The sequence below is a fragment of the Salvelinus fontinalis genome, chromosome 22, assembly GCF_029448725.1.
Source record: "Salvelinus fontinalis isolate EN_2023a chromosome 22, ASM2944872v1, whole genome shotgun sequence".
Taxonomy (NCBI): Eukaryota; Metazoa; Chordata; class Actinopteri; order Salmoniformes; family Salmonidae; genus Salvelinus; species Salvelinus fontinalis.
Window position 1 is genome coordinate 35295578 of NC_074686.1, and position 71575 is coordinate 35367152.

Here is a 71575-nt window from a genome sequence, read left to right on the forward strand (position 1 = left end):
TTCAAAACTCATTGGACGGCGCCTCACAGTGCAGATGGACAATGACCCGAAACATACTGCGAAAGCAACCCAATACTTTTTTAAGGCAAAGAAGTGGAATTTTCTGCAATGGCCATGTCAATCACCTAACCTGAATCCAATTGAGCATGCATTTCACTTGCTGAATGCAAAACTGAAGACAAAACACCCCAAGAACAAACAGGAACTGAAGACAGCTGCAGTAAAGGCCTGGCAGAGCATCACCAGGGAAGAAACCCAGCATCTGGTGATGTCTATAGGTTCCAGACTTCAGGCAGTCATTGATTGCAAAGGATTTGCAACCAAGTATTAAAAGTCACAATTAAATGTATGATCAGTTTGTTCAGTAACTTTTGAGACCCTAAAATTGGGGGGCTATGTATAAAAATGGTTGTAGTTCCTACACAATTCATATAATAATTTTGATTTCTGTATAGCACCCCTACCTTGTCACAACACAACTGATTGGCTCAAACGCATTAAGAAGGAAAGACATTTAAAAATGCATTCCAGGTGACTACCTCATGAAGCTGGTTTAGAAAATGCCAAGAGTGTGCAAAGCTGTCATCAAGGCAAAGGGTGGCTACTTTAAAGAATCTCAAATATAAAAGAAGATATGGGCCTTACAGACATATGGAGATTAGTCCATCCTAATGATAGAGAATATACTTTTTTCTCCCAATGTCATAAGACACACTCCAGAATAGATTTCTTCTTGATATCTAATTGCATGGTTAATACTGTGACTGATTGGTCCCATTGCAATCACAGATCGTGCTATAGTAGAGTTACATGTTGATATAAACTCCGAAGATGTGAGGAAGGGTAGATTTAGACTCAACACCATGTTATTACAAAATGAGATATTTAGCCAGTCACTAGCAGAGGAAGGGTAGATTTAGACTCAACACCATGTTATTACAAGATGAGGTATTTAGTCAGTCACTAGCAGAGGAAGGGTAGATTTAGACTCAACACTGTCATGACGTTGCCTGTTTAGGTACATAAAGCCCATCCCCCTCTCCCTGCCACTCCCTGCCTCCCCCTTTCCTCATTCAACCCATGCTGTGATCACAGAGAGATGTCGTAAATTCCTGAGAATCTCCTTATGGCCAAACATTATTAGAGAGAGGGTAAACTTTCAGGACAAAGGAAGTTTCTTCCACCTCACAGAACTTGAGGTACGAACAGATTTCATGTTCCGGAAAAAGTATAAAAGATCGGTGAAGAGTCCAGCTATTAACATGTCCGTTTGTCCCAATGTGGGAAACTCATGGGAGACTGTGTGGCTACATTATCATACCGCTGTTTGTATAATAACCTCAGATATGAGGTTTACATCTGACTGTTGTATAAAATGAATGAGTGAGTATGATACTGTTTGTATAATTGTGTAATATGATTTTGGACTGTTTAATGAAGAAAAATACAAATCCCTTTTGATTTGAACTAAATCCGAGGACCCGCCCCTGAGCCAGTTGGGTCAGACATCCTGGGACCGCCCTTTCTGCTATCCGAATAAAAGCCGAACTCTGAGAAATTATCAACAGACCATGTTTTTTCTCCATAGGAGGAGAACGAAGGTTAAGTACCATTGCTGAATCTTTAACCATACCACGTGGTTAAACTCTTAGACGAATAAGAACAAGTCTTTGATATTGACTACTAGTCTGCAGCTAGGAATTTGGTATCATTGAACGCGAAGAAAGACAACCGCCGAAACATCCATTCTATAACGAATGTCACTCTGAACTATCCACCATAACCAAGATAGAAAGACGGACCAAACTCTCCAACAAAAACTAACTTCTCTCCAACGATCAAGACGACACACCGAGCGTAAATATATATATATATTGATTGCAATTGTTCCCGAATGAGTGAGCGTTCATGTGTAAAGGATTAGCATGTCAATTGTTATAGTTATGAACTCTGTAGTGACTACTGAGTTGACCCCCAATTTTCCCTTTGTCTAACAAGCCGCCATGCCGGTTCAGCCCACTAGGGCATATTTCTTCCATCATTTCATGTAACCATTTTAAGTTTGTTTGTGTCACGTTCCTGACCTATTTCTGTTAGTTTGTTGTATGTGTTAGTTGGTCAGGACGTGAGTTTGGGTGGGCATTCTATGTTGTGTGTTTCTATGTTGGTTTAGGGTTGCCTGGTATGGCTCTTGATTAGAGGCAGGTGTTTGGCATTCCTCTAATTAAGAGTCATATTTAGGTAGGTTGTTTCACAGTGTTCATTGTGGGTGGTTGTCTCCTGTGTCAGTGTTTGTCGCACCATACGGGACTGTTCGGTTTGTTTGTTCATCGTCATTTATGTGTAGGCTATTTTCCCTGTTCGTGCGTTCTTCGTGTTTATGTAAGTTCGTCGTCCAGGTCTGTCTACTCCGTTTGTTATTTTGTTAATCATTCAAGTGTATTTCGTTTCGTGTTTTTTCCGTCTTGTTTTATTAAAATTATGTATTCACAACCCGCTGCGCCTTGGTTCCATAACTACTCCTCCTTTTCGGTTGAAGAGGAGGAGGACCACCGTTACAGTTTGTTTGTTTATGCATTTCTGTGAATTACTTAGTTAGTAATAAATAAATGATTTAAGACAATTGATGTATGGATGACTCATAGTGAAGACTGGGTTCGTGCAGATAACCAACAATTTATGACGTTTGGAATGAGACTAACGTGAGGTAAAATAAATAAATCATTAATCAGAAGACTATTGATCAGATATGAAAATATCTGAAAGGTTATATTGGGAAATTATAACTTTGTAATCTGACTACTTTCCCTGGTGCTCCCAAATTCATAGTTAATTAGTTACGTTATTATTTAGTTGATCGCGTAATCCCTAATTACAGGAATCTTTGATATAAACTATGTCTTCAATTTAATGATAGCAAAGACACGACAACACCGTGCTATTACAAGATGAGATATTTAGCCAATCACAAGCAGATCGTAGATCCTTTTTGATATCAACATAGGCTCAACTGAAAAGGTTTCCTCAGTATGGGAAACCTCTACAGCAAATATTAGAGGGAAAATAATAACACATAGAGAAGAGAGAAGGGGCTGAAGCAGTAAAAAGATTAGAAACAGAGATATGTGTCTTGGAAAGGCGTTTGGCAAGACATTTCACAGATAGCACATTTCAAATTGCCTGCAAATTTACTTTTCAGTTGCATCCGGCTATGCCGGATTAAGTGATACGACATGCTATTCTATAAAATCCTTTCTCTGTAATTAATATTACCTGATTGAGCTAATCATGTAAATGTAATTAACTAGAAAGTCGGGGCACCACAAAATAATATTTATAGAGCAGTTATCTTCCGAATAAACTCTGAAAGACCTAGTAATATTTTACATCAATAGCAGTCAATAGTAATCGTCACCTTATTTCAGTCTCATCTGAAAGTTGTAAATTCTTGGTTATCTTCACGAACCCTGGCTAACAAGTTAAATCAGCAATACAAAATTGGGTTTAATTATTTATTTACTAAATACCTAATTAATCACACAGAATTACAAATACACAGAATGAATCATACCTTGATTACAAATTATGTCATAAAGGAAAACATCCCTAGCGGACGGAACAGATATGACAGCTGGTTACACAAAGAAAAGGGGGCTGGGTGTCACGGCCGTCGTAGGGAGGAGACCAAGGCGCAGCGTGATAAGCGTACATTGTTCTTTATTTAAAGAACGAACACTGAACAAAACGAACAAAATAACAAAACGAACCGTGAAGCTAATATGGATAGTGCAGACAGGCAACTAAACATAGATCAAGAATCCACAAAACCAAAAGGGAAAATGGCAACCTAATATGATCCCCAATCAGAGACAACGATAAACAGCTGCCTCTGATTGGGAACCAATTCAGGCCACTATAGACATACATATATATCTAGACTTACCAAAACCTCTAGACATACAAAAACGCCTAGACAATACAAAACAAGCATACCCACCCTCGTCATACCCTGACCTAACCAAAATAATAAAGAAAACAGAGATAACTAAGGTCAGGGCGTGACACTGGGTTTGAGTGAAAGAGCGGGAAGACTGAAGAACAAAGAGAGAAGCGATGTCTCTATCGTAAATACAGAATGTTATGCATTCTAAATTACCGCCCATTTGGAAAAGGAAAATGCAATAAATATTTACTCTGAGCTGCGCTTCGGTAGGTTGGTCGTAGATGCTGGTCGTGTTGGCCAACAGAGATCTTGCTGTCTTTAGAAGAATGTGTCTGGTGGTAAATTGGATACGTGGTAGTAAAGTCGTTGTGTGGTAGACGGGATACTCTGTCTGTTCTTTCCTAGCCCACGTTTGCAGCTGCTGTTGCTAACTCAACGGCTAGGAGGTATCACTTCTGTAGCGAATAAGAGTTCAAAGGTCATACCATTCGCAACCAAAGCTCACACTGAGGTTGGCTTCGTTCTGTAGTTATTATCTGAACCCTTCTGACATCGAATCGTCATCCTAATGTTCCCGGAAAAGAAAGTTATATTGCCGTCAAGGCTTTATATAGGAAGGGAGAGAAGGGCGTGTTTCATAGTTTATAACCAATGTCTCCTTACGTGGGCGGGCCACTGAGTAGGGCCTAATTCACTCATGAAAACCCAATTCTCACATTATAGAAGCTAAAATCACATTTCATCCCCTCCCAAATAATTTCATATTCAAACATTTAAATTGCACAACAATTCCATGTGAATCTGATAACTATAATGTGTAGACTTTCCACTGTCCGTTTATGTCATCCTATCATTGATGAGAATGTCTCAGATGACAACGAAACGGACATCATATTCATTAAGTACCAACGCATATGTTCAACTGGTTGGATTACCAAAATATGGTTAATTTCCCCCCATCTTCTGATGTTCCCAGAATCTCTGTTTCACAAAGGCTATTCAAGAGTCCCTCTGTAGAGTCAAGTGAGAGGGAAGGGAGAAAGGTATTTATGGGGGGGGTCATAAACCTTACCCACAGGCCAACATCACGACCACTGTGTAGACTGTTTAGAACCAGTTTTAATGAGGGAGGTGAGAAGACAGGCAGGCTACTAGCAAGACAATTAAGAAGGGCAGTAAGATGGTGACCTCATCCAAAGAGATTACCAGTGTGTTTCAACGTTTTTATGAAGATGTATATACATCCTCCTGTTCAGCGAGCCCCATAGACATGGATACTTTGTCTGGTATAGAATTACCTAGATTATCAGATAGCCAGGTAGAGGACCTGGACTGTACTATAACAGAAGAGGAGGTTAGAGCCGCCATTTTATCTATGAAAGCAGGGAAATCACCTGGTCTGGATGGCCTTCCTGAAGAATATTATAAAAAGTATATTGACATTTTTGTACCTGTATTGACAGTGGTTTACCAGGAGGAATTTAAAAATGTCTCGATTCCGGACACCTTAAATGAGGCTTTGACACTGCTGATTCCTAAAAAGGAACTCATGCTGCCAAACATATCCTCGTAAAACTGACTATCCTACCGATCCTTGACTTCGGCGATGTCATTTACAAAATAGCCTCCAACACTCTACTCAGCAAATTAGATGCAGTCTATCACAATGCCATCCGTTTTGTCACCAAAGCCCCATATACTACCCCCACTGTGACCTGTATGCTCTCGTTGGCTGGTCCTCGCTACATATTCCTCGCCAAACCCACTGGCTCCAGGTCATCTATAAGTCTTTGCTAGGTAAAGCTCCGCCTTATCTCAGCTCACTGGTCACCATAGCAACACCCACCCGTAGCATGCGCTCCAGCAGGTATATTTCACTGGTCATCCCCAAAGCCAAACACCCCCTTTGGCTGCCTTTCCTTCCAGTTCTCTGCTGCCAATGACTGGAACGAACTGCAAAAATCACTGAGTTTGAGACTCATATCTCCCTCACTAACTTTAAGCATCAGCTGTCAGAGCAGCTTACTGATCGCTGCAGCTGTACACAGCCCATCTGTAAATAGCCCATCCAACTACCACCCCCATCCCATATTTTTTAAAGTTTTTCTGCTCTTTTGCACACCAGTATTTCTACTTGAATATCCTCATCTGCACATCTGTCACTACAGAGTTAATTGCTAAATTGCAGAGGTGGGACCAAGACATTGTTTTACAAGTCACAAGTCTCAAGTCTCAGCACTTAAGTCCCAACTCGAGCCCCAAGTCAAGGCAGGCGAGTCTGAGTCAAGTCTCAAGTCAAGACCGTCAAGTATCAAGTCAAGTCTCAAGTCCTAAACTTTGAGTTTCGAGTCCTAAACAAGTCATATTGTGCTCTTCACCAAATGTAATACCATTTCATATTGTTAACAAGAGTAATAGTTAGTATATTACATTTATGCAAATCATGAATGCTTTTAAAAATATCTATATATTTATTCCTTTCCAAATAAAGGTTATACTTCTATGGAAATACATGGGTAGCCATGAGAAAGATAACCCCCCCCCCCCTCCCCCAATAGTGATCGACTATCGAGGATCGCTATGAGGCGCAATCGGGCGATGTAGGCTTGTACACAATCGCCCAACCTTAACACATACACACTCTCTGTGTGGTTACAGTAGGCTGCCTAGCCAGTAGTAGCTCAATCTTGGGTGCAATGATCTCATTCCCACACTGACTGACTGTGTGGAGGCTCATTGATTTAACGTTACATTAGCCTACATGCTACACTAGTAAAGTTATAAATGATATAGCTGTTGGCTATATTAGCCATGACTTACCGTTCTGTGTGCAGCTTCAAATGTCGAACAGTTGGAAGTTGGAAATTGTTGCACTTCCGTCTGTAATTTTCTTCCCGCATGTTTCGCAAGTTGCAATCCGTTTTTAGTTGATACAGCATCATCTTTATATCCAAAAAGAATAATTTAGGGTGCCATCTTTCCAAGGGCTCCGTCTGAATTCACTCGCCGACGTTCTTCTGCACTGCTACAAACAACTTTTTCTCAGCTGGCACAATTTGATTGGCTGCTGTCCGATTCAAACTGTAATCCGTTAAATGAAGAGTTGATGCGCTGCACACTTTTAAAAATAGCATCATTTTTAATATTTGGGCTGGGGGAGGGTATCAAGTCAGGTCGAGTCAAAAGACTCAAGTCCAAGTCAAGTCACGAGTCATTGGTGTTAAAGTCAAAGTCGAGTTGCAAGTCATCATATTTGTGACTCGAATCCAAGTCATGTGACTCGAGTCCACACCTCTGCTAAATTGTAATTACTTCCCCACTATGGCCTATTTATAGCCTTACCTCCGTACTTCATTTGCACACACTGTATACAGATTTTTCTAATGTGTTATTGACTGTATGTTTGTTTATCCCATGTGTAACTCTGTGTTGTTGTTTTGTTGCACCGCTTTGCTTTATCTTGGCCAGGTCGCAGTTGTACAGTCGTGGCCAAAAGTTTTGAGAATGACATAAATATTAATTTCCAAAAAGTCTGCTGCCTCAGTGTCTTTAGATATTTTTGTCAGATGTTTCTATGGCATACTGAAGTATAATTACAAGCATTTCAAAAGTGTCAAATGCTTTTATTGACAATTACATGAAGTTGATGCAAAGAGTCAATATTTGCAGTGTTGACCCTTCTTTTTCAAGACCTCTGCAATCCGCCCTGGCATGCTGTTAATTAACTTCTGGGCCACATCCTGACTGATGGCAGCCCATCCCTGCATAATCAATGCTTGGAGTTTGTCAGAATTTGTGGGGTTTTGTTTGTCCACCCGCCTCTTGGGGATTGACCACAAGTTCTCAATGGGATTAAGGTCTGGGGAGTTTCCTGGCCATGAACCCAAAATATTGATGTTTTATTCACCGAGCCACTTAGTTATCACTTTTGCCTTATGGCAAGGGGCTCCATCATGCTGGAAAAGGCATTGTTCGTCACCAAACTGTTCCTGGAGGGTTAAGAGAAGTTGCTCTCGGAGGATGTGTTTGTACTATTCTTTATTCATGGGAAGCCCTTTTTGTAAAAAGCAATGATGACAATGATTGCAGGAAACCATGGCTGACAGAGGATGATTCCAAACATCACCCTCCTTTTGAAGCTTCCAGTCTGTTATTCAAACTCAATCAGCATGACAGAGTGATCTCCAGCCTTGTCCTCGTCAACACTCACACCTGTGTTAACGAGAGAATCACTGACATGATGTCAGCGGGTCCTTTTGTGGCAGGGCTGAAATGCAGTGGAAATGTTTTTGGGGGATTCAGTATGTATTTGCATGGCAAAGATGGACTTTGCAATTAGTTGCAATTCATATGATCCTTCTTCATAACATTCGGGAGTATATGCAAATTGCCATCATACAAATTGAGGCAGCAGACTTTATGAAAATTAATATTTGTGTCATTGTCAAAACCTTTTGCCACGACTGTAAATGAGAACTTGTTCTCAACTGGCCTACCTGGTTAAATAAAGGTGAAATATAAAAATAACAATATAAATACTACAGAGCATGGTAATTTTAGAGCTATCAGCCTCCTTAGTGTGGATTGTAATATTCTTACTAAGACCCTTGTGATACACTTATAGAAGGCACTACCTAATATTATACATAGTGACTAAGTAGGATTTATTAAGAACAGGACCTGATAATATGAGGAGACTCTTACATCTCATGTGGTTAAACCGCTCAAATATAGTTCCTACATCTGCTGTCTCCTTAGATGCTGAGAAGGCATTTGATAGAGTAGAGTGGGCTTTTCTCTCAAGAACCCTAGAAGAAATGTGGCTTTGGACCTGACTTTTGTAAATTGATAGGGTCCTCTATTCCAATCATAAAGCAACAGTACTTACGAATGTAATTATGTCTGCTTTCTTTTGTCTTTCTAGAGGTATAACCGGTGTGAAATGGCTAGCTAGTTAGCGGGGTGCCGCTAATAGCGTTTCAATCGGTGACGTCACTCACTCTGAGACCTTGAAGTAGTTGTCTCCCTTGCGCAGCAAGGGGCCGTGGCTTTTGTGGCGCGATGGGTAACGATGCTTCGTGGGAGGCAGTTGTTGATGTGTGCAGAGGGTCCCTGGTTTGAGCCCAGGTAGGGGCGAGGAGAGGGATGGAAGAAACACTGTTACAGAGGCACAAGGCAGGGTTGCTCCCTCTCCCCTCTCCTGTTTACCATTTAGAGCTTCTTGCGACAATGATGAGAACGGATCCAAGATTTAATATGAAGATGTGCTCACCAAAGGATGTAGGAGGCTTGGCTTTACCAGATGTTAAATGTATCATTTGAAATGGCTGAATTGGCAAAGCATTGGGGCAAAAGGGATGCTGGCTTGGATTGGATAACAATAGAACGGGAACCAAATGATCCTTTCACCACTGTTGATACTCTGTCACATAGTCTTATAGGGGAGAGGTCTGTTGAAACTCCCCACCCAATTTTGTTACAATCAGGACGTGTGGAGAACAGTCCACAAGATATGTGGAATTTCACATCTAAAACAAGGATACTCATCATTGTGGCACAATCCTAGGCTACGGATAGGAAAGAAGTCTGTGTACTGGAAACAGTGGCTAATGAAAGGAAGTCATCTGCAGAGTAAAGACTGCAAAAACCTCAGAACAATATGGCAAAATCACCTTAATTGTGAACTTGAGGATGATACCTGGTTGAAGATCTTGTCCAGGTCAGAGAAGAACATAAGGGAAGCCAGGGGGAAACTTACTCAATATAAGATACAACATAGGTTTTATTGAAGCCCAACAAGGCTTCATAAGATGTGGCTGACCAACAGTTCTCTGTGTTGGAAATGCCAAAAAGACACTGGGACGTTTTTATACGCAATATGGGAATGTACATTACTGCTGCCTTTCTGGAAGGAGGTTTTGAAATATCTGGAGGAAAGGTTGGAAAAGTTAGAACAGTTACCTAATGTCACAAATGAGGAATTTGCACTGATCACTGTTGGTATGGTTACGGCAGCTAAAGTAATCCTTAGAATTTGGAAGGGTCATGCCACTCCTACTCTGAAACAGTGGATAGAATCAATGTTGGAGGTAGCATCTTATGAACAAATGCTTGCTAGAATCCCTGGTATAAATGACAATTCTAGAAGCTGGATGCGTTTTATTTGTCATGGTGTTTCTAAAGACTGGGAGGTGATGACTTAGGTTTGTGAACCCATTTAGATCTGTACTGTAGCTTGTGAACCCATTTAGTTCTGTACTGTAGCTTGTGAACCCATTTAGTTCTGTACTGTAGCTTGTGAAACCATTTAGTTATGTACTGTAGCTTGTGAATCCATTTAGTTATGTACTGTAGCTTGTGAATCCATTTAGTTCTGTACTGTAGCTTGTGAACCCATTTAGTTCTGTACTGTAGCTTGTGAACCCATTTAGTTCTGTACTGTAGCTTATGAAACCATTTAGTTATGTACTGTAGCTTGTGAATCCATTTAGTTCTGTACTGTAGCTTGTGAATCCATTTAGTTCTGTACTGTAGCTTGTGAACCCATTTAGTTCTGTACTGTAGCTTGTGAATCCATTTAGTTCTGTACTGTAGCTTCTGAACCCATTTAGTTCTGTAATGTAGCTTGTGAATCAATTTAGTTCTGTACTGTAGCTTGTGAACCCATTTAGTTCTGTACTGTAGCTTGTGAATCCATTTAGTTCTGTACTGTAGCTTGTGAATCCATTTAGTTCTGTACTGTAGCGTGTGTACCCATTTAGTTCTGTACTGTAGCTTGTGAACCCATTTAGTTCTGTACTGTAGCTTGTGAACCCATTTAGTTCTGTACTGTAGCTTGTATGTGTGCTATGTTGGAGAATATGTCTGGATGTCAAGCTCAATGTTTTTATGCTGTACAATGTTTTTTTTCTGTTTTTTTTTCTGTTTGTTTGTTGGAAAAAGGAAAAAAGAAATACAACTTTAATAACAAAACCCCCCAGAAATATCACATTTGCATAAGTATTCAGACCCTTTACTCAGTACTTTGTTGAACAACCGGTGTCAGCTTTTACAGCATTGAGTCTTCTTGGGTATGATGCTACAAGCTTGGCACACCTGTATTTGAGGAGTATTTCCCATTCCTCTCTGCAGATCCTCTCAAGCTCTGTCAGGTTGGATGGGGAGCGTTGCTGCACAGCTATTTTCAGGTCACTCCAGAGATGTTCGATCGGGTTCAAGTCCGGGCTCTGGCTGGGCCACTCAAGGACATTCAGATACTTGTCCTGAAGCCACTCCTGCATTGTCTTGGCTGTGTGCTTAGGGTCGTTGTCCTGTTGGAAGGTGAATCTTCGCCTCAGCCTGAGCGCTCTGGAGCAGGTTTTCATCAAGGAACTCTCTGTACTTTGCTCCGTTCATCTTTGCCTCAATCCTGACTAGTTTCCCAGTCCCTGCCGTTGAAAAACATCCCCACAGCATGATGCTGCCACCACCACGCTTCACCGTAGGGATGGTGCCAGGTTTCCTCCAGACGTGATGCTTGGCATTCAGGCCAAAGAGTTCAATCTTGGTTTCATCAGACCTGAGAATCTTGTTTCTCATGGTCTCAGTCTTTAGGTGCCAAGTGGGTTGTCATGTGCCTTTTACTGAGGAGTGGCTTCTGTTTGGCCACTCTACCATAAAGGCCTGATTGGTGGAGTGCTGCAGAGATGGTTGTCCTTCTGATTCTTCCATCTCCACAGAGTAACTCTAGACCTCTGTCAGAGTGACCATTCAATGCTGCAGAATTTTTGTTGGTACCCTTCCCCAGATCTGTGCCTCGACGCAATCCTGTCTTGGAGCTCTACAGACAATTTCTTAGACCTCGTGGCTTAGTTTTTGCTCTGACATGCACTGTCAACTGTGGGACCTTATACAGACAGGTGTGGGCCTTTCCAAATCATGCCCAATCAATTGAATTTACCACAGGTGGACTCCAATCAAGTTGAAGAAACATCACAAGGATAATCAATGGAAACAGGATGCACCTGAGGTCAATTTCGAGTCTCATTGCAAAGGGTATGAATACTTATGTAAATAAGGTATTTCTGTTTTATTTTTTATAAATTAGCAAAATGTTCTAAAGACCTGTTTTCACTTTGTCATTATGGGATATTGTGTGTAGATAAGAATTTAAACTAAATATTTAATCAATTTTAGGCTGTAACGTAACAAAATGTGGAAAAAGTCAAGGGGTCTGAATACTTTCCAGAAGGCACTGTATACTGTAGCTAAGAAAGTAAGTGTATGTTGTGTAGTAAGCTGTTAGTAACCCATGTATCTCACACTAATAATTTGATCCGTGTCCTAGCTCGCTCATTAATGTCTTCATCGAAATGACGATTGCCTCTTATCTGCTCGTCGTCCCCTTATGCCATTTCAATTGTCATTAGAAACCACATTTGTTTAACCATATCGCCTATGTTTTCTGAAAAGGCAGTAAATGAGGCTGAATGAACAGTTTTGCTGCCAGACAAGGCTCCGCTGCTAACCTGGGGTAGCAGTTGTAAGGTGTTGGGACTGCTGTTGGGACTCTGCTGTCCGGACAGCTTTATGTAGGCCCTAACAGTTTGCGGGCACCGTTTGTCACCGTTATACATAGGCGGAAATCCCAGGGGGGACGGGGGGGACACGACCCCCCCCCCCCCCATCCCGGGGAAAATATGATTTGTCCCCCCCAATATATCACTGTAAACATAACTATGTAATTTCAATAATATTAATAATACGCAATGAAAGCACTTGTACTGATTATAGACACTTAATAGCGCGTTTTTAAATTTCACAAGATTGCGACCCCCCCCGCCCTTTGCCTCACAATGGTTTGATCCACTGCCAGTTCTTTAGCTGGCAAGGTAATAGAGGGCTCGTATCTACTGTCCGAAAGGCACTCAATGTACGTAACTGACGTGAGGTTAATCCAGTCAATCGCGCCTTAGCAATGTATATATTTTTTTCATGTTGCAGGGTTCACACACTAGCTGAATTTGCAGAGCTAGCGCGCAAACTAAAGCAAACATTAACTATCAAGCTAGCTAGTACCTATTCCATTTATGTGGCGTCGTCAAAGATGGAATATTTGCTATCGTCAGTTTATTCCAAGATTAGCATGCAGCATGTAGTGCTTCAAAGTCCCTGTGATAAGGTTAGCGATAAACTGAAGTCCAAACTGAACAAAACTACACTCTCTTATACCATTGTCTTAAATATATTTAATGGTCTCGTTGCAAAAGCTAAATTGTCGCTAGTGAATTTTTTATTTTTTTCACCTTTAACCAGGTAGCAAAGATTATAGCAAACACCACAGAAACGGAATTGGTGCTCGCTAGCTTTGCAAATTCAGCTATTGTTGGAAGCCTGCCAATATGAAACAAACTATGTTAAAATTTCAAAACATTGCAGCATGTGTTGTGTAAATGTGTGTGTGCAGCTAGACCGGTCAGCCAGCCAGCCAGGTAGAAAAATGTCAGAAAAAGACGGACATCAGAGTATTTTTCAGTACACCAAAACGCAAAGTAAGAACTCTAGTAGCCTAATATCTCAAAGACCAGTTGATAAAATGTTCATAAGAAAGAAGTGAAATGCTAATGGAAATATTTCACAATGATGTCAATAGGCAGAGCAGGCAACAGATGGCACACAGACAGCAGAGCTGGGGACAGATATGCAGGGACAGACTGGCAGAGACAGGGAGTCTCAGGTAAGTTTGTTGAGTCTTTGTTTGGCAACATTATGAAAGGTTCTCAATTTTTTTGATTTGTAAAATAGGGACATAATTGGAAAATGCCATGAATACCCCCACTCTCAATTTAAACTGGTGACTGAACCAAGATTTGTTTAAGGCAATGGTATTGCTGTTGTGATTAATTGTGTAGTTTTGGGTACCGGTAGTTAGGAGTACAGCAAACACCTTATTTCTTTTCTAGGAGACAGACTGTGAGTCAGTGAGGGTGGTGAAAGGGAAAGAGCCAAGGAGAGAAACTTGAGGACAGTATCACAGCCACGGCAGGACCAGGTGTCACCCTTGTTGCCAGCAGCACCAGTATAGGGTCAGTGGCACAGCATCGTCCAGTTACCTCAGTGATGACACAAAACCATATCAGCCACACCCACAATTTATAGAACCGCAAACTCTTGCAAACGTTTCAAGAGAGAGGAACACTGCACTGATAAGGAACATTGCTATAACTATTATTATTAGTAGTATTATAATGATTTAAACAAGTTGGGACAACCCTTCAGTTAACTACTGTACCTAACAATTATCCAGTAGTAGTGATTATGGTCCCTCAATATACATTTAACATATTACAACATAGTCTATGTGTTACAGCACTACTTTTGGTGTCCCCCTCAGGAATTGCTCCTGAGAAAATTTCATGTAATTGTCCCCTCCAAGGTTGATATCAGATTTTCGCCCCTGCCGTTATAGTGCAATTAATGTATTGTTTAGTGTTGTTGTGTAGTGGCTTTGCTGGCATGCATCTCCTCATTTTTTTGGAGTTTGCCCCACCAAGATTTACATGTTAAATCGACACTGGAGGGTTTCCAGTCCCCAGTTCCCTTTAAATTGTTTCAACTTTGACACAAAATTTGCCCCTCGTTTTACAGATGCTGTCTCACTGAAGACTGGAATTCTTTGCCGATTATCTCCCATTGAAGTGAAGGTGTGTTCCATTGGGAATGACTGACATCACACATTTTCCTAAAAAGACTCAAAATGGCCAGCAGGACCTAAAACTATTCTGTCTGAATAGATTGTTGTGTGATACATTCATAGTTTTTTTTCTGTAACAAAGTGTATATTTTTGTACTGAATCTATGTTAATACCTCATGCTTAGCAATTCAAATATACCTCAATAATGACAGGCAAACTCAAGATCATTGCGTCCGTGTTCGCAACAACAACAAAAAAGGTACTGTGTCTGTTGGTGGTCTTTAAAACATGCTTTCTGCCCATTGAAACAAGACAAAATGGGAAACTTCTGTTATTTTAATAAAATTGTTGAAAACAAATCAATTCATGAATAATAATAATACAAAAGAAATGTACTCACAATTGAATGGCAAGCCCTTATACTTGGACTGAAACAAGAGCATAAACAATGTATAGTACTGCTTCCAGTGATGGCCCATTCCAGTCAAAAGGAATAGAGAGGAGTAAGGTATTGCATTTGATCACACAACTGTACTCTATAATTCCATTATGCTGGAGACAGTACTGGCAACAATTAAAAATTTGACCTATTGAGTGAGTCAACTTTTGCATGGTTATAAATATGCTATAGACATGAAACCACCAGCATCCAAGTGGTAACAAAATTATTTTAAAAAATTATAAAAAAAGTTACAAAATTTAAAACACTAAAAAATTCTAACATGAAAATAGTGATTCCAGATCACCAAAATATTTTGACAATTCACATATTTCTTTTCACCATAACACTGTAAACTCATGCAATAAAAAAAATGGGGTTGTTGTGTCAGTAACAATTGTGCCATCTTCTCGACAAGTTTGTTACTCAACGTTTTCCCAAAACAAAGTCACTATTCCAGTATCTATAATATCCCTCGAACATGACTTTGGGTTTCCAACCATCTTTATCAAAGGTTCATCGTTAGGGCACTTTGTGACTTATTTTCCTTCTCTGCCATAGTTTCTGGTGAAGAATGAGGGGGATTCGTGACCATCTTTATCAAGAGTTCATCATCGGAGTTCTCCTTATCCCCTGGCAAATAAATAAACAACTATAGGTGCTGCATAATAGGTAGAGAATAGCCGACTTCAATGTTATCTATCAAACAGTGCAGCTGTAGACTATGTCAAAGATATTCCATATGGGAAGGGAAACATTCTTACCTGCACTTCTTTTACCGGTGTTTCCCACGTTGGCTCTATAGTTATCTTCCAAGACTTCTTTAGTGTCACATCTCTCCAGAATAACCATTAGGCTCTTCATTGGTGGATTTCTCACCATCTTTTTACTCAAGGGCCCATCGTCTGAGCTGTCATCCAAAGACCCTGATAAAGCAATACAAATAATCAACTATTGCATAAAACAAGACAGAACCTATTTTATTCTAGGGTGTATTTTGGATTGTGCTGAAAAATAATTCTCACCTTCACGTGTGCTTTGAACAACTTTGGTGCTCCGTCTGATGACTGCTTTGTTCACAATGTCTGGTCTCGTCTTCTTTCTGGCTACCACAGTCTTTCCTGATACACCCCTCTTCTTTAACGGTGTCGTGGTCTTCTTCACAGCTTTAAGAGGCTTCTTGAGTAGATTTATCAAGGGCTCGTCATCAGAACTCACCTCTTCCTCTGACAATTCAAACAGGATGAAGCAAAAATATGAGAAATTTAACGACCCAAATTCAACGACCCAACCTGAGCTGCCATGATATTGTGCAATACATTTTTAAATGTGCTCTGCAGAATTAGTTACCTCTGCTTATTTTCCCTTTAATTTTATTGCAGTTGTTGCTGTTTGATTCCTTAGCGACACACCTCTTCGGTATTGTACTTTCAGTCTCTTTAGCTGGAGACTTCTTGGTCAGATTTATTAATGGCTCATCATCAGAGCTGTCATCTGAGGTCTCTGATCATGCAATCAGAAAACAAAACATTTGACTTAGAAACAAGGATACAACTCTCCAAAATATTATGTTATGGTGAAAGCATGGAACCAAGAGGCGATAAGTATTCTCACCTATACTCCTGTTGTGTTTTTTAAAAACTTTACTGGGCTTTTTAATGCCAGGTGTTTTTCTGGCTGTAGTGGTGGGTGTCTTTGTTCGCATTTGTGTCTTGAGTTTGTCGACCATCTTAATCAGGGGCACGTCATCTGAGCTGTCACCTGATGATGAGTCTAGTTACATAGAAGACAAAATATGAAGAGGAAAGCAAGTTTAGTCCCGCTGAATCCATTTAGCAGATTTCTGTATATACATTCTAAATACAAGATTTGAGGAACTAGTCTCACCTGTGCTTATTTTATTAGTGTTCTGTGAGATATTTCTGCGCTTCTTCACATCGTTCACCTCTCTGGCTGTGTTGAAGGGTCTCTTTTTGAATGGCAATGATGTCTGTTTAGGGATCTTTTTAACCATCTTTATCAAGGGCTCATCGTCTGAGCTATCATAGGAGTCCTCATTCTGGGTTGAACCTACAATTACGACATAGACAAAACAAATTGATACCTCCTTCCATTCAGAATAGTAGTGTGTGTGTGTGTGTGTGTGTGTGTGTGTGTGTGTGTGTGTGTGTGTGTGTGTGTGTGTGTGTGTGTGTGTGTGTGTGTGTGTGTGTGTGTGTGCGTGTGTGTGTGTGTGCGTGTGTGTGTGTTGTACAGTATTCAGGGCATAGCCTACATGTTGAGAAGCTTGAGAGGGGTTCCCACCTGTGAATTTGTTGTTTGTCTTCTTGATGCCATTACCTGTTCCTCTTTTGATATTAGTAGTCCCTGGCCTCTTTGCTTGTACAGTGGATTTTTTAGCTCTGGGAAGTTTATTCACCAACTTCGTCAAAGGCTCATCATCTGAGGTGTCATCCAACCCTAATCACATAAACAGTGAATATGATGATCGACAATATATAATTATAAATATATTTAATAGGCGTTTAAAGGTTTTCATTTCACTGTAGTGTTCGCTCACCAGAATCTTTTCTAGTGCTATTCTTTGACTCAGGTTCAGGTTGTCGGTTCTGGTCTTTTTCACCCTGAGTCCCATTGTGTTCAATGTGCTGCGGCTTCTTCTTTACTAATGCAATTAGGGGTTCATCATCGGAGCTGTCATCCAAGGACTCTAACGGTACTGCCAGAACACATGTTAAAAGAATACAACTGCTAGCTATAAGTCATTGCATATGTTCGAGGGGCATACCGTTAGAGTCCTTGGATGACTTGTCTAGTTAAATAAAGGTTAAATAAATAAAATATTCACCTGTGCGTGTCTCCACCATGTTTTGACTTCCACTTCTTCTGCTCAATCTGAAGCTCAAGTTAAAAGGCGCGAGGATATACACAAAATTGAATACTCAAATAACACACTACTATGTAAATGTAGCTAGCGATTTACTCAACAAGTAAAAAGCTTGATCCACCGATTGCCTTTTCCTAGATATGCAAGACTGCAAGATGTCAATTTCCTTTTGTTTACACTTGCTAGAAGCATCGAGCTCTGCGCTAGAACAGAGAGGAAAAGGCGAAGCGAGAGATTTTACTCCGCCTAAAATCTTTCCACGAAATAAACCCACGAAGTGATGAATTTTTGTATGTAGGTGAACGAGTGTCGAATTTGGTCAACAAAAAATGTAATTGCTCATTTGCTACCTGAGGCTTATTTTATCGAATAGAAGTTTCGAAATGGTTAGGTTGAATGCACTGCTATAAGTAGACCTACGTGGCATTTCGGAAACGACTTTATATTGCAGTTGTGCCTGTTGTCATAGAGATAGATAGACTCATCATAGATAGCATAGCCATTGCCATTGTTGGATTCCGCCATTTTAAGGTAGCCAACTGGGAGGGGATTCCAAGAAGTTGTGAGCAATCAGCCAATGTAAAAGAAGAAAATTGACTACTTAAAAAATTGAGATAGCCCCAATGGCGCTGCCCATGATGTCACAGAACGTTATAATGGCACAATTACAAATATTAGTCCTCTATCTATCTCTATGGCATGTTGTTCTGCCCTCTCATTGGCTAGAAGGGTCCCACCTGATGTCACCTCCTCACGTCTGCCTTCCATCTTTGATGACATGTATTTCCATTATTAGAGCGGTCACTTGACTATCTTGTCAATGTAAATGACAATCTTCGACTTGAAGGCTCGATGTCCCTGTTTGATGACGTCATGGTCCCGCATTTTGTGTTCAATATTGAAACTACTGGGAGCCAACTTGTAAATGAAGAGGGTCTTTTACTTAATTATAAGGAATTCTTATCAATTTACAAGATTCCTGTAACATCTAAAGATTTTGCAATTGTTTTAGATACCATTCCCTCTGGTGTTGCTTTATTATTCAAGGACGTGTCAAGACCTGACCCTCAGAACATACCTACGATTAAATCTGTTGACTCATCAGTAGGAAAGATTTGTTTTTCTTTAAGTCCATCCAACAACAATAGAGCTCTACGAGCCTTGTTTTAACAGGATGTTGTACCTTATTGGAATGGTTTTGTTGATCAAATCTTCTTCGGGAAAAAAGTTTGGATGTTACCACACACATACCTACTTATTAATACAATTAAGTAAGTTTCTTTTTAAATTATTCAGAAATATTTTCATGTCAACCACTATATGAAGAAGTTTAAGAAAAACATAAATTAAAATTGTACTTTTTGTAATGACCACCGAGAAACAGTGTTGCATCTTTTTTGGCATTGTATTCATGTAAGAAATCTGTGGTAAGACATCAGTAGATGTATAACAACACATTTATGAAGATTTTACACTATTGTGGAGAGATGTACTGCTTGAATTCTTTTTTAAGTTGAAACAATTTTAAGTAATTTATTGAATTATTCTTTTGGTCAAATTTCATATTCACAAATGTACATTTACAAAAAAAACATTTTTTTTTACCTTACAAAAATAAATGTAACTATATTTTAAATACTCTACCAACAGAAAAGCTGTTAGAATTATAAAATGTGTGTATGCCCCATAAAAGGTCCTTGTGTAATGTGATATTGTACTCCCTAGCCCAGTTGTTCTTTATGTATACTTGTGTTCACCAATGTACTTTTTGTATTGATTTGTTGTTAATGATAATAATTAAAAAGTATAAAAAGGATGAGTACTTGAACCCTCCCCCCAAAAAATAAATAATGTAAACAATTCTAAACTAAATGGGTGTATTCATTCCGCCTATTAAGTTAAAAAACATTTCTTAAACGGAAGCAAACTGAACTTAACAGGGAGGGACATACCGGAATTTTACCCAGTTTGGTTCTTAAACGCTAAACGGTTTCCATAATGAATACACTAGAGTTTCCAGTTGATGAATTCAGGTAGATCCCTCCCCGTTTGATTCCGTTTTCGCCGTTTGGTTCTTAGAGTAAGCAATTAACGGTTTCGCAAACAGAAGCCGTTTACTCCAATTCGAAACCGTTTACTCCAACCGTTTACTCCAATTGCAATGAAAACAAATTTCTATTGGACAGATTTAGGTAGGTCCCTCCCCATTTCGTTCCTGTTTGCTTCGTAGAGTAAATGGTTACCGTTGCAAAACATTTTAGCAAAAGAAGAAACGTTTTGCAACGGACTCCGACTAATTAATACACCCCTGTAGCGTGCAGTGCACTACGCAGCTAGTGACAAATCAGTGCAGTCCATTAAGTCTCAATTAAGTGAGTCAGTCATAATGTATTTAGTTTGGTTCATTTATTAAGCTACACATGTTTAATAAATGCCATGTTCGAACATGGTGTCAGAATATAGACAGAGGAACATGATAAGTATGGTAGCCAACTAAAGCCTCAATAACCTGGAAAGAGAGAGAACTGTCAAATGTTTTCAACTTTTCTTGCTAAAAACAATGCAGGTACAACTAATACCCAATTGAAGGCTACACTAACTAACCAGTCACTCTGATTATAGCCAAATGGCCCATCCTTATTTGGTGTTTATTATTTGGCCCAGTTTATGAAAACGTGAATTATAATGAATTAATTAATCATTACAACAACAAAAAACTAATGCAGAAGTACTCATTTACATAACGTCTCAACTAAAATCATATTAGTCCTTGGACAGTTAAGCGCTCATTATCCCCACACACACACATTGGAACTTTAAAAGGGCAGCAGGTAGCCTAGCGGTTAGAGCGTTGGGCCAGTAACCGAAAGGCTGCTGGTTCGAATACCCAAGTCGACAAGGTGAAAAATCTGTCGATGTGCAAGGCACTTAATCCTAATTTGCTCCAGCGACGTACTACTATGGTTGATCCTGTAAAACAACACATTTCACTGCACCTAGCTGGTATATCTGACTATAAAACATATATTTTTATTATATTTTAAAGCCATTAATGATGTGTGATATTGACAAACAAATGGCGAAGAACCATATAGAATGTAAATACCGTTTATCCATTTGTACATCAAAATGAATTGTTCAGGAGCATACGTGTGCTGCCGATCCTGAATTACAGTGATCTCCAACGAAACACACAAGATGCCTCATATTTCACTCATAATAACAGAAAAACTTAACCATAACATTTCAAACAGCATTAGCCATCTCTGCTCACACGAGGTATAGTACACACAAGAAGAAGACACCACTTAAAGAGGAGCAACTTGGGGAACGAATGCTTCGCTCTGTACAACTTAAATGTCTTTATGCTGGTATCGTGTGACCGCTCGAAGGGAAGGACTCACAAAGCAGCTATTTTACTCGCTTCTCGGACGCCACTCAAATAGGCTCCTGTTACCGTCTGAGGAAAGTGCCTGTTGGTCGCCTGAAGATAGAAAGACAGGAGAAAAACAAATGTTAAATCAGGGGCCGTACCTATCAAGCGTCTCAGAGTAGGAGTACTGTTCTAGGATCAGGTATCATCTGTCCATGTCATCTGATTCATTGTGATCTAAAAGGTAAAACTGGTCCTAAATCAGCAGTCCTACTCTGAAAAGCTTTTCCTTCCAGGCCTTTCCTTCCAGTTCTCTGCTGCCAATGACTGGAACGAACTGCAAAAATCACTGAAGCTGGAGACTCATATCTCCCTCACTAGCTTTAAGCACCAGCTGTCAGAGCAGCTCACAGATCACTGCACCTGTACATAGCCCATCTGTAAACAGTCCATCCAACTACCTACCTCATCCCCATACTGTATTTATTTATTTATCTTGCTCCTTTCCACCCCAGTATCTCTACTTGCAGTCATCTTCTGCACATCTACCATTCCAGTGTTTAATTGCTATATTGTAATTACTTCGCCACCATGGCCTATTTATTCCCCTACCTCGCTTATCTTACCTCATTTGCACTCACAGTATATAGACTTTTTCCCCCTACTGTATTATTGACTGTATGTTTGTTTTATTCAATGTGTAACTATGTGTTGTTGTATGTGTCAATCTGCTGTGCTTTATCTTGGCCAGGTCGCAGTTGTAAAGAACTTGTTCTCAACTGGCCTACCTTGTTAAATAAAGGTGAAAAAAATAAGTTCTCTTTCAAGTGAAGGCCTGTAGTAATACATTGGTATAAGACACAGGAGGTTGGTGGCACCTTAATTGGGGAGGACAGGCTCGTGGTAATGGCTGGAGTGGAATCAGTGGAATGGTATCAAATACATCAAAACACACATGGTTTCCATGGTTTCCAGGTGTTTGATGCCATTCTATTTGCTCCGTTCCAGACATTATTATGAGCCGTCCTCCCCTCAGCAGCCTCCACTGGTGTACATACGATGATAAAAGGGGTCAGGTCTTACCTCCCCAGCAAAGAACACTTTTCCTTGCACATCTTCAGCAATGATGTCATAGGCCTCCCCACTGCCTCCTGTCTTCACGAAGCTGTATGACATCTGAGACCACACGTCTCTGCTCCACCGAGTCACAAAGTAATTCACCGGCTCTGGGACCTCCTACAATGGAAAAATACGTGAAGATACAGGTATAACATTATTTATTTTACATTTATTTTCTATACCTTAAAATGTCATTTGTAGTAGTCCTGATGTGTGGTTTTCTGTTCAAAGTCGACAGTTGTTCTAATACCTGCTCCTTGAAGAGTTCCCGCAGCACCTTCATGCACTGATCAGCGACATCTTTGTCCTCCATGTCCCTGATAGAGGGCAGAGCTTCACCAGTGATGACGGACATCAGGACACTCCCCTTTCCCTGCGGAATGGGCCAAGATAGGAACACATCTTTTTCCCTTTTAGGAAACCTTTTTTTCCCCCTTTTTTCCGTATTCAGCATACATTCCTGTCCACAATTCAACAGGTTCACTTCAACGAACATGCTGCAAAAACCTCAGCTGTCTCCAATGTCTACATAACAGCATTTCTCTCCTTTGAAATAACAGATGATTACATAGTAGTTAGTACGGATAGCTAGAGTACAAAGATGATTGCTGGTATCTCACCTGTGGATCCATGTCATAGAACACACCAAACATCCCTCTCTTGTCAGGACTGGGTGGAATGTGACCAAAGTAATCTGCTCCTTGGATCTTTCCGTCCCAGAAGCGAAATGGGAACTGCAGAGCAACCTGAGAGTAGGAATGTGTGTTAAGACAGTTTCTGATGAAGAAACGTTGGTTAATGGGTTATTAAATGATTACATCTGAGCTCCTAGTGTGTGCGGCTCTCACTTTCGAAACAGGTGTTCTACTCAGCTAGCCAGCACCTCTCCTAAACAGGTGTTCTACTCTGTTAGCCAGCACCTCTCCTAAACAGGTGTTCTACTCTGTTAGCCAGCACCTCTCCTAAACAGGTGTTCTACTCTGTTAGCCAGCACCTCTCCTAAACAGGTGTTCTACTCTGTTAGCCAGCACCTCTTCTAAACAGGTGTTCTACTCTGCTAGCCATCACCTCTCCTAAACAGGTGTTCTACTCAGCTAGCCATCACCTCTCCTAAACAGGTGTTCTACTCTGCTAGCCATCACCTCTCCTAAACAGGTGTTCTACTCTGCTAGCCATCACCTCTCCTAAACAGGTGTTCTACTCAGCTAGCCAGCACCTCTCCTAAACAGGTGTTCTACTCAGCTAGCCGGCACCTCTCCTAAACAGGTGTTCTACTCAGCTAGCCAGCACCTCTCCTAAACAGGTGTTCTACTCAGCTAGCCAGCACCTCTCCTAACCAGGTGTTCTACTCCGTTAGCCAGCACCTCGCCTAAACAGGTGTTCTACTCAGCACCTCTCCTAAACAGGTGTTCTACTCCGCTAGCCAGCACCTCTCCTAAACAGGTGTTCTACTCAGCTAGCCAGCACCTCACCTAAACAGGTGTTCTACTCCGCTAGCCAGCACCTCTCCTAAACAGGTGTTCTACTCTGTTAGCCAGCACCTCTCCTAAACAGGTGTTCTACTCCGCTAGCCAGCACCTCTCCTAAACAGGTGTTCTACTCAGCTAGCCAGCACCTCTCCTAAACAGGTGTTCTACTCTGCTAGCCAGCACCTCTCCTAAACAGGTGTTCTACTCAGCTAGCCGGCACCTCTCCTAAACAGGTGTTCTACTCTGCTAGCCAGCACCTCTCCTAAACAGGTGTTCTACTCTGTTAGCCAGCACCTCTCCTAAACAGGTGTTCTACTCTGTTAGCCAGCACCTCTCCTAAACAGGTGTTCTACTCTGCTAGCCAGCACCTCTCCTAAACAGGTGTTCTACTCTGTTAGCCGGCACCTCTCCTAAACAGGTGTTCTACTCTGTTAGCCAGCACCTCTCCTAAACAGGTGTTCTACTCTGTTAGCCAGCACCTCTCCTAAACAGGTGTTCTACTCTGTTAGCCAGCACCTCTTCTAAACAGGTGTTCTACTCTGCTAGCCATCACCTCTCCTAAACAGGTGTTCTACTCAGCTAGCCATCACCTCTCCTAAACAGGTGTTCTACTCTGCTAGCCATCACCTCTCCTAAACAGGTGTTCTACTCTGCTAGCCATCACCTCTCCTAAACAGGTGTTCTACTCAGCTAGCCAGCACCTCTCCTAAACAGGTGTTCTACTCAGCTAGCCGGCACCTCTCCTAAACAGGTGTTCTACTCAGCTAGCCAGCACCTCTCCTAAACAGGTGTTCTACTCAGCTAGCCAGCACCTCTCCTAACCAGGTGTTCTACTCCGTTAGCCAGCACCTCGCCTAAACAGGTGTTCTACTCAGCACCTCTCCTAAACAGGTGTTCTACTCCGCTAGCCAGCACCTCTCCTAAACAGGTGTTCTACTCAGCTAGCCAGCACCTCACCTAAACAGGTGTTCTACTCCGCTAGCCAGCCCCTCTCCTAAACAGGTGTTCTACTCTGTTAGCCAGCACCTCTCCTAAACAGGTGTTCTACTCCGCTAGCCAGCACCTCTCCTAAACAGGTGTTCTACTCAGCTAGCCAGCACCTCTCCTAAACAGGTGTTCTACTCTGCTAGCCAGCACCTCTCCTAAACAGGTGTTCTACTCAGCTAGCCGGCACCTCTCCTAAACAGGTGTTCTACTCTGCTAGCCAGCACCTCTCCTAAACAGGTGTTCTACTCTGTTAGCCAGCACCTCTCCTAAACAGGTGTTCTACTCTGTTAGCCAGCACCTCTCCTAAACAGGTGTTCTACTCTGCTAGCCAGCACCTCTCCTAAACAGGTGTTCTACTCTGTTAGCCGGCACCTCTCCTAAACAGGTGTTCTACTCTGCTAGCCAGCACCTCTCCTAAACAGGTGTTCTACTCTGTTAGCCAGCACCTCTCCTAAACAGGTGTTCTACTCTGTTAGCCAGCACCTCTCCTAAACAGGTGTTCTACTCTGTTAGCCAGCACCTCTCCTAAACAGGTGTTCTACTCCGCTAGCCAGCACCTCACCTAAACAGGTGTTCTACTCTGTTAGCCAGCACCTCTCCTAAACAGGTGTTCTACTCTGTTAGCCAGCAGCTCTCCTAAACAGGTGTTCTACTCCGTTAGCCGGCACCTCTCCTAAACAGGTGTTCTACTCAGCACCTCACCTAAACAGGTGTTCTACTCCGCTTGCCAGCACCTCTCCTAAACAGGTGTTCTACTCTGTTAGCCAGCAGCTCTCCTAAACAGGTGTTCTACTCTGCTAGCCAGCACCTCTCCTAAACAGGTGTTCTACTCTGTTAGCCAGCACCTCTCCTAAACAGGTGTTCTACTCTGTTAGCCAGCACCTCTCCTAAACAGGTGTTCTACTCCGCTAGCCAGCACCTCACCTAAACAGGTGTTCTACTCCGCTAGCCAGCACCTCTCCTAAACAGGTGTTCTACTCAGCTAGCCAGCACCTCGCCTAAACAGGTGTTCTACTCTGTTAGCCAGCACCTCTCCTAAACAGGTGTTATACTCAGCTAGCCAGCACCTCTCCTAAACAGGTATTCTACTCTGCTAGCCAGCACCTCTCCTAAACAGGTGTTCTACTCTGTTAGCCAGCACCTCGCCTAAACAGGTGTTCTACTCAGCTAGCCAGCATCTCTCCTAAACAGGTGTTCTACTCTGTTAGCCAGCACCTCTCCTAAACAGGTGTTCTACTCTGTTAGCCGGCACCTCTCCTAAACAGGTGTTCTACTCAGCTAGCCAGCAACTCTCCTAAACAGGTGTTCTACTCCGTTAGCTGGCACCTCTCCTAAACAGGTGTTCTACTCAGCACCTCTCCTAAACAGGTGTTCTACTCCGCTAGCCGGCACCTCTCCTAAACAGGTGTTCTACTCCGCTAGCCAGCACCTCACCTAAACAGGTGTTCTACTCTGTTAGCCAGCACCTCTCCTAAACAGGTGTTCTACTCTGTTAGCCAGCACCTCTCCTAAACAGGTGTTCTACTCCGCTAGCCAGCACCTCACCTAAACAGGTGTTCTACTCTGCTAGCCAGCACCTCTCCCAAACAGGTGTTCTACTCAGCTAGCCAGCACCTCGCCTAAACAGGTGTTCTACTCCGTTAGCCAGCACCTCTCCTAAACAGGTGTTATACTCAGCTAGCCAGCACCTCTCCTAAACAGGTATTCTACTCTGCTAGCCAGCACCTCTCCTAAACAGGTGTTCTACTCTGCTAGCCAGCACCTCTCCTAAACAGATGTTCTACTCTGTTAGCCAGCACCTCGCCTAAACAGGTGTTCTACTCAGCTAGCCAGCACATCTCCTAAACAGGTGTTCTACTCTGTTAGCCAGCACCTCTCCTAAACAGGTGTTCTACTCAGCTAGCCAGCAACTCTCCTAAACAGGTGTTCTACTCAGCTAGCCGGCACCTCTCCTAAACAGGTGTTCTACTCAGCTAGCCAGCAACTCTCCTAAACAGGTGTTCTACTCAGCTAGCCGGCACCTCTCCTAAACAGGTGTTCTACTCAGCTAGCCAGCACCTCTCCTAAACAGGTGTTCTACTCAGCTAGCCACACCTCTCCTAAACAGGTGTTCTACTCAGCTAGCCGGCACCTCTCCTAACCAGGTGTTCTACTCCGTTAGCCAGCACCTCACCTAAACAGGTGTTCTACTCAGCACCTCTCCTAAACAGGTGTTCTACTCCGCTAGCCAGCACCTCTCCTAAACAGGTGTTCTACTCAGCTAGCCAGCACCTCACCTAAACAGGTGTTCTACTCCGCTAGCCAGCACCTCTCCTAAACAGGTGTTCTACTCCGCTAGCCAGCACCTCTACTAAACAGGTGTTCTACTCAGCTAGCCAGCACCTCTCCTAAACAGGTGTTCTACTCTGCTAGCCAGCACCTCTCCTAAACAGGTGTTCTACTCTGCTAGCCAGCACCTCTCCTAAACAGGTGTTCTACTCTGCTAGCCAGCACCTCTCCTAAACAGGTGTTCTACTCTGTTAGCCAGCACCTCTCCTAAACAGGTGTTCTACTCTGCTAGCCAGCACCTCTCCTAAACAGGTGTTCTACTCTGTTAGCCAGCACCTCTCCTAAACAGGTGTTCTACTCCGCTAGCCAGCACCTCTCCTAAACAGGTGTTCTACTCTGCTAGCCAGCACCTCTCCTAAACAGGTGTTCTACTCTGCTAGCCAGCACCTCTCCTAAACAGGTGTTCTACTCTGTTAGCCAGCACCTCTCCTAAACAGGTGTTCTACTCTGCTAGCCAGCACCTCTCCTAAACAGGTGTTCTACTCTGTTAGCCAGCACCTCTCCTAAACAGGTGTTCTACTCCGCTAGCCAGCACCTCTCCTAAACAGGTGTTCTACTCAGCTAGCCAGCACCTCTCCTAAACAGGTGTTCTACTCTGCTAGCCAGCACCTCTCCTAAACAGGTGTTCTACTCTGCTAGCCAGCACCTATCCTAAACAGGTGTTCTACTCTGTTAGCCGGCACCTCTCCTAAACAGGTGTTCTACTCTGCTAGCCAGCACCTCTCCTAAACAGGTGTTCTACTCTGTTAGCCGGCACCTCTCCTAAACAGGTGTTCTCCTCTGCTAGCCAGCACCTCTCCTAAACAGGTGTTCTACTCTGTTAGCCAGCACCTCTCCTAAACAGGTGTTCTACTCTGTTAGCCAGCACCTCTCCTAAACAGGTGTTCTACTCTGTTAGCCAGCACCTCTCCTAAACAGGTGTTCTACTCCGCTAGCCAGCACCTCACCTAAACAGGTGTTCTACTCTGTTAGCCAGCACCTCTCCTAAACAGGTGTTCTACTCTGTTAGCCAGCAGCTCTCCTAAACAGGTGTTCTACTCCGTTAGCCGGCACCTCTCCTAAACAGGTGTTCTACTCAGCACCTCACCTAAACAGGTGTTCTACTCCGCTTGCCAGCACCTCTCCTAAACAGGTGTTCTACTCTGTTAGCCAGCAGCTCTCCTAAACAGGTGTTCTACTCAGCTAGCCAGCACCTCTCCTAAACAGGTGTTCTACTCCGCTAGCCAGCACCTCTCCTAAACAGGTGTTCGACTCTGTTAGCCAGCACCTCTCCTAAACAGGTGTTCTACTCCGCTAGCCAGCACCTCACCTAAACAGGTGTTCTACTCCGCTAGCCAGCACCTCTCCTAAACAGGTGTTCTACTCAGCTAGCCAGCACCTCGCCTAAACAGGTGTTCTACTCTGTTAGCCAGCACCTCTCCTAAACAGGTGTTCTACTCTGTTAGCCAGCACCTCGCCTAAACAGGTGTTCTACTCAGCTAGCCAGGATCTCTCCTAAACAGGTGTTCTACTCTGTTAGCCATCACCTCTCCTAAACAGGTGTTCTACTCTGTTAGCCGGCACCTCTCCTAAACAGGTGTTCTACTCAGCTAGCCAGCAACTCTCCTAAACAGGTGTTCTACTCCGTTAGCTGGCACCTCTCCTAAACAGGTGTTCTACTCAGCACCTCTCCTAAACAGGTGTTCTACTCCGCTAGCCGGCACCTCTACTAAACAGGTGTTCTACTCCGCTAGCCAGCACCTCACCTAAACAGGTGTTCTACTCCGCTAGCCAGCAGCTCGCCTAAACAGGTGTTCTACTCCGTTAGCCGGCACCTCTCCTAAACAGGTGTTCTACTCAGCACCTCTCCTAAACAGGTGTTCTACTCAGCTAGCCAGCACCTCTCCTAAACAGGTGTTCTACTCCGCTAGCCAGCACCTCACCTAAACAGGTGTTCTACTCCGCTAGCCAGCACCTCTCCTAAACAGGTGTTCTACTCAGCTAGCCAGCACCTCGCCTAAACAGGTGTTCTACTCTGTTAGCCAGCACCTCTCCTAAACAGGTGTTATACTCAGCTAGCCAGCACCTCTCCTAAACAGGTATTCTACTCTGCTAGCCAGCACCTCTCCTAAACAGGTGTTCTACTCTGCTAGCCAGCACCTCTCCTAAACAGGTGTTCTACTCTGTTAGCCAGCACCTCGCCTAAACAGGTGTTCTACTCAGCTAGCCAGCACCTCTCCTAAACAGGTGTTCTACTCTGTTAGCCAGCACCTCTCCTAAACAGGTGTTCTACTCTGTTAGCCGGCACCTCTCCTAAACAGGTGTTCTACTCAGCTAGCCAGCAACTCTCCTAAACAGGTGTTCTACTCCGTTAGCTGGCACCTCTCCTAAACAGGTGTTCTACTCAGCACCTCTCCTAAACAGGTGTTCTACTCCGCTAGCCAGCACCTCACCTAAACAGGTGTTCTACTCCGCTAGCCAGCACCTCGCCTAAACAGGTGTTCTACTCCGTTAGCCAGCACCTCGCCTAAACAGGTGTTCTACTCTGTTAGCCAGCACCTCTCCTAAACAGGTGTTCTACTCCGCTAGCCAGCACCTCTCCTAAACAGGTGTTCTACTCAGCTAGCCAGCACCTCTCCTAAACAGGTGTTCTACTCTGCTAGCCAGCACCTCTCCTAAACAGGTGTTCTACTCAGCTAGCCGGCACCTCTCCTAAACAGGTGTTCTACTCTGCTAGCCAGCACCTCTCCTAAACAGGTGTTCTACTCTGTTAGCCGGCACCTCTCCTAAACAGGTGTTCTACTCTGCTAGCCAGCACCTCTCCTAAACAGGTGTTCTACTCTGTTAGCCGGCACCTCTCCTAAACAGGTGTTCTACTCTGCTAGCCAGCACCTCTCCTAAACAGGTGTTCTACTCTGTTAGCCAGCACCTCTCCTAAACAGGTGTTCTACTCTGTTAGCCAGCACCTCTCCTAAACAGGTGTTCTACTCTGTTAGCCAGCACCTCTCCTAAACAGGTGTTCTACTCCGCTAGCCAGCACCTCACCTAAACAGGTGTTCTACTCTGTTAGCCAGCACCTCTCCTAAACAGGTGTTCTACTCTGTTAGCCAGCAGCTCTCCTAAACAGGTGTTCTACTCCGTTAGCCGGCACCTCTCCTAAACAGGTGTTCTACTCAGCACCTCACCTAAACAGGTGTTCTACTCCGCTTGCCAGCACCTCTCCTAAACAGGTGTTCTACTCTGTTAGCCAGCAGCTCTCCTAAACAGGTGTTCTACTCTGCTAGCCAGCACCTCTCCTAAACAGGTGTTCTACTCTGTTAGCCAGCACCTCTCCTAAACAGGTGTTCTACTCTGTTAGCCAGCACCTCTCCTAAACAGGTGTTCTACTCAGCTAGCCAGCACCTCTCCTAAACAGGTGTTCTACTCCGCTAGCCAGCACCTCTCCTAAACAGGTGTTCTACTCTGTTAGCCAGCACCTCTCCTAAACAGGTGTTCTACTCCGCTAGCCAGCACCTCACCTAAACAGGTGTTCTACTCCGCTAGCCAGCACCTCTCCTAAACAGGTGTTCTACTCAGCTAGCCAGCACCTCGCCTAAACAGGTGTTCTACTCTGTTAGCCAGCACCTCTCCTAAACAGGTGTTATACTCAGCTAGCCAGCACCTCTCCTAAACAGGTATTCTACTCTGCTAGCCAGCACCTCTCCTAAACAGGTGTTCTACTCTGTTAGCCAGCACCTCGCCTAAACAGGTGTTCTACTCAGCTAGCCAGCATCTCTCCTAAACAGGTGTTCTACTCTGTTAGCCAGCACCTCTCCTAAACAGGTGTTCTACTCTGTTAGCCGGCACCTCTCCTAAACAGGTGTTCTACTCAGCTAGCCAGCAACTCTCCTAAACAGGTGTTCTACTCCGTTAGCTGGCACCTCTCCTAAACAGGTGTTCTACTCAGCACCTCTCCTAAACAGGTGTTCTACTCCGCTAGCCGGCACCTCTCCTAAACAGGTGTTCTACTCCGCTAGCCAGCACCTCACCTAAACAGGTGTTCTACTCCGCTAGCCAGCAGCTCGCCTAAACAGGTGTTCTACTCCGTTAGCCGGCACCTCTCCTAAACAGGTGTTCTACTCAGCACCTCTCCTAAACAGGTGTTCTACTCAGCTAGCCAGCACCTCTCCTAAACAGGTGTTCTACTCCGCTAGCCAGCACCTCTCCTAAACAGGTGTTCTACTCTGTTAGCCAGCACCTCTCCTAAACAGGTGTTCTACTCTGTTAGCCAGCACCTCTCCTAAACAGGTGTTCTACTCCGCTAGCCAGCACCTCACCTAAACAGGTGTTCTACTCTGCTAGCCAGCACCTCTCCCAAACAGGTGTTCTACTCAGCTAGCCAGCACCTCGCCTAAACAGGTGTTCTACTCCGTTAGCCAGCACCTCTCCTAAACAGGTGTTATACTCAGCTAGCCAGCACCTCTCCTAAACAGGTATTCTACTCTGCTAGCCAGCACCTCTCCTAAACAGGTGTTCTACTCTGCTAGCCAGCACCTCTCCTAAACAGATGTTCTACTCTGTTAGCCAGCACCTCGCCTAAACAGGTGTTCTACTCAGCTAGCCAGCACCTCTCCTAAACAGGTGTTCTACTCTGTTAGCCAGCACCTCTCCTAAACAGGTGTTCTACTCTGTTAGCCGGCACCTCTCCTAAACAGGTGTTCTACTCAGCTAGCCAGCAACTCTCCTAAACAGGTGTTCTACTCAGCTAGCCGGCACCTCTCCTAAACAGGTGTTCTACTCAGCTAGCCAGCACCTCTCCTAAACAGGTGTTCTACTCAGCTAGCCAGCACATCTCCTAAACAGGTGTTCTACTCAGCTAGCCGGCACCTCTCCTAACCAGGTGTTCTACTCCGTTAGCCAGCACCTCACCTAAACAGGTGTTCTACTCAGCACCTCTCCTAAACAGGTGTTCTACTCCGCTAGCCAGCACCTCTCCTAAACAGGTGTTCTACTCAGCTAGCCAGCACCTCACCTAAACAGGTGTTCTACTCCGCTAGCCAGCACCTCTCCTAAACAGGTGTTCTACTCCGCTAGCCAGCACCTCTACTAAACAGGTGTTCTACTCAGCTAGCCAGCACCTCTCCTAAACAGGTGTTCTACTCTGCTAGCCAGCACCTCTCCTAAACAGGTGTTCTACTCTGCTAGCCAGCACCTCTCCTAAACAGGTGTTCTACTCTGCTAGCCAGCACCTCTCCTAAACAGGTGTTCTACTCTGTTAGCCAGCACCTCTCCTAAACAGGTGTTCTACTCTGCTAGCCAGCACCTCTCCTAAACAGGTGTTCTACTCTGTTAGCCAGCACCTCTCCTAAACAGGTGTTCTACTCCGCTAGCCAGCACCTCTCCTAAACAGGTGTTCTACTCAGCTAGCCAGCACCTCTCCTAAACAGGTGTTCTACTCTGCTAGCCAGCACCTCTCCTAAACAGGTGTTCTACTCTGCTAGCCAGCACCTCTCCTAAACAGGTGTTCTACTCTGTTAGCCGGCACCTCTCCTAAACAGGTGTTCTACTCTGCTAGCCAGCACCTCTCCTAAACAGGTGTTCTACTCCGTTAGCCGGCACCTCTCCTAAACAGGTGTTCTACTCAGCACCTCACCTAAACAGGTGTTCTACTCCGCTTGCCAGCACCTCTCCTAAACAGGTGTTCTACTCTGTTAGCCAGCAGCTCTCCTAAACAGGTGTTCTACTCTGCTAGCCAGCACCTCTCCTAAACAGGTGTTCTACTCTGTTAGCCAGCACCTCTCCTAAACAGGTGTTCTACTCTGTTAGCCAGCACCTCTCCTAAACAGGTGTTCTACTCAGCTAGCCAGCACCTCTCCTAAACAGGTGTTCTACTCCGCTAGCCAGCACCTCTCCTAAACAGGTGTTCTACTCTGTTAGCCAGCACCTCTCCTAAACAGGTGTTCTACTCCGCTAGCCAGCACCTCACCTAAACAGGTGTTCTACTCCGCTAGCCAGCACCTCTCCTAAACAGGTGTTCTACTCAGCTAGCCAGCACCTCGCCTAAACAGGTGTTCTACTCTGTTAGCCAGCACCTCTCCTAAACAGGTGTTCTACTCTGTTAGCCAGCACCTCGCCTAAACAGGTGTTCTACTCAGCTAGCCAGGATCTCTCCTAAACAGGTGTTCTACTCCGTTAGCTGGCACCTCTCCTAAACAGGTGTTCTACTCAGCACCTCTCCTAAACAGGTGTTCTACTCCGCTAGCCGGCACCTCTCCTAAACAGGTGTTCTACTCCGCTAGCCAGCACCTCACCTAAACAGGTGTTCTACTCCGCTAGCCAGCACCTCTCCTAAACTGGTGTTCTACTCAGTTAGCCAGCACCTCTCCTAAACAGGTGTTCTACTCCGCTAGCCAGCATCTCTCCTAAACAGGTGTTCTACTCCATTAGCCGGCACCTCGCCTAAACAGGTGTGTGTTTCTTTCGCCTCCAGATTAAGACCGTTGCTGGTGACAGAGTGAACCAGTTTCAGTTACATCACCCAGACTGTGTCGCAGCTCTAAACCCTTACCTTTTCAATGAGACCTGCTCCAAGACTGTGGATGGCTTTCAGCTTTCTCTCAGGAAGAGGAGGGTTGAATTTAATGATATTCTTCTGGAGTAAAGTCAATGGGACTGTCACCAGAACCTAAAAAAAAGACAAAATAAATGTTCCCAAAGCTACAGTTAAGAGTTGAGTGTCAGAGAAGACAACTGTACTATAACAGGTAAGAGTAGGGTGTCAGGGACGACAGCTGTACTATAACAGGTAAGAGTAGGTTGTCAGGGAAGACAACTGTACTATAACAGGTAAGAGTAGGGTGTCAGGGACGTCAGCTGTACTATAACAGGTAAGAGTAGGGTGTCAGGGAAGACAACTGTACTATAATAGGTAAGAGTAGGGTGACAGGGAAGACAGCTGTACTATAACAGGTAAGAGTAGGGTGACAGGGAAGACAACTATACTATAACATGCATCATTACTCTGTAAATAAACAAATGAGTCCTTACTTTCTGTGCTGTCCACTGAGTCCCGTTGGATGAGGTAACTTTGACTATATCCCCCGAGTAATCGATAGCTTGAACCTACAATGAAACAAGTGTACTGTGATGGTGAGGCATTGCTCGAAATGTTTGGGTACAAAGAAAATTGAGAAACCTCTCACTTTTATCTAACTATATACTACAACCAAGATGAGAGGAGAATGGGCAACGAAAGGAACATAAGGAGATATTATTAGGACGCACCCTAAGTGCGCACTTGTTCACACATCTAAAAAGCATTGAATTGCTTAAGGCATTGGCTAGTAGGAGTCTACAGCATATTTCTCATACCAGTCATTTCCTTTCAAATCAGTGAAGGGAAGTGAACAAGTGCACACTTTGCGAGGAAGGAGAGTTAACTGGGACATAGTATTTGATGGCTCACCGGGCTCTTGATGCGGATGTCGAGGCCCTCAGCCAGTTTGTTAAGCACAGACGAATAGCCCTCTGTCAGCAGTGTATGGTCTCCTGAGAACTGAGCAAAGAACTCATTGTGGTCCCAGGATCGAGCCGACACCTGCGAACACACACACACACACACACACACACACACACACACACACACACACACACACACACACACACACACACACGGACTATGTTCAGGGGTTAAAGCAACAACAAAAAATCCCATGACTGAAACTTAAAGACGATCTGAGATGGATTGTCTGGGGACAAGTTAACCTCCACGTTCATGTAAGAAAGTCATGACCATCACGCTTTTAGGGAAAGAGAATCATTTTGTACATGTGCCCTTGCTTAGGGGGTCCGGGGTCCTCAACGGGATCATTCTTTTCACAAGGACTGAGAAGCTCAGTTATGGTGACTAAAAAAAATATATATATATAATACATTCTACTCAGAAAAGCATGAAAATAAAATGACACCATTTAAAATATAATTTCCACCTCCAAAAATGGGCCCAATAAATATTGGTAAAAATGATGTTAAAATGATTTGAACATATTGGATCATTCCAATATAGCCTATGCATGGTCTATATGATCAGGTATGCTATCGGGAATAAGCATTAGCACCCGTAGCCCAACTGATAGCATAGCGACTATAAAATGTACATAGGCTGAAGCATGGGGGTTGGTCCATCTGCATTTACCCCATAGAACACCACATCCTGATTGTTATTAGTCATTTATTATAAATACATCATTATTAATTAGTATTCACTTCCCTTTTTTTCTATGACAAAGTGTGTCACTGACCTTTGAAGACAACATTGCCCATGTTAAGAGCTCTGTTGCATAGTTCCACCTAAACCATTCTTGTAACTCTGATTGTAAAAACTGCATTTGTAAAACGACGCCACGCGCAATTGAAAGAGTATAGAACTAAACGGGATAGCAATGGAAAACTGGGATCCCACTCTTCTTTTAGCAAAGGCAAAAACTGCTTTCAAAAGTCTTTTCCCACGACTGCATTGGCTCTCGTAACTTCAATGAGCCTCGAGAGGAATATTTATAAAACACAACAAGCCGACTTGGTAAATAAACCAAATATTCTCCTATGGGGTTGTCTGATTTGGTTTTAATAACATTAAAATGGCAAAAAAAACTGTAGCATAGTATTTGAATGACTTTACCAGCAGCTACAGTAGACTAGACAGCGCTGTGGCAGCTGAGCGCTGCTGTGGTGTGCATTACAGACTGTTTAATTCCCTTCATCTGAATAACGGAGTGTCATCAACAATCATGCATGTCAGTTCAATACACACAGTGTAATACATTTATTTGGGAATATATTTCATAGCCTAATACAGATAAGCATGTATGTTCTATTTGATCTCCAAACCAGATTGAATTGAGCATCTTCACTGATCGGAGAAAAACGACTTCTCCAGAATCCATATGATGGAAATCCGTTGCTGTAACGGAGAACTTTTAACCCCTGACTATGTTGTCATAACTCTCCTACGGTCACGTCATCGACTGTCACAAGAGACAGGGTAGGAATGATCTGATCCTCAGACCTGGTCCAGTGTGCTTCCACAGGCATATTCCAGGTTGCTGAGATGGAACTGAAGCACTTTCTCCTCCAACTGGCTGAACTGGACCCCAGACTCCTGAAGGAATGTTTTGTAGATCTCCTGGATTTTCTCTGGAAGGGAAAATTGTAAAATGATAGAAACTAGAAACTGACCAAATGTCTATCACTACTTTGTACTTCATATAGACATATGACTTCATATACTGTATAAGCAAATCATTGAGAGGAGTGACTAGGGTTGCAAAATTAGGACAACTGTCCCAAAATTCCCAAATCTTCCAGCAATCCTGGTTGGAATATTTCTGGAATCAGGAGTAAATCAGTATAAATTCTGTGATTACTCTAAAAGCCGGGTTTATACTACACGATTTTGCCCCATATTTAGCTGTCCCAGACAAGTTGAGATCGGAGACAGAATCCCCGTGTCGTTGCCTAGTCGGGACGCGCGGCCGTCACCGACACTCGTTTAATGTGAGCGGGTCAGAGACGCAATCTCAGGGCTACCGATCTCGTCTTTGAGCAGTCCCAGACGTCCCCATATTTTCAAACATGTTTGATTTTTAATCGGCAATGCTCTTGTAGTGTGAGATGTGCAACGACACGTTTTGAGAACAGTGATGAGCAACAGCCAATGAGAGCTCGCCAAAAAAGAAGCCAGTGAGATGATGACGTTGTTTGGCATCACCCAAGACATGTAGACTCTGGAGCAGGAGCCATGACTACTACTAGTATGCATTTGTACTTGTCATTAACCAAAGGAAAAGTAGCACATTTTTTCAGCTCTGAAGTTCACAAGCAATGTTATTCAATTCAAAATGTTGGCTAGTTATTTCAACTCAGTATGACAAGCATGAATGTCTGACTGAAAAGATTTGAGGCTGCTTGTTGGAGCTACGTTAACTCTAAATCACATCATCGTTTTGGTGAGAAAGCGTGGTATGAAGAATCCTCAAGACCAAGTGAATAATCTTGTAGTGTGTGACTCCTGTCTGTGCCACAGCGTTTAGTGTGTGACCCCTGTCTGTGCCACAGCGTTTAGTGTCTGCGCCACAGCGTTTAGTGTGTGACCCCTGTCTGTGCCACAGCGTTTAGTGTGTGACCCCTGTCTGTGCCACAGCGTTTAGTGTGTGACCCCTGTCTGTGCCACAGCGTTTAGTGTGTGACCCCTGTCTATGCCACAGCGTTTAGTGTGTGACCCCTGTCTGTGCCACAGCGTTTAGTGTGTGACCCCTGTCTGTGCCACAGCGTTTAGTGTGTGACCCCTGTCTGTGCCACAGCGTTTACTGTGTGACCCCTGTCTGTGCCACAGCGTTGACTGTGACCCCTGTCTATGCCACAGCGTTTACTGTGTGACCCCTGTCTGTGCCACAGCGTTTACTGTGTGACCCCTGTCTGTGCCACAGCGTTTAGTGTGTGACCCCTGTCTGTGCCACAGCGTTTAGTGTGTGACCCCTGTCTGTGCCACAGCGTTTACTGTGTGACCCCTGTCTGTGCCACAGCGTTGACTGTGACCCCTGTCTATGCCACAGCGTTTACTGTGTGACCCCTGTCTGTGCCACAGCGTTTACTGTGTGACCCCTGTCTATGCCACAGCGTTTACTGTGTGACCCCTGTCTGTGCCACAGCGTTTACTGTGTGACCCCTGTCTGTGCCACAGCGTTTACTGTGTGACCCCTGTCTGTGCCACACCACTACAGGAAAGGAGGTTGTTTAATGTGAGAGGTTAAGCGACGTTAGGATTTTGAAAGTCGTGTAGTGTATACACCAGGCTTTACCGCTATTTCTGTAAATCCTTGGAATTTTGGGGAAAGTTACCAGAACTCGCAACCCTAGGAGTGACCACGAATGTGTTGTACCTCCCAGAGGAGTGTCCTGGTTCTGAGACTTGTCTTTCCTCCATTCTGACACCACATCCAGGATGGCGTTAAAGTGGAAGTCCATGCGCTTATCGATGGCCGGGTCTGTGGCACTCCCTCCCTCCTGGAACAGGTCACACCTCTCCCCCAGCTTGTGCATATTAATGCTGAGCTACATACAAGAGAAGCAACTGAGTATGTGAATACTTGTAGGACCCGAAAGACTTCTGAGGCATCTATTAGCAGTTACACAATACTAAATGAAATGTGGCAGCAGCATAAAAAATACAACGTTCCTTGGTTGAACTTTGGGTGAATGATTAGAAATGTTGACATTGAAAAATCCTGTTTTCAAGGTACGGGTTTGTGAGTGAATGACTGAGTGCCAGTAGTTTGTGTCAGTCTTGTTACAAAGAACCTCTCACCTGCTCACTCATCAGTGCAATTGGGTTGTTCACACAGCCGTTCACAATCTGAGCCCCCCGACCCACAGTGACGCCGCCCAGCGATGTATCGTCCCACACCCGCCCTCCAATCCGCTCGCTCGCCTCGAGCATCACCACCTGTGATTGGATCAAACACTTGGAGGTTAAAGTTCATGAAGAAGGCACAGCCACAGAACTCATCAGCAGTTATTCATTCAATATGTTGTGAACAATATTATGTATACTGCATTTCGGACCAAGAACATCTTATGGGTTGTTATAGGAGTAGGTTCCATGTCTGAATTAACCTAAAATCAGGACACCCAGCTAGCACATTTGTTTCCTTGGAAGTTGTGGAAACATATGTTTTTGATTTCCATAGGTTCTGGGAATAAACTCATACATTTCCTGACAGGTAAAACTGTTTTTTGTTTTTTTTTATGTTCTGAGAATGGAAGTGAAAATATCACCTGTTCTGGGAACATACATTTTTAGGTTGCAGGGAGGTTCTGAGAACAAAAATGATAGGTTATTTGAAGGTAATTAAATAACGTTCTGAGAACATGTTCAATAAGACTTTTAACAACACTGCTAGCTTAGTTTGGGTTCACTTTTTGAACTCCAAGCACAGATAGGACACATGGAAATGAATTTTCTTAGGCATTAATCATGCAAACATTTCTTTTTTTTTATTGTGGCACGGCATCGGTGAGATTCAAACATATGATCTTCTGTTCTCTATCCATGGAATTAGTCCTCTGTGCCACCAGGATTGAGCTAGCATACCATGTTTTTTTACTCATACAAAGCTGTTAATTTTTATCTATTCAAACAGACCCCATTTCTAAGGAAACAAGCACTCATTAAGATCAGGTGTGGCCAATTAGTGGACTCGGCCAACACATCTGAACACACGTAACAAGATAGAGTTTTGTTGAAGAATGTATATATTTTTAAATAACATTCTCAGAACGTTCTTTGAACGTTACTAATGTTATCTGTGGTTTTTATGGAAAGTTTTCATAATGTTCTGAGAAAATGACTTTAAATAGAACCATGAGGAAACCTGTAGAAAACGTTATGCTGAAGTTCTGAAGTTCCCACAGCAGAACATTGTTTCTTAACGTTCTCTGAACAATTTGAGAAATGTATTTTAAATAGAATCATGGGGAAACGTTATGTTGAAGTACTGAAATTCCCACCTAAGGAACATATGGTTCTCAGAATGTTACGTGCTAGCTGGGTATCCTGCACCATTCCCAGAACATTGTAGGAAGTCCTGGGAATTACCATAGGACAACCACGCTCTCACCAAGCTCTAAGAAACATAAGGTTCTCAGAACATTATGTGCTAACTGGGTATGGTCAAAACATCGAAAACAAAAATGAACACTTGAAGTAGTTCTACATTTGTTTTTTTTTTTTTTGTTTTTTTTTTTTTTTTACCCCCTTTTCGCCCCAATTTTCGTGGTATCCAATCGCTAGTAATTACTACCTTGTCTCATCGCTACAACTCCCGTACGGGCTCGGGAGAGACGAAGGTCGAAAGCCATGCGTCCTCCGAAGCACAACCCAACCAGCCGTACTGCTTCTTAACACAGCGCGCCTCCAACCCGGAAGCCAGCCGCACCAATGTGTCGGAGGAAACACCGTGTACCTGGCCCCCTTGGTTGGCGCGCACTGCGCCCGGCCCGCCACAGGAGTCGCTGGAGCGCGATGAGACAAGGATATCCCTACCGGCCAAACCCTCCCTACCCCGGACGACGCTATGCCAATTGTGCGTCGCCCCACGGACCTCCCGGTCGCGGCCGGCTGCGACAGAGCCTGGGCGCGAACCCAGAGACTCTGGTGGCGCAGTTAGCACTGCGATGCAGTGCCCTAGACCACTGCGCCACCCGGGAGGCCGTAGTTCTACATTTTAATCTTCAAATATTACCTGCATGCCAAAGTTTTGCAGTTGCCGCGCAGCAGCCAGCCCCGATGCCCCGGCTCCAATCACAATCACGTTCTTCTGCAAAGACCAACAAAAATTCTGTATGAGCTGCAGAACATACCTGGACAAAGTTGACGGTAGAAGATGAGACACACTCACGTTGTGGTAGCGCTCAGGAAGCAGGGGCTGTTTGACTGATAGAACCCCAGTGTTGATCAGACCCTTCCTGGTCATGAAGAGAAGCACCCTGTCCATTTCCTGTACACAACGCACACGCACCAGCCCTCGCACAATGATGTGGGGAGCACAGTTCTGGGGTGTCAGCACCTCCTAGACATGAGAGGAAGGGACGTATTTAATCATTATCACCAGGCCCTGTTGTGTTTAATTGATAGAAAATGCATGTAATTTCTCCTAGGTCATGTAACTACATTGTTTTTCCTCACTATTCTATTAGTCTCTCATCAAATATAGGTACGTGACTAGATGGCTGGGTATGTGAAATAACATGTGGAAAAAGAAAGTAGTCCACACAAACCAGGTGGACGCTAGTGGATGATCCAGCCTACCTATGGAGGAAGAGGAGACGGCGTGTCTGATGAAGAGCTCTACGCCTGTCTACCAGTATCTGACTGACGTTTCTCCCTGCCTGTCTATCATCGACGCTCCCTCCGCTCAAGCTACTGACTGTCTTTCCCAACTGCCTCTGAAGCTGTGAAAGACCACCAACCGTGAACTGACAGACCTCTACATTTATTTTTGTTTTCAAAGTAACTTTGAGATTCTTGTTTGTAACAACAACAACAAAAATCTATTAATTATTATTATTACTACTATGACGCTCCCAAAAAGTGTCTAATTTAAACAGTGTAGGACTTATCTGTCTGGCTACCTTACAGCCTCTGTGCCAGGAGGCTAGGATGAGGTTGCGCAGGGCCAGGTACATGGTGGGGTCACGGGAAAACTCTGGAAACTCATAGAGTTCATCCAGCTCCATCATGTCGGGTCGCACACACAAGGCCTTCCCACACTCGTTGGGCTGGTAAAAGGGCTGGAAGTATGGACACAGCCCTGGAACTGAACACAAAGTATGAGTTGTTGAACATGTATTTACTGACCATGTGTGACTGGTGGTTCAACAGACTAGCTAAGATAATAGAAACAAAAGTATCCTACTTCAGCAATAAGGCACGAGGGGGTGTGGTATATGGCCAATATACAACGGCTAAAGGCTGTTCTTAGACACAACGCACCGTGGAGTGCCTGGACACACCCATTAGCCGTGGTATATTGGCCATATACCACAAACTCCTGAGGTGCCTTGTTACTATTATAAACTGGTTAACAACGTAATTAGGTCAGTACAAATACATGTTTTATCATACCGGTGCTATACGGTCAGATATACCATGGCTGTCAGCCAATCAGCATTCCGGGCTCGAACCACCCATTTTATTATGGATATTAACTACTTGGCAATTTACTGGTTCCTTAGCTCTGGGTCGTACTCCCTTCTCTGTGAAGTAGAGCACCAGGGTTGAGATGTGGATTCTCTTCTCACCCCGGATGGACTTACTCTGTGGTGGGACGGCTCTGCAGTGCTCTGCCCTCAACTCAGCATGAGAGTGGTTGCTGGTGGATCCTGAGGGGCTCATGCCCACACAGTCGGGATAGTACGCTGTGAGGAAAGGGTTGGCCGGGCTGTCCTTAAATAAAGGGGGCAGGATCAGCATGGAATGCCACCAGCTGTCGATCACCTCCGCCACTCTCTGTGGAACACAACAAGGTTCTGAATAAGGACAAGGCTGCAGTGATACTTTAAATTGTTGACTGAAAATGAAGGAACTCAGAAGGTCATTTTTAAAGACAGTCACTCACCAAATCTTCTGGCAGGGAGCACTGGTCTGGCCCTTCGGTCTGTAGATGTAAACACGTGATATTATGGCACTATCATGAAATGTCAATCAAGTTATTGTTGATTATGTTGTTGTCTCTTCCTCCTGCTACTTCCTGTTTACCTTGACATTGTTGAACTTCATGCCACAGCGATACGTGGCTGCTAGTGAGGCAGTGAGCTGGATCTCCTTGGTTAGCTGACGCCATTTCCCACAGTCTGGCTTAGTACATTGGACCTGGAAACCAATCACATTGGAGTGAATGTGTTGGAATTACTCACTTGATGGAAAGTGGTTGCATTGACCTGAATACTATGCCAGTTAGCTAGACATTTCAGGTTGAAAGGAAGCTGTGTTGCTCTCACCCAGTATGGAAGCTGTTGATCTGCCATGAAAGCTTTCAGACTTGGCTCACTCTTCCCATTGCCAGTCCAAACCCTCTTCCAGGATGCATATGTCTCATAGCCATCTTTGTGACTGATAAACCAAGGAAAGATATAGCCATTACATTCAGATCAACAGAGAACAGGTGTCTATGATGACGTGTTTGACAAAATGACAATGTTATTTTTTAAATTAGACTGTTAACCTTCTATAGTAGTGATCAAAACACTCATTGCAAAAGTGCTCCCCGCAGGACAAATGGTACCACCGAGAAGTGTAGCCGTTTTTGGCGCACCTGAAAGAAAGAGGGAGAGCAGTAAGAAACCTGTCAGCAAGTACTCAACACACTGAATGTGACGTCATATTTTCTCTCCATTATGTTCCAACAGGTGACATCACTCATACGGGACGCTTGTCCCTCAACTGATCGGTGCAGGCAGAATCGTCACACTATTTGATGTAAGACAGTGGCAGAACTCCCATACTTGCGTTCTAAATAGTAGGCATACGAAAATAGAACATATATGACTTATATGAAATTTCAAAAACTTAGTATGCTTTAAATGCCAGGATATCCTACTCATTTCGGCTTTTCATCTAGTACAATTCACTGCACACTACTGAGGGGGAAAAAAATCGTCTTTCCAGACGCATGTGTGTTTGACAACAGCTAATAATCAGAGAAGGTGACGCGCTGTACCAAAATAAACAAGCGGCGGGAATCAACGCAATTGTGCATCAGATGACGAGTAGTATGTTGATATTAGTTGCTTACTGCATTCATTTGTACTAAACAGTACATTCTAAATAGTACGTAGTACACAGTATGTAGTTTTAGTAAGTAGTAGGCAAGACAGATTTCAGACACAGCTGCCAATGACTCTCTCTGGAAACCACCAGTGAAGTAAAAACAGGAGATGATACCACAAATAGAACAATGAGATAGATATTTCACCAGATGTATAAATGTGAAGTATCCGGTTGGCGTATCCACTCAATACCAAATATGGTAGTGAGAGAAAGCCCAATGGCTAGCAGTGGATGGATTTTGGCCGACATTCTGATAATTTACTCATTGATGAAACATTTGATCTCAATACAGTTTTCTGTTCCCAAAACTACAATCTGTTACAAACAGAGTGGACAAAGTTTTGTAGACTTTACGCTTTTCCAAAGCTTGTAAAAACGTCATTGTTTAGAAGGAGTGCAAAGGCAAATTGAGTTATTGCACACGAGCACTTCAGAGTAGGTGTTCCCTAACGGAAATATGCAAATGTAACTAGAAAGCACCAATAGGATCTCGCTAGCTCGTGCTTGGCTCTAACCACCTCCTTGCTTATTCTGCCCACTATGACTCATTTGTTCCCATTTGTAATGACAGGCTGTTGTCTATCTTGGTTAAATTATAAAAAATATTTGATGATACCTTTCAGAGGCACTAGCAAAGCACACTGGGTATGTGGCCGAGCATCCAGCCTTTTCACACTTTCTGTACTTCTTCTCAGATTGGTCCTCTTCTTCCTCTGTGTCAGTGGCTTTTCTTTTAGTCTGGAATCCAATGACAGACAGACTTCAATATCAAGGAAAATATGTTCATTACTGAAAGCAGAGAGATTGGTAAAAGGCAGGAGGCTCTTAATGGGCTGACTAGATGGCAATGGGTAAAGTGGGTGAGAATGACTGAAAAAAGGTGGTCTCACTACACCACACAGTCCCAAACTAGCCAGAGCCGACAGATCTAGTATTGTGCCTAGCTCAGGTAAAATACTTGATCTGCCAGCTCTGGTTTGTCCCAAAGCAACTGTATGAAGTCTGTTTTGTCTAATATTAGGGTGCACATATACCTGTCCAGGTGGAGGATTATTACAGCGCTTCATTCTGACGTTGACCTGTCTACCGGAGGAGCGAAGGGACGACTGACCATCCCCAGATGATGACTCCATTGCTGTCCTCTTCTTGGCACGCCGAGCACCTGAAGCATTCACTGTATAATCTGTAAATTAACCACATATCATATCACTGAATGTGACCATGTCACAGCCTAGATAAAACATGTCATAACACATGACCTCTCGTGTATTATTAATTAAGTAATACTAGATTTCCAACATGAAGCTTACGTGCTGCCCCATCGACCATTACTTAGCTGCCCAAAACTAACAGCAATGTGGATATGCAAATGTTCCGCTGGCTAGCCGTTAAACTGGCTAGCGTTAGCTCAAAAGCTGAGCTGTCAGACAATATCGTCATAGTATGGAAATAGCGCGCTAACCTGCATCTGTCAGCATAGCTGGCTGTGCTCTATCTCTCCGATTCAGAGTCTATTCCTTTATTTGAGACGATTTGAAGAATTATTTGTTATAAATCTGTCTTTGTTGTTGTTATTCTGAGTAGGAAATGAAGGCGAAGCCAAAGATAGAAACTGTGGATAAACTGACACCAAACCTACTTCCGGTGTGTCACAACGGGGAAGTATGCGTTTCGAGTTTGTACTGTTTGGTATCTTCTGCTTGCCATAGTAGGGGTGATAACCATAGTAACGTATACATGCGCACTTCGGTGTATTGGTCGCATTGAGTTATGGTCCGATGCCAACACATCCATATAAGTGGGTGTTTTTGTGAGATGCATTGAAAGTACAGGTAGTTATAATTCTTCCAGGTATTTGCAATGTTTTTAATGGCAACTACCTGAAAACCTTGAGTTGTACACAGTGGTGGAAAAAGTACCCAGGTGTCATACTTGAGTGAAAGTAAAGATACCTTAATAGAAAATGACTCAAGTGAAAGTAACCCTGTAAAAAACGACTTGAGTAAATTACTTAAGTAAATGTAATTGCTCAAATATACGTAGGTATCAAAGTAAAAGTACAAGTACAAATCATGTAAAACTCCTTATATTAAGAATATTATATTAAGATGGCACCATTTTCTTGTTTTTAAATTTATTTAAGGATAGCTAGGGGCACATTCCAACACTCAAGACATAATTTACAAATGAAGCATTTATGTTTAGTGAGTCCACCAGATTTTTAAAAATTGAACCTTTATTTAACTAGGCAAGTTAGTTAAGAACACATTCTTATTTACAATGACGTCTTATAGATAAGAGGCAGTAGGGATGACCAGGGATGTTCTATTGATTGGTGTGTGAATTAGACCATTTTTCCTGTCCTGCTAAGCATTCAAAATGTAATAAGTACTTTTGGGTGTCAGGGAAAATGTATGGAGTAAAAAGTACACTGCTCAAAAAAATAAAGGGAACACTTAAACAACACAATGTAACTCCAAGTCAATCACACTTCTGTGAAATCAAACTGTCCACTTAGGAAGCAACACTGATTGACAATAAATTTCACATGCTGTTGTGCAAATGGAATAGACAAAAGGTGGAAATTATAGGCAATTAGCAAGACACCCCCAAAAAAAGAGTGATTCTGCAGGTGGTGACCACAGACCACTTCTCCGTTCCTATGCTTCCTGGCTGATGTTTTGGTCACTTTTGAATGCTGGCGGTGCTCTCACTCTAGTGGTAGCATGAGACGGAGTCTACAACCCACACAAGTGGCTCAGGTAGTGCAGTTCATCCAGGATGGCACATCAATGCGAGCTGTGGCAAAAAGGTTTGCTGTGTCTGTCAGCGTAGTGTCCAGAGCATGGAGGTGCTACCAGGAGACAGGCCAGTACATCAGGAGACATGGAGGAGGACGTAGGAGGGCAACAACCCAGCAGCAGGACCGCTACCTCCGCCTTTGTGCAAGGAGGTGCACTGCCAGAGCCCTGCAAAATGACCTCCAGCAGTGGTTGTGTTGTGTCCTTACATTTCTGTGTGAATATTTAAGTCATTTCTTATTCAATAGTTTGAAGAATACAAGTCAAATATTTGAGTATAAATTACATGCTGCCATCCTGTTATTGTTGAACATTATTAGTGGTAAGTCAATGCCCATCATTTTTGTTTAGTTTTTCAGTTACAAACATGACAGACACAGACAGTCGTAATTGTCTGTCAGTTTCTTTTAATTGACTTAATTCTTATATTCTGCAGTCATCATCACTCGGAAATCCCAAAGGAAAGAAAACGGATTCTGTAAATAGCCTGAAGTAAACGGTTTATTCAAGGTTTGTATCTCTCTTTTACTACAAACGTGTTGACCTAAAGGACTCTAACTTTGTATTTTTTATGGTTCTGTGGGTCAGTTGGTGTTTACATGTTTCGTGATCACATACATGATTTTGCGATGCGATTAATGGTTACATTCAGATCAATATGCTACCAGCATCTGCTGTTGTGTAATAATGTCTCAGTTTACTGAGTATGCTGACTGTGGGATGAAGTCATTTAGGAGCCCACAATCAGCATGTTGTATTGTACCCTCCCCTCCCTTAACAGATTGACTGGCCTTTCCTGCAGACTATTAACAAAGAATATATGAACACCAACGCTAAACAAGACAAACAGTGGGTAAAGACGGGGGAATTTGGCGCTTTCCTGCATTTTTTGGGGGGGTTTGGAAATGTTGTCATTTCCATTTAAAGGAAATGTCTATGGTTTGTGGTCGTCAACAGTGACTCCTCTCATGCTGGATGTGTTTGAAGAACATGACATTCTTCCACATATATTTTCAAATACTTTTTCAATGTAAAGGAGTATTACAATGGTCATGCCATGAAAAAGGGGTCTGGAAGCCTGGTGCGAAAAAGGGGTCTGGAAGCCTGAACACGTGTTCTATAACAGTGCCTACACCACGCACCAGGCTTCCAGTGCGTCTCCAGAGCCCTGGACGTGTTCTATAACCCACTGCAGAGTATTAACACGTGTTCTATAATTTCGCACAGAAGCTCTCTCCTCTCTCTCCTCTCTGTCACTCTCTCTCCTCTCTATCCTCTCTCCTCTCTCATCTCCTCTCTCTCCTCTCTCTGTCACGTTCCTGACCTATTTATGTTAGTTTTTGTGTGTTAGTTGGTCAGGACGTGAGGTTGGGTGGGCATTCTATGTTATCTGTTTCTATGTTGGTTTCGGTTTGCCTGGTATGGCTCTTGATTAGAGGCAGGTGGTTTGCGTTTGCCTCTAATTAAGAGTCATATTTAGGTAGGGCATTCTCACTGTTTGTTTGTGGGTGATTGTCTCCTGTGTCTGTATGTATGTTCGTACCACATAGGACTGTAGCGTTTGTTTGTTTAGTTTCGTTTCGATGTCGTCTGTTTCCTGTACGTAAGTTTATGTTTAGTTATGTAAGTTTATGTTCAGGTTGCGTCAACGTCGTTTTGTTATTTTGTAAGCTTGTTAAAGTGTTTTGTTTCGTTTTGTGTTGCCATCATATTTTATAATAAAGATGGCTTATTTCCCTAAGCCTGCGTTTTGGTCTGAGGATCCTTCTCTCCTCACCTCGTCCGAGGATGAGGAGAGCGTCACCCGTTACAGAATCACCCACCAAGCTAAGACCAAGCGGCAAGGGAAAACGAAACGGAGTAAGGGACAGGAGAGAAAGGATTTCTGGACATGGGAGCAAATAATGAATGGAGAAGGTCCCTGGGCTAAGGCAGGAGAAAATCGCCGTCCCAAAGCTGAGCTGGAGGCACGGAGGAGAGCAGAGGCTACCGGGGAGAGGAACCGGAGCTATGAGGGAACGCGTCTGGCACGGAAGCCAAAAAAGCCCGTGAGTAATTCCCAAAAATTTCTTGGGGGGGGGCTAGGAGATAGTGGGCCAAGGGCAGGTAGGAGACCTGCGCCCACTTCCCAGGCTTACCGTGGAGAGCGGGAGTACGGGCAGGCGCCGTGTTACGCAGTAGAGCGCACGGTGTCTCCTGTACGAGTGCATAGCCCAGTGCGGGTTATTCCACCTCCCCGCACTGGTAGGGCTAGATTGAGTATTGAGCCAGGTGTCATGAGGCCGGCTCAACGCGTCTGGTCTCCAGTGCGTCTCCTCGGGCCGGCATACATGGCACCGGCCTTACGCATGGTTTCTCCGGTTCGCCTACATAGGCCGGTGCGGGTTATTCCACCTCCCCGCACTGGTCGGGCAACCGGGAGCATTCAACCAGGTAAGGTTGGGCAGGTTCAATGCTCAAGAGTGCCAGTACGCCTCCACGGTCCGGTATTTCCGGCACCACCTCCCCGCCCCAGCCTAGTACCTACAGTGTATACACTACGCACTAGGCTACCAGTGCGTATCCTGAGCCCTGTTCCTCCTCCACGCACTCTCCCTGTAGTGCGTGTATCTAGCCCGGTGCCTCCAGTTCCGGCCCCACGCACTAAGCTACCAGTGCGTCTCCAGAGCCCTATACACACTGTATATTCTCCCCCTACTAATCCTGATGTGCTTGTCCTCAGCCCGGCGTCACCAGTGCCGGTACCACGCATCAGGGATAGAGTAGGCTTTGAGAATACAGTGTGCCCTGTTCCTGCTCCCCGCACTAGTAGGAAGGTGCTTGTCATTAGCACGGTGCCTCCAGTTCCGGCACCACGCACCAGGTCTACAGTGCGCCATATCCGGCCAGAGCCATCCGTCTCCCCAGCGCCATCTGAGCCATCCGTCTCCCCAGCGCCATCTGAGCCATCCGTCTCCCCAGCGCCATCTGAGCCATCCGTCTCCCCAGCGCCATCTGAGCCATCCGTCTCCCCAGCGCCGTCTGAGCCATCCGTCTGCCAGGAGCCTGCAAAGCCGCCCGTCTGCCATGAGCCTGCAAAGCCGCCCGTCTGCCATGAGCCTACAGAGCCGTCAGCCAGACAGGAGCCGCTAGAGCCGTCAGCCAGACAGGAGCCGCTAGAGCCGTCAGCCAGACAGGATCTGCCAGAGCCGCCAACCAGACAGGATCTGCCAGAGCCGCCAACCAGACAGGATCTGCCAGAGCCGCCAACCAGACAGGATCTGCCAGAGCCGCCAACCAGACAGGATCTGCCAGAGCCGCCAACCAGACAGGATCTGCCAGAGCCGCCAACCAGACAGGATCTGCCAGAGCCGCCAACCAGACAGGATCTGCCAGAGCCGCCAACCAGACAGGATCTGCCAGAGCCGTCAGAGCGCCATGAGCAGCCAGAGCCGTCAGAGCGCCATGAGCAGCCAGAGCCGTCAGAGCGCCATGAGCAGCCAGAGCCGCCAGAGCGCCATGAGCAGCCAGAGCCGTCAGAGCGCCATGAGCAGCCAGAGCCGTCAGAGCGCCATGAGCGTCGAGAGCCGTCAGAGCGCCATGAGCGTCGAGAGCCGTCAGCCTGCCATGAGCGTCGAGAGCCGTCAGCCTGCCATGAGCGTCGAGAGCCGTCAGCCAGCCATGAGCATCGAGAGTCGTCAGTCAGCCATGAGCTGCCCTTCAGCCTGAAAAGGCTAGATACCCAGAACTGCCCATCAGTCCAGAGCTGTCTCTCTGTCCGGAGCTGCCTTTCAGTCCGGAGTTGCCCCTCTATCCTGATCTCCCTCTCTATCTTTATCTACCTCTATAGTCTTATCTATCCCTCTGTCTTGGTTTATCTCTCTGTCCCGTTATTGTCATTATTAGATATGTTATTAGGAGGATTTTGTGGGGGAAGTAAGAGGGTGGACATTCTTGAAGGGAGGGGGCTAGGATGGATTATGGTGGGGTGGGAACCGCGCCCGGAGCCTGAGCCACCACCGTGGTTAGATGCCCACCCAGACCCTCCCCTAGACTTTGTGCTGGTGCGTCCGGAGTTCGCACCTTGTGGGGGGGGTACTGTCACGTTCCTGACCTATTTATGTTAGTTTTTGTGTGTTAGTTGGTCAGGACGTGAGGTTGGGTGGGCATTCTATGTTATCTGTTTCTATGTTGGTTTCGGTTTGCCTGGTATGGCTCTTGATTAGAGGCAGGTGGTTTGCGTTTGCCTCTAATTAAGAGTCATATTTAGGTAGGGCATTCTCACTGTTTGTTTGTGGGTGATTGTCTCCTGTGTCTGTATGTATGTTCGTACCACATAGGACTGTAGCGTTTGTTTGTTTAGTTTCGTTTCGATGTCGTCTGTTTCCTGTACGTAAGTTTATGTTTAGTTATGTAAGTTTATGTTCAGGTTGCGTCAACGTCGTTTTGTTATTTTGTAAGCTTGTTAAAGTGTTTTGTTTCGTTTCGTGTTGCCATCATATTTTATAATAAAGATGGCTTATTTCCCTAAGCCTGCGTTTTGGTCTGAGGATCCTTCTCTCCTCACCTCGTCCGAGGATGAGGAGAGCGTCACCCGTTACACTCTCTCTCTCATATCCTCTCTCTCCTCTCTCTCTCATCTCCTCTCTATCCTCTCTCTCTCTCTCTCTCATCTCCTCTGTCTCCTCTATCATCTCCTCTCTCTCTCATCTCCTCTCATATCCTCTCTCTCCCATTTTTAAAATGGATGATTAAAATCTTATCTGACAGACAGAGGCATTTATGCAGTAGGCCAGACTGAGTCCATTGATATTTTACTGGATGGGATGGGGCTGGGGTGTACAAAAGACTAGGGACACACTGGAGCTTCCTCTGTGTCCTATCACAGGTTTCCACTGTGGTCAGGGTCAATATCACAGGTTTCCACTGTGTTCAGGGTCAATATCACAGGTTTCCACTGTGTTCAGGGTCAGTATCACCGGTTTCCACTGTGTCCAGGGTCTGTATCACAGGTTTCCACTGTGTCCAGGGTCAGTATCACAGGTTTCCACTGTGTCCAGGGTCAGTATCACAGGTTTCCACTGTGTGTCCAGGGTCAGTATCACAGGTTTCCACTGTGTTCAGGGTCAATATCACAGGTTTCCACTGTGTGTTCAGGGTCAGTATCACAGGTTTCCACTGTGTCCAGGGTCAATATCACAGGTTTCCACTGTGTTCAGGGTCAGTATCACAGGTTTCCACTGTGTCCAGGGTCAGTATCACAGGTTTCCACTGTGTCCAGGGTCAGTATCACAGGTTTCCACTGTGTCCAGGGTCTGTATCACAGGTTTCCACTGTGTTCAGGGTCTGTATCACAGGTTTCAACTGTGTTCAGGGTCAGTATCACAGGTTTCAACTGTGTTCAGGGTCAGTATCACAGGTTTCCACTGTGTTCAGGGTCAGTATTACAGGTTTCCACTGTGTTCAGGGTCAGTATCACAGGTTTCCACTGTGTTCAGGGTCAGTATCACAGGTTTCCACTGTGTTCAGGGTCAGCATCACAGGTTTCCACTGTGTGTTCAGGGTTAGTATCACAGGTTTCCACTGTGTCCAGGGTCAGTATCACAGGTTTCCACTGTGTGTTCAGGGTCAATATCACAGGTTTCCACTGTGTTCAGGGTCAGTATCACAGGTTTCCACTGTGTGTTCAGGGTCAGTATCACAGGTTTCCACTGTGTTCAAGGTCAGTATCACAGGTGTCCACTGTGTTCAGGGTCAATATCACAGGTTTCCACTGTGTTCAGGGTCAGTATCACAGGTTTCCACTGTGTTCAGGGTCAGTATCACAGGTTTCCACTGTGTTCAGGGTCAATATCACAGGTTTCCACTGTGTTCAGGGTCAGTATCACAGGTTTCCACTGTGTCCAGGGTCTGTATCACAGGTTTCCACTGTGTCCAGGGTCAGTATCACAGGTTTCCACTGTGTCCAGGGTCAGTATCACAGGTTTCCACTGTGTGTCCAGGGTCAGTATCACAGGTTTCCACTGTGTTCAGGGTCAATATCACAGGTTTCCACTGTGTGTTCAGGGTCAGTATCACAGGTTTCCACTGTGTCCAGGGTCAATATCACAGGTTTCCACTGTGTTCAGGGTCAGTATCACAGGTTTCCACTGTGTCCAGGGTCAGTATCACAGGTTTCCACTGTGTTCAGGGTCTGTATCACAGGTTTCCACTGTGTTCAGGGTCTGTATCACAGGTTTCAACTGTGTTCAGGGTCAGTATCACAGGTTTCCATGTGTTCAGGGTCAGTGTCACAGGTTTCCACTGTGTTCAGGGTCAGTATCACAGGTTTCCACTGTGTTCAGGGTCAGTATCACAGGTTTCCACTGTGTTCAGGGTCAGTATCACAGGTTTCCACTGTGTTCAGGGTCAGCATCACAGGTTTCCACTGTGTGTTCAGGGTTAGTATCACAGGTTTCCACTGTGTCCAGGGTCAGTATCACAGGTTTCCACTGTGTGTTCAGGGTCAGTATCACAGGTTTCCACTGTGTTCAGGGTCAGTATCACAGGTTTCCACTGTGTGTTCAGGGTCAGTATCACAGGTTTCCACTGTGTTCAGGGTCAGTATCACAGGTTTCCACTGTGTCCAGGGTCAGTATCACAGGTTTCCACTGTGTGTTCAGGGTCAATATCACAGGTTTCCACTGTGTTCAGGGTCAGTATCACAGGTTTCCACTGTATGTTCAGGGTCAGTATCACAGGTTTCCACTGTGTTCAGGGTCAGTATCACATGTTTCCACTGTGTTCAGGGTCTGTATCACAGGTTTCCACTGTGTTCAGGGTCAATATCACAGGTTTCCACTGTGTCCAGGGTCAGTATCACAGGTTTCCACTGTGTTCAGGGTCAGCATCACAGGTTTCCACTGTGTGTTCAGGGTTAGTATCACAGGTTTCCACTGTGTCCAGGGTCAGTATCACAGGTTTCCACTGTGTGTTCAGGGTCAATATCACAGGTTTCCACTGTGTTCAGGGTCAGTATCACAGGTTTCCACTGTGTGTTCAGGGTCAGTATCACAGGTTTCCACTGTGTTCAGGGTCAGTATCACAGGTTTCCACTGTGTCCAGGGTCAGTATCACAGGTTTCCACTGTGTTCAGGGTCAATATCACAGGTTTCCACTGTGTTCAGGGTCAGTATCACAGGTTTCCACTGTGTGTTCAGGGTCAGTATCACAGGTTTCCACTGTGTTCAGGGTCAGTATCACAGGTTTCCACTGTGTTCAGGGTCTGTATCACAGGTTTCCACTGTGTTCAGGGTCTGTATCACAGGTTTCCACTGTCTCCAGGGTCAGTATCACAGGTTTTCACTGTGACCAGGGTCTGTATCACAGGTTTCCACTGTGTCCAGGGTTAATATCACAGGTTTCCACTGTATTCAGGGTCAGTATCACAGGTTTCCACTGTGTCCAGGGTCTGTATCACAGGTTTCCACTGTGTCCAGGGTCTGTATCACAGGTTTCCACTGTGTTCAGGGTCAGTGTCACAGGTTTCCACTGTGTGTTCAGGGTTAATATCACAGGTTTCCACTGTGTCCAGGGTCAGTATCACAGGTTTCCACTGTGTGTTCAGGGTCAGTATCACAGGTTTCCACTGTGTGTTCAGGGTCAGTGTCACAGGTTTCCACTGTGTCCAGGGTTAATATCACAGGTTTCCACTGTGTTCAGGGTCAGTATCACAGGTTTCCACTGTGTCCAGGGTCAGTATCACAGGTTTCCACTGTGTGTTCAGGGTCAATATCACAGGTTTCCACTGTGTTCAGGGTCAGTATCACAGGTTTCCACTGTGTGTTCAGGGTCAGTATCACAGGTTTCCACTGTGTTCAGGGTCAGTATCACAGGTTTCCACTGTGTCCAGGGTCAGTATCACAGGTTTCCACTGTGTGTTCAGGGTCAATATCACAGGTTTCCACTGTGTTCAGGGTCAGTATCACAGGTTTCCACTGTGTGTTCAGGGTCAGTATCACAGGTTTCCACTGTGTTCAGGGTCAGTATCACAGGTTTCCACTGTGTTCAGGGTCTGTATCACAGGTTTCCACTGTGTTCAGGGTCTGTATCACAGGTTTCCACTGTGTCCAGGGTCAGTATCACAGGTTTTCACTGTGTCCAGGGTCTGTATCACAGGTTTCCACTGTGTCCAGGGTTAATATCACAGGTTTCCACTGTATTCAGGGTCAGTATCACAGGTTTCCACTGTGTCCAGGGTCTGTATCACAGGTTTCCACTGTGTTCAGGGTCAGTGTCACAGGTTTCCACTGTGTGTTCAGGGTTAATATCACAGGTTTCCACTGTGTCCAGGGTCAGTATCACAGGTTTCCACTGTGTGTTCAGGGTCAGTATCACAGGTTTCCACTGTGTGTTCAGGGTCAGTGTCACAGGTTTCCACTGTGTCCAGGGTTAATATCACAGGTTTCCACTGTGTTCAGGGTCAGTATCACAGGTTTCCACTGTGTCCAGGGTCAGTATCACAGGTTTCCACTGTGTCCAGGGTCAGTATCACAGGTTTCCACTGTGTCCAGGGTCTGTATCACAGGTTTCCACTGTGTCCAGGGTCAGTATCACAGGTTTCCACTGTGTCCAGGGTCTGTATCACAGGTTTCCACTGTGTCCAGGGTCTGTATCACAGGTTTCCACTGTGTTCAGGGTCAATATCACAGGTTTCCACTGTGTGTTCAGGGTCAGTATCACATGTTTCCACTGTGTGTTCAGGGTCAGTATCACAGGTTTCCACTGTGTGTTCAGGGTCAGTATCACAGGTTTCCACTGTGTTCAGGGTCAGTATCACAGGTTTCCACTGTGTGTTCAGGGTCAGTATCACATGTTTCCACTGTGTTCAGGGTTAATATCACAGGTTTCCACTGTGTGTCCAGGGTCTGTATCACAGGTTTCCACTGTGTTTTCAGGGTCAGTATCACATGTTTCCACTGTGTTCAGGGTCAGTATCACAGGTTTCCACTGTGTTCAAGGTCAGTATCACAGGTGTCCACTGTGTTCAGGGTCAATATCACAGGTTTCCACTGTGTTCAGGGTCAATATCACAGGTTTCCACTGTGTTCAGGGTCAATATCACAGGTTTCCACTGTGTTCAGGGTCAGTATCACAGGTTTCCACTGTGTTCAGGGTCAGTATCACAGGTTTCCACTGTGTTCAGGGTCAGTATCACAGGTTTCCACTGTGTTCAGGGTCAGTATCACAGGTTTCCACTGTGTCCAGGGTCTGTATCACAGGTTTCCACTGTGTCCAGGGTCAGTATCACAGGTTTCCACTGTGGCCAGGGTCAGTATCACAGGTTTCCACTGTGTGTCCAGGGTCAGTATCAAAGGTTTCCACTGTGTTCAGGGTCAATATCACAGGTTTCCACTGTGTGTTCAGGGTCAGAATCACAGGTTTCCACTCTGTCCAGGGTCAATATCACAGGTTTCCACTGTGTTCAGGGTCAGTATCACAGGTTTCCACTGTGTCCACGGTCAGTATCACAGGTTTCCACTGTGTTCAGGGTCTGTATCACAGGTTTCCACTGTGTCCAGGGTCTGTATCACAGGTTTCCACTGTGTTCAGGGTCTGTATCACAGGTTTCAACTGTGTTCAGGGTCAGTATCACAGGTTTCCACTGTGTTCAGGGTCAGTATCACAGGTTTCCACTGTGTTCAGGGTCAGTATCACAGGTTTCCACTGTGTGTTCAGGGTCAATATCACAGGTTTCTACTGTGTTCAGGGTCAGTATCACAGGTTTCCACTGTGTGTTCAGGGTCAGTATCACAGGTTTCCACTGTGTTCAGGGTCAGTATCACAGGTTTCCACTGTGTTCAGGGTCTGTATCACAGGTTTCCACTGTGTTCAGGGTCTGTATCACAGGTTTCCACTGTGTCCAGGGTCAGTTTCACAGGTTTTCACTGTGTCCAGGGTCTGTATCACAGGTTTCCACTGTGTCCAGGGTTAATATCACAGGTTTCCACTGTGTTCAGGGTCAGTATCACAGGTTTCCACTGTGTGTTCAGGGTCAGTATCACAGGTTTCCACTGTGTTCAGGGTCAGTATCACAGGTTTCCACTGTGTTCAGGGTCTGTATCACAGGTTTCCACTGTGTTCAGGGTCAATATCACAGGTTTCCACTGTGTCCAGGGTCAGTATCACAGGTTTTCACTGTGTCCAGGGTCAGTATCACAGGTTTCCACTGTGTCCAGGGTCAGTATCACAGGTTTCCACTGTGTCCAGGGTCTGTATCACAGGTTTCCACTGTGTCCAGGGTCAGTATCACAGGTTTCCACTGTGTCCAGGGTCAATATCACAGGTTTCCACTGTGTTCAGGGTCAGTATCACAGGTTTCCACTGTGTGTTCAGGGTCAGTATCACATGTTTACACTGTGTTCAGGGTTAATATCACAGGTTTCCACTGTGTGTCCAGGGTCTGTATCACAGGTTTCCACTGTGTTTTCAGGGTCAGTATCACATGTTTCCACTGTGTTCAGGGTCAGTATCACAGGTTTCCACTGTGTTCAAGGTCAGTATCACAGGTGTCCACTGTGTTCAGGGTCAATATCACAGGTTTCCACTGTGTTCAGGGTCAGTATCACAGGTTTCCACTGTGTTCAGGGTCAATATCACAGGTTTCCACTGTGTTCAGGGTCAGTATCACAGGTTTCCACTGTGTTCAGGGTCAGTATCACAGGTTTCCACTGTGTTCAGGGTCAATATCACAGGTTTCCACTGTGTTCAGGGTCAGTATCACAGGTTTCCACTGTGTCCAGGGTCTGTATCACAGGTTTCCACTGTGTCCAGGGTCAGTATCACAGGTTTCCACTGTGTCCAGGGTCAGTATCACAGGTTTCCACTGTGTGTCCAGGGTCAGTATCACAGGTTTCCACTGTGTTCAGGGTCAATATCACAGGTTTCCACTGTGTGTTCAGGGTCAGTATCACAGGTTTCCACTGTGTTCAGGGTCAGTATCACAGGTTTCCACTGTGTGTTCAGGGTCAATATCACAGGTTTCTACTGTGTTCAGGGTCAGTATCACAGGTTTCCACTGTGTGTTCAGGGTCAGTATCACAGGTTTCCACTGTGTTCAGGGTCAGTATCACAGGTTTCCACTGTGTTCAGGGTCTGTATCACAGGTTTCCACTGTGTTCAGGGTCTGTATCACAGGTTTCCACTGTGTCCAGGGTCAGTATCACAGGTTTTCACTGTGTCCAGGGTCTGTATCACAGGTTTCCACTGTGTCCAGGGTTAATATCACAGGTTTCCACTGTGTTCAGGGTCAGTATCACAGGTTTCCACTGTGTCCAGGGTCTGTATCACAGGTTTCCACTGTGTTCAGGGTCAGTATCACAGGTTTCCACTGTGTGTTCAGGGTTAATATCACAGGTTTCCACTGTGTCCAGGGTCAGTATCACAGGTTTCCACTGTGTGTTCAGGGTCAGTATCACAGGTTTCCACTCTGTGTTCAGGGTCAGTGTCACAGGTTTCCACTGTGTCCAGGGTTAATATCACAGGTTTCCACTGTGTTCAGGGTCAGTATCACAGGTTTCCACTGTGTCCAGGGTCAGTATCACAGGTTTCCACTGTGTCCAGGGTCAGTATCACAGGTTTCCACTGTGTCCAGGGTCTGTATCACAGGTTTCCACTGTGTCCAGGGTCAGTATCACAGGTTTCCACTGTGTCCAGGGTCTGTATCACAGGTTTCCACTGTGTCCAGGGTCTGTATCACAGGTTTCCACTGTGTTCAGGGTCAATATCACAGGTTTCCACTGTGTGTTCAGGGTCAGTATCACATGTTTCCACTGTGTGTTCAGGGTCAGTATCACAGGTTTCCACTGTGTGTTCAGGGTCAGTATCACAGGTTTCCACTGTGTTCAGGGTCAGTATCACAGGTTTCCACTGTGTGTTCAGGGTCAGTATCACATGTTTCCACTGTGTTCAGGGTTAATATCACAGGTTTCCACTGTGTGTCCAGGGTCTGTATCACAGGTTTCCACTGTGTTTTCAGGGTCAGTATCACATGTTTCCACTGTGTTCAGGGTCAGTATCACAGGTTTCCACTGTGTTCAAGGTCAGTATCACAGGTGTCCACTGTGTTCAGGGTCAATATCACAGGTTTCCACTGTGTTCAGGGTCAGTATCACAGGTTTCCACTGTGTTCAGGGTCAATATCACAGGTTTCCACTGTGTTCAGGGTCAGTATCACAGGTTTCCACTGTGTTCAGGGTCAGTATCACAGGTTTCCACTGTGTTCAGGGTCAATATCACAGGTTTCCACTGTGTTCAGGGTCAGTATCACAGGTTTCCACTGTGTCCAGGGTCTGTATCACAGGTTTCCACTGTGTCCAGGGTCAGTATCACAGGTTTCCACTGTGTCCAGGGTCAGTATCACAGGTTTCCACTGTGTGTCCAGGGTCAGTATCACAGGTTTCCACTGTGTTCAGGGTCAATATCACAGGTTTCCACTGTGTGTTCAGGGTCAGTATCACAGGTTTCCACTGTGTCCAGGGTCAATATCACAGGTTTCCACTGTGTTCAGGGTCAGTATCACAGGTTTCCACTGTGTCCAGGGTCAGTATCACAGGTTTCCACTGTGTTCAGGGTCTGTATCACAGGTTTCCACTGTGTCCAGGGTCTGTATCACAAGTTTCCACTGTGTCCAGGGTCTGTATCACAAGTTTCCACTGTGTTCAGGGTCAGTATCACAGGTTTCCACCGTGTTCAGGGTCAGTATCACAGGTTTCCACTGTGTTCAGGGTCAGTATCACAGGTTTCCACTGTGTGTTCAGGGTCAATATCACAGGTTTCTACTGTGTTCAGGGTCAGTATCACAGGTTTCCACTGTGTGTTCAGGGTCAGTATCACAGGTTTCCACTGTGTTCAGGGTCAGTATCACAGGTTTCCACTGTGTTCAGGGTCTGTATCACAGGTTTCCACTGTGTTCAGGGTCTGTATCACAGGTTTCCACTGTGTCCAGGGTCAGTATCACAGGTTTTCACTGTGTCCAGGGTCTGTATCACAGGTTTCCACTGTGTCCAGGGTTAATATCACAGGTTTCCACTGTGTTCAGGGTCAGTATCACAGGTTTCCACTGTGTCCAGGGTCTGTATCACAGGTTTCCACTGTGTTCAGGGTCAGTATCACAGGTTTCCACTGTGTGTTCAGGGTTAATATCACAGGTTTCCACTGTGTCCAGGGTCAGTATCACAGGTTTCCACTGTGTGTTCAGGGTCAGTATCACAGGTTTCCACTGTGTGTTCAGGGTCAGTGTCACAGGTTTCCACTGTGTCCAGGGTTAATATCACAGGTTTCCACTGTGTTCAGGGTCAGTATCACAGGTTTCCACCGTGTCTAGGGTCAGTATCACAGGTTTCCACTGTGTCCAGGGTCAGTATCACAGGTTTCCACTGTGTCCAGGGTCTGTATCACAGGTTTCCACTGTGTCCAGGGTCAGTATCACAGGTTTCCACTGTGTCCAGGGTCTGTATCACAGGTTTCCACTGTGTCCAGGGTCTGTATCACAGGTTTCCACTGTGTTCAGGGTCAATATCACAGGTTTCCACTGTGTGTTCAGGGTCAGTATCACATGTTTCCACTGTGTGTTCAGGGTCAGTATCACAGGTTTCCACTGTGTGTTCAGGGTCAGTATCACAGGTTTCCACTGTGTTCAGGGTCAGTATCACAGGTTTCCACTGTGTGTTCAGGGTCAGTATCACATGTTTCCACTGTGTTCAGGGTTAATATCACAGGTTTCCACTGTGTGTCCAGGGTCTGTATCACAGGTTTCCACTGTGTTTTCAGGGTCAGTATCACAGGTTTCCACTGTGTTCAGGGTCAGTATCACAGGTTTCCACTGTGTTCAAGGTCAGTATCACAGGTGTCCACTGTGTTCAGGGTCAATATCACAGGTTTCCACTGTGTTCAGGGTCAGTATCACAGGTTTCCACTGTGTTCAGGGTCAGTATCACAGGTTTCCACTGTGTGTCCAGGGTCTGTATCACAGGTTTCCACTGTGTTCAGGGTCAGTATCACAGGTTTCCACTGTGTTCAAGGTCAGTATCACAGGTTTCCACTGTGTTCAGGGTCAATATCACAGGTTTCCACTGTGTTCAGGGTCAGTATCACAGGTTCAACATTTGAGAAATACGTGGTCCGTTGGAGCTTTTACAGGCTGATGCAAAGTCATGATGACAGCAACATAACGAAACCACTGATAACCATGACATTAGACCAATACCACAATTGAGAAATAACTTCAGAAAATTATAGGAGAAAAGTTTTAAAAAATATTTAGGAGAGCTGCTGCTGCAGGGCTTGGTGAAGGGGTGGATTCAGCGGGATTCCTGGATGCTGTGCTGTCCTGGATAACTGCTCTCTCTCTCAATTCAATTCAAGGGGCTTTATTGGCATGGGAAACGTGTTAACATTGCCAAAGCAAGTGAGGTAGACAATACACAAAAGTGAAACAAACAAAACGAATTAACAGTAAACATTACACATACAGAAGTTTCAAAACAATAAAGACATTACAAGTGTCATATTAAATATATACAGTGTTGTAACAATTTCTCTCTCTCTCTCTCTCTCTCTCTCTATCTCTGTCTGTCTCTCTCTCTCTCTCTCTGCTCTCTCTCTGCTCTCTCTCTCTCTCTCTCTCTCTGCTCTCTCTCTCTCTCTGCTCTCTCTGCTCTCTCTGCTCTCTCTCTCTCTCTCTCTCGCTCTCTCGCTCTCTCCCTGCCCAAGGCTCTTTTTTTACTTTTCTCCTAAAATTTTCTGAAGTTATATCTCAATTGTGGTATTGGTCTCATGTCACGGTTATCAGTGGTTTTGTTATGTTGCCTGTCATCGTGACTTTACATCACTCGAAAAGCAAGGCACACTGGGAAATATGCAAATTAGGCTTTACGCCATTCAGTGTGAAAACAACACCCAAAAATGAATTACTGTAACACTGTAGGTGTTCATTTTCTGCTGTGTATTTTTGCGAAGGAGTTTAGTTCCCTCCTTCGCAATAATACCCATTTCTATCCATAGGCAAAGAAATGTATTGCATTAAGCCTACAGTGCTTTCCAGTACCACCTCTCATAATGACTGACATTGTATGGTAGCCATTCACCCATCACAAATAGCCCCCAATTAGGGCTTTCTTTGTTTATCCTGGCCTGCAGGTAGTTACAGTATGAATGTATGGTAGCCATTCACCCATCACAAATAGCCCCCAATTAGGGCTTTCTTTGTTTATCCTGGCTTGCAAGTAGTTACAGTGTGAATGTATGGTATGTCCTTTAAGTCTTGGAATATCATTATGGGACTTATTTGTCTGTATGTTAATTAACCGTGGAACATCTTTTTTGATTCGCTTGTTTTGCCCCGAAGGTTGAGCCAGGGGACTTTGGAGTAAATATGGGAAGGTGGCTTGCTTATTATTGAGTCTTGATTTTAATAAGTGAATTTTTCATTGTGTTGCTTATGTTTTTTGCCTCAGTATCTCCTGAGAACTGAGGAATTACGATGAGACGATTGTATTTAATAATGGATTCCTCCGCAGGCAGACACTGGGCTAGTCTGAGAACTCACAGCCGCAGACATGATCATCAGACTGGGGCACCTGACCCCTGGATACTTCAGTCTCCTCCAGGTTTGAGTGTTTCTATGGATCATTTTGAACCTCGAGCTTATGGTTATGCTCTGCACACACTGTTTATCTATATTTGATTTTGATTTTACTGTCGGCTAGTTGTGACGTCTAAACTACACAGGATAAAGTAGGCATAGTGCACTATGGATTCTGGCCTTAAGTGATTATATAATACAACCGTCATGACTGTTTTTCTGACTGAATGAACCAGCTCATATTATTTGAAGTGTAACGGCTTTCGTTGGTGGAAGGAGAGGAGGACCAAAATGCAGCGTGGTACGTATCCATAATAACTTTTAATCGAGAATGAATAAAAAATAAAAAAGAACAAGAGAATCAAAATGAAAACCGAAACAGTCCCGAATGGTGCAAACACTGAAACGGAAAACAACTACCCACAACCCATAGTGGGAAAACAGGCTACCTAAGTATGATTCTCAATCAGAGACAACGATCGACACCTGCTCTCTTATTGAAAACCATACTAGGCCAAACACATAGAAATAAAACGTATAGAACAAAACACCCCACCCCAACTCACGCCCTGACCAAACTAAAATAAAGACATAAAAAAGGAACTAAGGTCAGAACGTGACATGAAGCTTCTGCAGAATTGTACATTTTTAAATAAATTGTAATTTAGTTGCTTGCATGCCCTTCTCGTGGCTGTAAATAAAAATAACTATGCACCGAAGAGTTATTTCCTATCAGGAAACAGAAATGTGTCACAGTGGTCCGATGAGAGGTTTAAATATGAGCTGCCCCTCTGTGACACTGTTTCATGTCTGCAGACTTTGTTCTCCGGCCTCATGCCACTGTGTGTGGAAAGAACACTGTGTTTCCTAAACTCAAATTCCCCGTTTCCCTCTTAAAATGTTTCTAGTGTGGCAGTGCAGGCCAGCTCATGTCGGGTTGTGTACAGATGATGCCCATGTCGGGTTGTGTACAGATGATGCTCATGTCGGGTTGTGTACAGATGATGCTCATGTCGGGTTGTGTACAGATGATGCCCATGTCGGGTTGTGTACAGATGATGCTCATGTCGGGTTGTGTACAGATGATGCCCATGTCGGGTTGTGTACAGATGATGCTCATGTCGGGTTGTGTACAGATGATGCTCATGTCGGGTTGTGTACAGATGATGCTCATGTCGGGTTGTGTACAGATGATGCCCATGTCGGGTTGTGTACAGATGATGCTCATGTCGGGTTGTGTACAGATGATGCCCATGTCGGGTTGTGTACAGATGATGCTCATATCGGGTTGTGTACAGATGATGCTCATGTCGGGTTGTGTACAGATGATGCTCATGTCGGGTTGTGTACAGATGATGCTCATGTCGGGTTGTGTACAGATGATGCTCATGTCGGGTTGTGTACAGATGATGCCCATGTCGGGTTGTGTACAGATGATGCCCATATTTATTGGCAGATGACACACACCGACCAAACCATATCTGTCTGTCTGACTGGGTGTCTGACTGTGTGTGTGTCCGTGTGTCTGTGTGTGTGTCCGTGTGTCTGTGTGTGCGTCGGTGTGTGTGTGTTTCTCCTCACAGAGACAGGTGTCAGGTAAAGTCCAGATGCAGCCGCAGAACGGGTTAATCAACCAGATCGCCATGACGATGGCCCCGGTGGGCATCAGTGTGTCCTTCTACAGCGCACGGCAGATGGCGGATCGGGTCCGTCTCAAAGAGACAGCTCCCTGAACAGTCTGAGCCCGAACCAGGGTTGGAGAGTAACTGATTACATGTAATTACATTTTAATCAGTTACATGTAATCTGATTAGAAATAAACTGTAACGGTAATCAGTTACGTTACCAGCAAAAATATTGTAATCAGATTACAGATACTTTTGAAAAACTACATAGATCATTACTTCTAGGATTACTTTTAATGTATTATGACACCTTTCGGTTTTCTCAATGACATTCAATTCAGCATTGAAAAAAAGGCTAAAGTTTAAGTTTGTTCCACCTGAGCAAGACTGACCACAAGTCAGAGACAACTATGATGACACAACCAAATGTGTTTGATGGATCCTTTTCATCATCTTCTGTCTCCTAAGAGGAAAGTAATCCAAATGTAACTGAAAGTAATCCAATTACATTGCTGAGTGAAGGTGCAAGTAATCAAAATTTCACTGAAAGTAATCCGATTACATTACTGAGTTTGGGTAATCCAAAAGTTAAATTACGGATTATAATTTTGGAGAGGTAAACTAGTAACTGTAACGGATTACATTTAGAAAATAACATGGTAACCTACCCAACCCTGCTCCTAGTTGGACGAGAGAGAGTAGAGGGGGAGAAAGAGAAGACCAGAGCAAGCTGCTGGGCTGCACTCCATCCCCATGCATTGCAGCGGTTGGCACCTTCCCTAGACACTAACCCCACACAGCTATGCAACATGGTTCTGTGGTCTGTGTGTTTGTTGAAAGAGGAATGGTATTGTTTTGAGAGTAAAACCATGCCGTCTTTAAGGAACTGCTGGGTTTGAAAGATGTTTGTCTTTGTATTGTGATGGAGGAGAAAATGAAAATGTGAATTACCGGTAGTAATGCCAAATAGTTACATTTACCGAAATAAACGCTGACTGTAGATATTAATTCACCTGTTTGAAAATATGAGGCGATCTGCATATATCTGCTGCAATTTAAAGCATTCAACATGTATGGCCTAGCGTTCTAGAATGTCTTTTGAACGTTGCATGAAGGGACATCACAAATGCCGGACCCCAGTAAGCATTTTTTATTTAATTTAGGGCTTTATCCGTTAAACATGGACGTCATGATGATTCTGTAGCTGACAGAATCGGTGGTCTCCTCAGCGTATGCCACTATCAAACTGAACTCTTAATGACATTTATATATATTTACATTTACATTTAAGTCATTTAGCAGACGCTCTTATCCAGAGCGACTTACAAATTGGTGCATTCACCTTATGACATCCAGTGGAACAGCCACTTTACAATAGTGCATCTAGATCTTTTAAGGGGGGGGGGGGGGGGGCAGAAGGATTGCTTTATCCTAGGTATTCCTTGAAGAGGTGGGGTTTCAGGTGTCTCCGGAAGGTGGTGATTGACTCCGCTGTCCTGGCGTCGTGAGGGAGTTTGTTCCACCATTGGGGTGCCAGAGCAGCGAACAGTTTTGACTGGGCTGAGCGGGAACTGTACTTCCTCAGTGGTAGGGAGGCGAGCAGGCCAGAGGTGGATGAACGCAGTGCCCTTGTTTGGGTGTAGGGCCTGATCAGAGCCTGAAGGTACTGAGGTGCCGTTCCCCTCACAGCTCCGTAGGCAAGCACCATGGTCTTGTAGCGGATGCGAGCTTCAACTGGAAGCCAGTGGAGAGAGCGGAGGAGCGGGGTGACGTGAGAGAACTTGGGAAGGTTGAACACCAGACGGGCTGCGGCGTTCTGGATGAGTTGTAGGGGTTTAATGGCACAGGCAGGGAGCCCAGCCAACAGCGAGTTGCAGTAATCCAGACGGGAGATGACAAGTGCCTGGATTAGGACCTGCGCCGCTTCCTGTGTGAGGCAGGGTCGTACTCTGCGGATGTTGTAGAGCATGAACCTACAGGAACGGGCCACCGCCTTGATGTTGGTGGAGAACGACAGGGTGTTGTCCAGGATCACGCCAAGGTTCTTAGCGCTCTGGGAGGAGGACACAATGGAGTTGTCAACCGTGATGGCGAGATCATATATGTACCTTTTACAAGTTACAATTATGAAAGACCAAATAAAACTCACTGTGAACTCAAAGAAGGTTCAATGATTTATTTTATTGGCAGCGTGAAGCACATAGGAAAATAATTGGATGTGTTGGACTCATCATAGTCACTGATGTATTTCTGTTTAATAACTGTGTGTATATTTTATGTTAGTGATATGTCACCTATCAAGACTTGAGTATTGACCCTTTGTCATTCAACTTTTTAGAAACGGTTATGCAACTCCAAACTATCTTTCTAGTTCTATGGTTAACCATGTAGAAGGTACATTAGGTTAGGGATATTGTCACACTGTAGGATGGCTGCGCTGACTGTATGGGGTGATGGGTGAGAAAATAACCTAAAGGAGAAAAATGGTTTAACTCTAAAGCTATGACACTACATGAATGAGAGATCCCATCACAGTGCTTGCTGCATGTCCTACAGTGTGCCCCAATACAAGGTTACAGGTTACACACTTTCTGACTGCTAGTGTTTACTCATGATCTTTATTGTGGAAATCTGTGTCAATTGGCCCGTCATTCCCTGGAATCTGCCAGAAGCTCAGTCAGTCAGCCAGAGTCTGTAACTGTTAGAATACCTACTGGTGCCAGCAGTGGGATGCTGTGGGTACCAACCATGTTTAAGGAAGAATCCGGTGCCTAGTTAAACAGTCTAATCCTCATGGATTGTTGTCTTTTCTGTCGTTGTGTTGGGGTGGGACAGAAAGACAGACAGGGAGAAAGTGAGGCGATAGCAGAGAGAATGTGTTCAGTCAGACCAACCTGGACTCAGGAGTAGACGTAACATAGTAGATGTAAATCCGTGACACTTCAATTAGTACGATATGTTACGTTTCGTATTGTATGTAATAATTTGTGGATGTCCATCATCCATTTCAGATGATATATTACAAATTAGAATCCGTATGATACGTTGCGAATCTCCATACGTACAATATGTTATGAAAGCAATTCGTACAATATGCTACGAATTTCCTAAATGTATGATATGTTACGAATTCCAATTTTTTGTGGTTAACGTTAGCTAGGTGGCTAACACTAAAGTTAGCTGGATGGCAAACGTTAGCTAAGCTAGGGGTTTATGGGTTTAGGTTAAGGTTAGGGTTAAGGTTAGGAGTTAGGTTAAAGGGTTTAGGTTAAGTGAAGGGTTAGCTAACATGCTAAGTAGTAGAAAAGTAGCAAAAAAGTAGTATAGAGTTGCAAAGTTGCTATACGTCCACCCATCCATGATGACCAAACACCCAACTTTTTTTTTTGCCTTAAGTAACCTTCTGTCTTATGTAACCATACCAAACGTAACATATCATACTAATTTGGGCAACGCGGAGTTACATTTACTATGTTATGTCTGTGAGGCCAGTCTGGTAACCTGGACTCAGGGGTCGACGTAACATAGTAAATGTAAATCCGGGTTGCCCAAATTAGTATGATATGTTACGTTTCATATGGTATGTTTACATTTTTGGATGTCCATCATCCATTTCGTATGATATGTTAAGAATTACCATTTGTATGCTATGTAAGTCACAGGAGGCTGCTGAAGGGAAGACGGCTCATAATAATGTCCGGGATGGAGCAAATGGAATGGTATCTACTACATGGAAACCATGTGTTTGATGTATTTGATGCCCTTCCACCTACTCCGCTCCAGACAATACCATAAGCCCGTCCTCCCCAATTAAGGTGCCACCAACCTCCTGTGATGTAAGTAGTTCCAATGTTGCTAATTAGCTAAAATGGTAAAGTTGTCCGTGATGAGATTCAAACACACAAACTTGCTAGATGTTTGAGTTATCCACCCCCTCATCCACCACGATCAACCACCCTACTTTCATTTTTGCCTTAAATAGTCATCTGTCTTTGTAAACTATACCAAATGTAACGTATCATACTAATTTGAGTGTCCCGGATTTACCTTTACTATGTTACGTCTAGTCTATGAGACCAGGCTGCTCAGTCAGACAGGGATGTCATGAAGAGATAGCAGAGAGTCTGTGTTCAGTCAGACAGATATGACATGAGGAGATAGCAGAACTAAAACTAAATGCATGCTCTTCAACCGATCGCTGCCCACACCTGCCTGCCCGTCCAGCATCACTACTCTGGACGGTTTTGACTTAGAATATGTGAACAACTACAAATACCTAGGTGTCTGGTTAGACTGTAAACTCTCCTTCCAGATTCACATTAAACATCTCCAATCCAAAATTAAATCTACAATCGGCTTCTTATTTCGCAAAAAAAGTATCCTTCAATCATGCTGCCAAACATACCCTCGTAAAACTGACTATCCTACCGATCCTTGACTTCGGCGATGTCATTTACAAAATAGCCTCCAACACTCTACTCAGCAAATTGGATGCAGTCTATCACAGTGCCATCTGTTTTGTCATCAAAGCCCCATATACTACCCACCACTGCGACCTGTATGCTCTCGTTGGCTGGCACTCGCTTCATATTCGTCGCCAAACCCACTGGCTCCAGGTCATCTATAAGTCTTTGCTAGGTAAAGCTCCGCCTTATCTCAGCTCACTGGTCACCATAGCAGCACCCACCCATAGCATGCGCTCCAGCAGGTATATCTCACTGGTCACCCCCAAAGCCAATTCCTCCTTCGGCCGCCTTTCCTTCCAGTTCTCTCCTGCCAATGACTGGAACGAACTGCAAAAATCACTGAAGCTGGAGACTCCTATCTCCCTCACGAACTTTAAGCACCAGCTGTCAGAGCAGCTCACAGATCACTGCACCTGAACATAGCCCATCTGTAAATAGCCCATCCAACTACCTCATCCCTCATACTGTTATATATTTTGCTCCATTGCACCCCAGTATCTCTACTTGCACACTCATGTTCTGCACATCTATCACTCGTGTTTAATTGCTATATTGTAATTTTTCACCATTATGGCATATTTATTGCCTTACCTCCCTTATCCTACCCTTATTTGTACACACTATACATAGACCTTTTCTATTGTATTATTTACTGTATGTTTGTATATTCCATGTGTAACTCTGTGTTGTTGTTTGTGTCGCACTGCTTTGCTTTATCTTGGTCAGGTCGCAGTTATAAATGAGAACTTGTTCTCAACTAGACTACCTGGTTAAATAAAGGTGAAATACATTTTCAAAAAGCAGAGAGTGGGACTGGGACAGAGAGATTAGTGTGCTTTCCCAGCGCCCACAGACGATGGGATCTCACACACAATGCCACTGCTTTCTGGTGCTTCCTCCTTGCCTTTCATTGGCTTCATCCAGAGTTTAATGTGGTTGGTATAGTACAGTAGTCTGATTGGTATGGCCGCCCAGTTACTACGTCAATCACACAGAGGTGTTTTCGTACAATTGGTATCTGACTACCAAATAGAACTGAGAGATTCAAATAAGTAGACTGTTGGATTAATTCTGAGTTCTTTGAAGCAGGTCATACCACAGACCACCTGTTCATCATACTGAACAAAAACGTCCTCTGTCTTTCCTTAATGCACATGTGTAACGGCTGGTGCTCTCCTCATCCTCGGATGAGGTGAGGAGAGAAGGATCTTCAGACCAAAACGCAGCTTGTGGGAAATAAGCCATCTTTATTATAAACACGATGGCAACACGAAACGAAACAAAACAATTTCAAAACTACAAAACAAGAAAACGACGTTGACGAAACCTGAACATAAACTTACATAACTAAACATAAACTTACGTACAGGAAACAGACGACATCGAAACGAAACGAAACAAACAAACGCTACAGTCCCATGTGGTACGAACATACATACGGACACAGGAGACAATCACCCACAAACAAACAGTGAGAATGCCCTACCTAAATATGACTCTTGATTAGAGGAAAACGCAAACCACCTGCCTCTAATCAAGAGCCATACCAGGCAAACCAAAACCAACATAGAAACAAATAACATAGAATGCCCACCCAACCTCACGTCCTGACCAACTAACACACATAACAACTAACATAAATAGGTCAGGAACGTGACAGTACCCCCCCCACAAGGTGCGAACTCCGGACGCACCAGCACAAGAACTAGGGGAGGGTCTGGGTGGGCATCTAACCACGGTGGTGGCTCAGGCTCCGGGCGCGGTTCCCACCCCACCATAATCCATCCTAACTTCCTCCCTCCAAGAATGTCCACCCTCTTTTCTCTCCCACAAAATTCTCTTAATAACATACCCAATAAGGACAACACCGGGACAGAGAGATAAATCAATACAGAGGGATAGATAAGAATATAGAGGTAGATAAAGATAGAGAGGGAGATCAGGATAGAGGGGCAACTCCGGACTGAAAGGCAGCTCCGGACAGAGAGACAGCTCTGGACTGATGGGCAGTTCTGGGTATCTAGCCTTTTTAGGCTGAAGGGCAGCTCATGGCTGACTGACGAATCTCGACGCTCATGGCTGGCTGACGGCTCTCGACGCTCATGGCAGGCTGATGGCTCTCGACGCTCATGGCAGGCTGACGGCTCTCGACGCTCATGGCAGGCTGACGGCTCTCGACGCTCATGGCAGGCTGACGGCTCTCGACGCTCATGGCGCTCTGACGGCTCTGGCTGCTCATGGCTCTCTGACGGCTCTGGCTGCTCATGGCTCTCTGACGGCTCTGGCTGCTCATGGCTCTCTGGCGGCTCTGGCAGATCCTGTCTGGTTGGCGGCTCTGGCAGATCCTGTCTGGTTGGCGGCTCTGGCAGATCCTGTCTGGTTGGCGGCTCTGGCAGATCCTGTCTGGTTGGCGGCTCTGGCAGATCCTGTCTGGTTGGCGGCTCTGGCAGATCCTGTCTGGTTGGCGGCTCTGGCAGACCCTGTCTGGCTGACGGCTCTAGCGGCTCCTGTCTGGCTGACGGCTCTAGCGGCTCCTGTCTGGCTGACGGCTCTAGCGGCTCCTGTCTGGCTGACGGCTCTGTAGGCTCATGGCAGACGGGCGGCTTTGCAGGCTCATGGCAGACGGGCGGCTTTGCAGGCTCATGGCAGACGGATGGCTCAGATGGCGCTGGGGAGACGGATGGCTCAGATGGCGCTGGGGAGACGGATGGCTCAGATGGCGCTGGGGAGACGGATGGCTCTGGCCGGATACGGTGCACTGTAGACCTGGTGCGTGGTGCCGGAACTGGAGGCACCGTGCTAATGACAAGCACCTTCCTACTAGTGCGGGGAGCAGGGACAGGGCACACTGTACTCTCAAAGCCTACTCTATCCCTGATGCGAGGTACCGGCACTGGTGACACCGGGCTGAGGACAAGCACATCAGGATTAGTAGGGGGAGAAGATACAGTGTGTTCAGGGCTCTGGAGACGCACAGGTGGCTTAGTGCGTGGTGCCGGAACTGGAGGCACCGGGCTAGATACACGCACTACAGGGAGAGTGCGTGGAGGAGGAACAGGGCTCAGGATACGCACTGGTAGCCTAGTGCGTAGTGTAGACACTGTAGGTACTAGGCTGGGGCGGGGAGGTGGTGCCGGAAATACCGGACCGTGGAGGCGTACTGGCACTCTTGAGCATTGAGCCTGCCCAACCTTACCTGGTTGAATACTCCCGGTTGCCCGACCAGTGCGGGGAGGTGGAATAACCCGCACCGGGCTATGTAGGCGAACCGGAGAAACCATGCGTAAGGCAGGTGCCATGTATGCCGGCCCGAGGAGACGCACTGGAGACCAGACGCGTTGAGCCGGCCTCATGACACCTGGCTCAATACCCAATCTAGCCCTCCCAGTGCGGGGAGGTGGAATAACCCGCACTGGGCTATGCACTCGTACAGGAGACACCGTGCGCTCTACTGCGTAACACGGCGCCTGCCCGTACTCCCGCTCTCCACGGTAAGCCTGGGAAGTGGGCGCAGGTCTCCTA

The 71575-nt window shown here is 44.9% G+C and overlaps 2 protein-coding genes across 4 annotated transcripts; both read right to left on the reverse strand.

Moving 5' to 3' along the window:
* Window positions 1–14937: 14937 nt before the first annotated feature.
* LOC129820240 (nucleolar protein dao-5-like) lies at window positions 14938–18482 on the reverse strand. Of its 3 annotated transcripts, none has more exons than XM_055877272.1 (9): window positions 17904–18482; window positions 17616–17774; window positions 17396–17515; window positions 16943–17125; window positions 16670–16828; window positions 16406–16558; window positions 16081–16281; window positions 15820–15981; window positions 14938–15688 (listed from the first exon to the last, which is right to left on the reverse strand). In XM_055877272.1, the coding sequence occupies exons 1-9, from the start codon at window positions 17920–17922 to the stop codon at window positions 15564–15566; spliced, it is 1281 nt and encodes a 426-aa protein (XP_055733247.1). In that variant the 5' UTR covers window positions 17923–18482; the 3' UTR covers window positions 14938–15563. The 3 variants fall into 3 exon arrangements, with proteins under 3 accessions (XP_055733247.1, XP_055733248.1, XP_055733246.1); XM_055877273.1 differs by having other exon boundaries at window positions 17360–17515; window positions 17616–17720; window positions 17904–18474; XM_055877271.1 differs by having other exon boundaries at window positions 17360–17515; window positions 17904–18473.
* A 1851-nt stretch (window positions 18483–20333) lies between these two features.
* On the reverse strand, window positions 20334–45221 carry LOC129820239 (lysine-specific histone demethylase 2). Its single transcript, XM_055877270.1, has 21 exons — window positions 45023–45221; window positions 44595–44743; window positions 44177–44298; window positions 42956–43045; window positions 42732–42843; window positions 42490–42603; window positions 42350–42388; window positions 42048–42240; window positions 41364–41548; window positions 40631–40801; window positions 40475–40549; window positions 38539–38676; window positions 38114–38285; window positions 36241–36368; window positions 34642–34773; window positions 34224–34298; window positions 33745–33861; window positions 23055–23180; window positions 22685–22807; window positions 22399–22551; window positions 20334–21426 (listed from the first exon to the last, which is right to left on the reverse strand). Exons 1-21 carry the CDS (start codon window positions 45036–45038, stop codon window positions 21343–21345), a joined length of 2514 nt encoding a protein of 837 aa, XP_055733245.1. The 5' UTR covers window positions 45039–45221; the 3' UTR covers window positions 20334–21342.
* Between the last annotated feature and the right edge of the window lie 26354 nt (window positions 45222–71575).

Excerpts from the sequence above, each read along its gene's own strand:
- LOC129820240 (XM_055877271.1), bottom strand. Across the intron at positions 15,982-16,080 it reads TGTTCAAAGCACACGTGAAG|GGTCTTTGGATGACAGCTCA; the intron begins GTGAGAATTATT and ends TTGCTTTATCAG. Across the intron at positions 15,689-15,819 it reads CACCGGTAAAAGAAGTGCAG|GGGATAAGGAGAACTCCGAT; the intron begins GTAAGAATGTTT and ends TTTATTTGCCAG.
- LOC129820239 (XM_055877270.1), bottom strand. Across the intron at positions 33,862-34,223 it reads CTCAGTGGACAGCACAGAAA|GTTCTGGTGACAGTCCCATT; the intron begins GTAAGGACTCAT and ends TCTTTTTTTTAG. Across the intron at positions 22,808-23,054 it reads TCTATGACATGGATCCACAG|GGAAAGGGGAGTGTCCTGAT; the intron begins GTGAGATACCAG and ends CCCATTCCGCAG.